At 37.2% G+C, this 72,089-nt stretch overlaps 1 long non-coding RNA gene across 2 annotated transcripts; it reads right to left on the bottom strand.

Annotated features, from left to right (window-relative positions):
• Nucleotides 1–39,897: 39,897 nt before the first annotated feature.
• On the bottom strand, nucleotides 39,898–58,500 carry LOC143662874 (uncharacterized). Of its 2 annotated transcripts, XR_013165645.1 has the most exons (4): nucleotides 58,395–58,500; nucleotides 55,265–55,434; nucleotides 50,492–50,673; nucleotides 39,898–40,125 (listed from the first exon to the last, which is right to left on the bottom strand). It is a non-coding gene; the product is annotated as an uncharacterized LOC143662874 (long non-coding RNA). The 2 variants fall into 2 exon arrangements; XR_013165651.1 differs by lacking the exon at nucleotides 50,492–50,673.
• Nucleotides 58,501–72,089: the final 13,589 nt, after the last annotated feature.

Below are 72,089 nucleotides of genomic sequence, written 5' to 3'. Positions count from 1 at the left end.
AGAGACATAAATGGTATATTACAAAAAGTCAAATGAATATGAAAAAAGGCATTAATAGAATAATTGAGGAAAATAAAATGTATGAGATTTACTAGACCAAATAGCAAAATGGCAGACAAGACAAATGTCCTCTATTATCCATAGATATTTTTAGTGTAAATTGATTAAATTCTTCAGTGAAAGTCATAGATTGGCAGAACGGATTTAAAAAAAAATATGGCCCAACTACAAACTGTTTACAACAGACTCACCTCAAATTGAAGGCCAAGTAGATTTAAAATGAAAGGATGTAAAAACTTAAACCATGCACGTAGTAACTAAAGAGAGCTAGGATAGCCATACTAATCTCAGACAAAATAGATTGTAAATCAACAACTATTATGAGAGAAAAGGATCACTATGTACTGATAAAAAATGTAAATTCAATAAGAAAACATATCCAATACAAATATATATGCACCTAAGTTAGGCTCCCCAAAATATATGAAGCAATACTGACAGATTTGAATGGAGAATAAACTGTTCTACATTAATAATAGGAGACTTCAACTCACAACTTTCAATAATGGATATAGCATCTAGACAGAAGATCAATAAGAAAATAGAAAACTTGAACAATACTATAAACCAACTAACTTATCAGACATATTTAGTACAATTCACCCAACAGCATCAGAATAAACATTCTTCTCTAGTACACATGTATCATTCTCCAGATTAGACCAAATGTTAGGTCACAGAACAAATTGCAATAAATTCAAAATATTGAAATCACACAATGTATCGTCTCTACCCCCATTGGACTGATGCTAGAAAGCAATAACAGAGGGAACTCTGGAAAATTCACAAATGTGAAAATTAAGCAGCACACACTCAAGCAAGAAGTCACAAGGGGAATCAGGAAATATATTGGGCAAACGAAAATGAAAGCACAACATACCAAAACTTTTGGGATGCATGAAAAGCAGTACTGAGAAGGAAATATTTATCTCTATGTGCTTACATTAAAAAAGGAATAAAGATATCAAATCAGAGACCTAACCCACAGCTGAAGGACATAGAAAAAGAAGTGTAAATTAAACATAAAGTGAGCACAAGAGCAGATATAACCAAGATTTGAGCAAAAATAATGAAATAGAGAATTTTTAAAAAGCAATCGAGAGAGTAAATGAAACCAAAAGTTGGCTTACGGAAAATAGATATCGAATTGATAAATCTTTAGCTAGGCTGACAAAGGAAAAAAAAATAGAGGAGGCAAATAATTAAATAAAATATGAAAGGTGGATTCCTAGATTGCTAGCTCTTACAACAGTCTCATTTATTTAGGAGTTGTAACTGATCGTTCTAAATTCTAAGATACTGAGCTATTTGTACATAACTTGGCCGTTCCCTGAAACTTCAGGTATTTGTGTGACACCTGAGATTCCCAATTAGAGCATGGAAGTTATGAAAGTCATCATTACTACATATAGCAACTATTTAAAAAGTTGAAAAAATGATCAGAGTTCATCTAGAGATATCAATGAAGCTGATCTGGATAGGATTAAGATAAATCAAAACACTGGGTAAAGGATGATATTGTCCATATTTTCAAACTTCAACCTGTGTGTGAGACCAAAAGGAGAGATATTTAGTTGGTGCAAAAATTTATATTTTGGGTAGCACATTATATAATTTAACTTGTGTGGTCAGTTTACTTGAACACCAGAATTATATGGAATCTTGAATAGGGTGTGATATCTTGGTAGTTTGTACAGGTTACTGTGTTGCCCTAATATATCCCAGAGTAACTTGGGCAGAAAATAAAAAAGTATTTGCAGAGCCCTCTTGGGGGGCTGGGGAGGAAGGAAGAAATATTCGACTTCCCCATCTGGGAGTTCCTGATATTGTCACAAGCAGGGGGGACAACCAATTCAATAGGCTGAGTCCTCAAACTTGGGGCTTACCCTTATGAAAATTATTCCTGTAAAGAGGGACTAAGTCTACTGATAATTATGCCTAAGGGTCACACCCGGAGAGCAGCATTACACACAATTGCTAAAAGATGGAAGCAACCTAAGTGCTGTGAAATAAGCCAGTTACAAAATGACAGAATTATATGATATCACTGACATGAAATATTTAGAATAAGCATATTCATAGAGTTAGAAGTTAGAATGCAGGTTAACAGGTGCTGGAGACCAGGTACAGAATGGAGAGTTCATGCTTAATTGGTGCAGAGTTTCTGTTTGGTGCTATGGAAGAGTTTTGGTAATGTATGAATGGTGGTGGTATCACAACATTGTGAATATAATTAACATTATTGAATTATAATTTGAATGTTATTCAAAGGGGCAATTTTAAGTTTTATATATATTACCAGAAAAAAAATTTTTGAAATATGTTGAACTGCACAGCACTAAGAATGAACCCCAATGTAAACTACAAACTATAGTTAATACAATTATAACAATATTTTTCATCAGTTTTAACAAAGGTACTACGCTAATGCAAAGTTTTAATAACAGGAAAAACTGTGTGTGAGCAAGGGTGTATGGGAATTCTATATAATCTATATGATTTATCTCAAACCTACAACTTCTGTAATAATAATTTTTAAAAGGAATTCTTGAATTCGCAGTGATACTAAGAAATATAAATAAAAATACAACACAAATATTTTTATTTGATTAAATGAAATAATACCTATAGTCATCTAATAGAGTTCTTGTTTACATTGTAACTGTATGGTACCTGTTAACAAAACCAGAAGAAAGAAATTCAGGATTTCATTAGCACTTTACTAAAAATAACATCGATCAGGTGGTGCAATGGTGGCTCAGTGGCAGAATTCTCGCCTGCTATGCCAGAGACCCAGGTTCGATTTCCAGAGCCTGCCCATGCCCAAAAAATAAATAAACAAAATAAAAATAAAAAACATCAATCTATCCCCCTTTCGCACCACCACCTCTACCATCATCTCTACAAAGCTTTAGTTCTCCTCTTTTGGATTGAGCTGGAACAGTGTATACTTCCCCTTTCTTCATCTTGTAGATGATGTGAGTTTTGGGAAGTAGAATCAACAGTTTCACCTATGGTGATAGTATCCAGAGTTTTTCTCCCAATTCTTATGGTTCTTCTTCCAAGCACGTGTAGGATTTCACTTCCAGCCCCTTGAATTTAGAAGTGGTTTCCTTTGACCAAGAAATAGGAGCAAAATTGATGCATGCCACCTGTAATCTGAGGCTTTGACAGCCAGTATTGTTGATGTACTACATCTCCTTTCCCTGATAACTTAGTGATTGTGGACACACATGTCAAGATGAAGCTTTCTTTAGCCTGGATCTCTGAGTGACTATGAAGAGCAAAGTTCTGCTGTCAATCTGTACTGAACATGTAGTTTCAGTGTGAAATAAACCTTTGGTTTAATCTACCAAGATTTGAAGATTGTTTGCTACTGAAACATAACCTAGCCTGGCCTAACTGATACACTTCCTTCCTTGCACAGGGCCCAACACAGAGGGTGGTCAATAGCTGATGAATAAAACTAATTTCCTTATAGATACCTAGTTCCACAAGGAAGATTTCAAGCAGAATTTGATTACCTTTGAGTTAAAAGTAAATGTGTCTCCTCTAATAGGTGATTTATTAGGCAACTGTTTCTAATATTTTTTATCTCCATTCTACTCTGCCTTCTTTGGGAAAAGAAAGGAAAATATTTTACTTCAAATTTTCTGTACCCTGTTGAAAATAGTAGTTTAATGACACACCAGTGCAGTAGAAACTACATAGAAAATACCTCCCGTTTAACAAGAACTTTGGCTTTCTCTTCCAAGTAAAGTCAGAGTTGAAAAGCGAAACCTAAAATGTGTTCTTAACAATGAAGAAAAGTGGTCAATTTACCACTATTAAAAGACAGAAACATATTCGTGCAAAAATAATTCCCCAACATTTTTCTACAAAATCTGTTAGATCAAACACAATGTCTAAATTGATTAGATATTGCCATCGCTTGCCACTCGGCATATGAAGGAATGAGTGGGAAATTGTAATAACCCCTGTCTTCACACCTCTCCCTGCCTGATTCTTGCATTAGTCCACCTCACGGATGCCCAAGCAGTGGAATTGGGAATTTCTGGGCTTGGCTTTCCCTTGGTTCCTTTCTCACAAACTGTCATGGTCAGCTTCATGTGTCAGCTTGGCCAAGTGATGGTACCTGTTTGGTTGGGCAAGTACTGGTCTGTCTGTTGCAATGAGGACATTTCATAGAATTAGATCATGATCACATCAGCTGCATCCACAGCTGATTCCACTTGTAGTCAGCCAAGGGGAGTGTCTTCTGCAATGAATGATGCTCAATCTAATCACTGGAAGCCTTTTAAGGAGGATTCAGAAGAGACAGGCCCTCTTCCTGCTTTGGTCTGCAAGCCTCTCCTGCAGAGTTCTTCCAGACCATCCATCAGAATTGTTGGCTTCACAGCCTGCCCTGCGGATTTTGGACTCTGCATTCCCGTGGTCACATGAGACACTTTTATAAATTTTATATTTTTCAGTGTTCCCTGTTGATTCTGTTTCTCTAGAGAGCCCTAACTAATATACCAACTTTCAGGTTTTCAGCAACAAAAGTTGCAGGCAGAGCCTTGGCCTCTACTGTCCTCCATCTTCTCTACTTGCCAATTATGAGTCCAAATAGAGAATGTTTTTTAAGGCTTGATGCTGCCAGAGACTGAGAACATTCTTGTCATTTGGACATGACCTAATTTTCTTCAGAATAAAAACAGCAACACAATAATTTATTCAGTTTTAGTAGTTTCTCTTTTCTTGATAGCTTACTCCTTTTTTCCCCACTTCCTCTCCAGAAGCAGCTCCAAAACATCCCAATTTCAAATATCCTATTCCATCACTCACACTCTGCATCAGGTGACATGTCCCAAACTTTGTTTCTGAAGATGAAGCCGACATAGCAGCGCAAAACCTGGTATGGGATGGACATTCAGTTAATATTTTCCAGTGAGTAAATGATATGATCAAAGCCTATGAGTTCAAAAGGTAAACTCCCTGAGAGCAGGCACAATGATTTACCTTTATTCTTCCAACGCTCAGAGCCCTGCTTGACCCATATTAGGCATTTAAGAAATAGCTGCTAATGAATATTGAGGCAGCATCCTGTATGGAGTCAATATATTCTTTTTTTTTTTTTTTTAATACATGGGCAAGCACCGGGAATCGAACCTGGGTCCTTGGGCATGGCAGGCGAGCATTCTTACCTGCTGAGCCACCGTGGCCCGCCCATGGAGTCAATATATTCTTGATTCAATGTTTACTTTCAGCACGTACTAGCTGCATGACTGAAACAAATTGTTTAATCATTTAGGCCTCAATTTTCTCATTAGCAAAATGGGCCCATTATGAGGATTAAATGAGAAAATGTCACCAAGTACTTAGCACAGAGTAAGCTCTTAACAAAGTCTATTGACTAGGTTTCACATCAATAGCTCAGTCTCCTTGTTAATATTGTCTAAGTTCCTAAGATTTCTGCATTTTCAGAGAAATGCATAAAGATATTAATGTGATCCAGGGTTTCCAAATCCTTAATTGTTAAGTGGCTTATGGATGTGTTCCCTCTCCCTTCATCTGGTGAATTTATTTTAAAAATTACGTCTACTTACAAAAGAAAGCCAAAGATCTGGAGGATTCTATATTAAAACAATAGTCTAGAGAATTCAGGGAAAAAGATGTGTGTCAGAAACACACCACACCTGATTGCCTCAAGCATGCAGGTGTGTAAGAAATGTCTACAAAAGTGGTTTTGGTTTTACAGCAAAGAAAAATAAGTCACAGTATTCCCCAAAAGAATTCAGCGTCATCATTAGTGGTATGAATAATTTATCAGCAGCGCCCTAAACCAGATAATGACACTTTTGTTGTCTGCTCAAAGAGCAGATTCCATTCAACCACAACAAAATTACTCCTCCCTCCAAACAAAACTGTCTTTTTTCACTCTTAACCTTGCCTGGTCTGAAAATTGCAGATATATCAAGGCATCAGTAGAGCTGAAGTACACAGGATAAATTTCTGTTTAAAAATAATAATAATGTAATAATAAAGGAAAAGAATAAAAACACAAATGATTCAATGAATTTTAAAGAACCATTTCCTTTTTCTTGTTCTCTTAAAATCAGCTGTCATCATTTCATGCTGGGCATATTTCTCAAGTCCAAAGTTGCATTTCTGAATATGATAGAAGATTAATTTCCATGTAGCTTAAGGATTCAAGTAAGAATGAATGTGTTTTCTATTCTTTGGAAGCACCAACTCCAGTTTTAGCTCTGTTATGGTCAAATACTGAAAAGCACTAGTGTTCAGGCACTGAGCCCGACTTCCTGGTAGGCCCGTTAAAATAGTGAGTGGCAGATGCCTGCCAACAGGAAGATCAAAGTCATACCTGGGAAGCAAAGCAGAATTGGGATTGTTCCTTGAGAGTTATTATTCATGTGTTTGAAACGGAAACTTTTCAGATGGCTGGAACGGTTCCTTTAAGTTACTTAACCTTTTAAACACAAAACACTTTTTTCCCCCTCAGAGAAAAAGGGCAGGTGGGAGTTCGAAAGCGATTTGAAAAGTCAGAGGAAGCATTACATGCAACTGTCCCAGAGAAATCCCTTAAGAGGAAAAGAACCTTAAAATTCAGGAAATCTGTCTAGTCCTCTAGCTCTCCCCACTCACGCTGCCCTTGTCACAGATGTTGCCGATTTTGTAAGATAGCAATTCCCAGCTCCCCAAACAGATTCCAAGTGAGAAAATAGGAAAAGTAATTGGTTGCTATTAGATACGCATTCTGAAGTAGAAAGACATGTGGGCAGCCAGGAATTTCTGGCCTGGATTAGAAGCTCCACGGTAATTAAATAATAACGACAAAGAGGGTTCCCAATAACTATTTGAAACACAAATTCTAGGTTAAAAACACAAATGGGTAATGTGTCTCTTTCAAACCATCTTGTGAAAACATGCCATTCTTTCTATAAAAGTGTTCTTCTTCCTAAAAATAGACCATCATTATTTCATTGGCACTTTGAATTCTACAAACATTTGTTGCATAGGCATTGTAAGTGAGGCCTAGGCTAGATGTGGGATGCACTGAATTAGAGCACTGTTCTCCTAGCCTTGTTGCACGCATAATCCAATTTTAAGTATATTTCTAGGAGGTGATAATACTTTTCCAAGAAAAGTAAATCACCTCACAGGATGTCATGTCTTTTTCTGTAGTTTATTGTCTTTGAGTATTTCCTGGGGTCTTCTGAAGAAAGCCTTTGGATTAAATTAGAATACAGATATTCTTTAGACACTGCTGAAATTATCCATCAAGCTTAAACAATAGAAAGCATATGTTGTTTTTCTTAAACAGATTTATTGAGACAGAATTCACATACTATAAAATTCACCCATTTACTATGTTCACATAATTGTGCAACCATTTGCATGATCAAATATTGGAACATTTTATCAACCCCAGAAGAAACCATATCTGTAACCACTAGCTGTTATCTTCATTCCTCTCCCACTCTAACTCCCTCCCTCTTCCCCAATCCCTACCCAGACATACACAGACCCAGGCACTCATGGAATTGCCTATTCTTGACATTTTATATAAATGGAATCATACAATATGTGGCCTTTTGTAATTGACATGAGCTGGAGTTTTGAACTTCCGTGTCACCAAACAAGAATCCAAGAGATTTGAACTGAACCTCCATTTCCTTATTTGTAAAATAAAGAAAATAATATCTTGTGGGACAGATATGAGAAATAAATACAATGATAACATATAAAACCCTGGCACATAGAAGTTGCTAAATAAAACTTGGCTTGATTTCTGAGATGAATTCTAAGGAAGTCACTGCTGCTATGATAGATGTCACACAATGGGTTAGCTTAAACAACAGGAATGCATTGTCTCGTGTATTTGAGGTTAGAAGTCTAGAATCAAGGTGTCAATAGGCCATGGTTTCTCCTAGGGTGTATACTGTTTTCGTTCTGGCTTGCCACAGTCTCTGGGGAGCCTTGGCTTGCACCTCTGCCTCCATCACATGGTTTCTCCTAAAGACTGCATCTTCTACTCAGTTGCCTACGTCTGTCCATATTTCCTCTCTTTAAAGGGTCTTCAGCCTTATAGAGGTGGACTAAGGCCCGGCCTGATTCAATTTGGCCTCATCTAAATAACATCTTCAGGGCCACGGTGGCTCAGCAGGTAAGAGTGCTTGCTGCCATGCCCGAGGACCCGGGTTTGATTCCTGGTGCCTGCCCATGTAAAAAAATAAATAAATAAATAAATAAATAAATAAATAAATAAATAACATCTTCAAAGAACCTGTTCAGAAATTAGCACACACCTTAACTAATAATAATGTCCTCTAAAGCCCTGTTTACAAATGGGGTCACAGCCGCAGGTATGCAGATTAAGATGAATGTGTCTTTTAAGGGACATGATTCAGTCCCCAACGTGCCAGAAGTGTTCCTATGTTTTTGTGTAAAAAGGATAACAGTATGGTTTATGTAAGTTAATAGTCAAACCATCTTAGAAACTGTATTTGAAAAATGCTAAGAACACACACAGATAAACAAAATAGATTCCAGTCGTAATCTGGCCACTTAAATATAAAATAATTCCCCTAGATGTAACCATTATTCATAACACAATGCATATGCATCTAATTGCTTCTATACTTCTTAGAATAAATTTATATGTGAAATATATGCACACATACAAAATCATAAGATATCATCCATGCCTTTAAGAGTAATAGTCTAGATAGTTTAGATAGTGATAGAAAATAGAAAAAGTAAAAAACAACAATAAATAATATTAAATTTAAAATTAAATGCTGAGTTGTGTGTTACAAGCAATAGGGCAAAAAATCTTACAGACCCCATTTCATTCTCAGAATGGGTAATAATAGTAGCTTTTCCTTTCAAAATAGCAGTAGTAAATATTCAAAGACCAGAATAAAATAGGACAAAAAGATACAAAGGAACTTGTGGCACAAACTTGTAATCCTGGAAGGACTTAATACAGTTTGGTAGAGAGTTTCCCAAAGGTTTTGCTTCTTGGGATCCTTTGTGTCTCAGTATATTTCTACAGACAAAAGAAATATCCAACAGTTCTGTTTACTAAGTAGTTAGGTCTTACTAACTATCTGGGAGTATAAACTGACCACCTACATAGGTTAGATTCAGAGTGCATTAGTAGTGATTCTCCAGAGAAACACAACCAACAGGATACATATGTGCAAATATTAAGACACATCTTATAGGAATTGGCTCACACAACCATGGTAATTGGCAAATCTGATTCCACAGGGCAGGCTGCAAATTGGGAACTTGATTTTGACATCAAATTCCCTAGAAGAAGTCACAAGGTAAGAACTTCAATGTCAGTGATGATGAGTTCTTCAGAAGAAGCTGGTTGGCTGAAGTATAGACAGCAATTCTTCTTTCTGACTTATTAAAATCATCAGTTCCTTTAAAGCCTTCAACTGATTGAATGACACAATTCTCATTGCTGAAGGCAATCTCCTTTGTTGATTGTAGATACAATCAGCTATAGATGTAATCAACTAAGTATTTAAATCCATGAAATATCCCCAAGGTACAATCAGTTCAGTGCTTGTTTAATCAAACAGTTGAACACCACAAAGTAGCCAAGAAGACACATGAAATAAGTGATTGCCTAAATAGTTAACCAGTTTGGGCTTAGTGTCATAAGTGTAGTCATCCTATGTCAAGTAATTTGAACAGTGACAGGCCACATTAAATGCTCATAAAATTTTAGCTGACAAGAGATTTCAAATAGAGTCAAGAGGTCATTCTGCAGGTTATTCTTATGCATTATATATTCCTTTTCAGTTTCTGGTGTATTAAAATAGCTGGAAGGAAATTCCTGAAATTGTTGAACTGCAATATCCACTAGCCTTGATTCTTTTTTTGTTTTTTATTGTTTTGCATGGGCAGGCACCAGGAATCAAACCCAGGTCTCTGGCATGGCAGGCGAGAATTCTGCCACTGAGCCATAGTCGCACCGCCCTGAAGCCTTGATTCTTGATGATGACTATGTAGCTTTTATGGTGTGACCTTGTGATTGTGAAAACTTGTGAATGACACTTTCTTTATCCAGTGTATGAGCAGATGAATAAAAAAGTAAAGACAAAGTAAATAAATAATAGGGTTTTTTAAGGGACATGGGATAGTTTGTGTGTTATTTTTTATTTTTTGAATTATGAAAATGGTCTAAAATTGATTGTGGTGATGAATGCACAACTATATGATGATACTGTAAGCCACTGATTGCATACTTTGGATGATTATATGGTATATGAATATATCTCAATAAAATTGCATTAAAAAACACCTCAGCTTGCTTAAAAAAATCTGTCATAGGATGCGCTCCATACCCACTTGGCCTTTACATACTCCCATTTTACCCTCACAACTACACTTTGTTATTTGTGCCATTGTGTTTACTTTAAAAGTGATGTTTATTCTTCCAAAACTACCAAGGAGTATAGTGATGGTTTGAGTCCCAAGCCCGAGAAATTTCCATCATATTCTTCTGAATAGAATCAGAGTCCTTGAATATTTTTCCCCAATTACTTCCCTCAAACATGCAGTTTTCCCTAATAGTAACACTTTGCATTAGTGTCAAAATTTGCAATTTTAGCCTTTATTAAATTGATGAAATATTGTTATCACTATACTATTAACAATAATCTATAGTTAATATAGTTTGTGATGTACAGTCCTGTTTTTAATACTTTTATTCAAGTAATTTACAGGTAAAAACTGAAATTCACCTTTCAACCACATTCAAATATATAATTCACTAGTGTTAATTACATTCACAATATTGTGCTATCATTACCATCATCCATTACCAAAACTTTTCCATCACCCCAAACAGAAACTCTGTACCAATTAAGGATTAATTCTCCATTACCTACATCAGTGCAGGCCCCTGGTAACCCATGTCTCTGAATTTGAAGTTAGTCTCTTGTAAACAGTTAGATCATGTTTTTTAATCCATTCTGCCAACCTCTGCTTTTTTGACTAGACAGTTTAATCCATTTATATTTAAGGTAATACTGATAATGTGAGTCTGTCTTCTGCCATTTTGCTATTGGTCTTTGTAAGTCTTATACCTCTTTTGTCCCTCAATTCTTCTATTAATATCTACTCTCCTATTTACTTCCCTTCTTATTTCTTTCCCTATATTTTTTCAGATATTTTCTTTATGGCAACTGTGGGACTTAAATTTAACATCTTAAATCTGTAACTGTTATATTTGAATTGATACCATCTTAACTTCAATAGCATATACAAACATCAATCCTATAACATTCTCTTCCCCTATATTTTTGTTGTCCTTGTTACAAGTTGTATCTTTATACTTTGGTGTGCAAAGCCACAGATTTATTATTACTTTTATGCAATTACATTTTAGAACCTGTAGGATTTAAAGTGTGAAGTTACATACCAAAAATTGCAATCCAATACTGTGCTGGTTTGAAAGCGTTTATCTACCTTAGAAAAGCCATGTTTTGATCCTGATCAACAGTTTCTTCTAATCCCTATTTAGTACTATAGGCTGGAAACTTGATTAGGTTATCTCCATGGGGATCTGACTCAATCAATTGTAGGTATTAAACTTGATTAGATGGAGATATGTCTCCATCCACTCTATGTGTCTTGATTAGTTTACTGGAATCCTACAAAAGAGGAGCCATCTTGGAGAGAGTGCCTTTTTGAGAATAAGGAGAAAGCCACAGAACCTCAACAGAGGGCGAGAGAATCAGAGTCCACCAGCCAGTGAACTTTGGAGATGAAGAAGGAAAATGCCACCTGGGGAGCCTCATGAAGCAAAAGGCCTGGAGAGAAAGCTAGCAGATGCTACCACGTTCACCATGTGCTTTTCCATCTGAGAGAGAGAAATGCTGAATGTCATCGGCCTTCTTGAACCAAGGTATCTATCCCTGGATGCCTTAGATTGGACATTTCTATAGACTTGTTTTAATTTGGACAATTTCACAGTCTTAGAACTGTAAACTAGCAACTTATTAAATTCCCCTTTTTAAAAGCTGTTCGATTTCTGGTATATTGCAATCTGGCAGCTAGCAAACTAGAACAAATACTTACATTTATAATTATATGGATGGTTACTTTTATGGAGGTCTTCATTACTTTATGCCAGTTTTATCCACTGTCTGGTATCCTTTCTTTTCAATTTGAGGGAGTCCCTTAGGAATTGCTTTTAGGGTTGGTCTAGTGGTGACATAGCCCCTCAGTTTTCATTTTTGGAGTATATCTTAAGCTCTTTTTCATTTTTGAAACACAGTATTGGTAGATATTTGCCAATTGTTTTCTTTCAGAACTTTAAATCCTTTTTTCCATTGCCTCTTGTCTCCATGATTTCTGCTGAAAAATCAAAACTTAATCTTATTGGGGCTCCCTTACACATAAAATGTTGCTTTCATCTTGCAGCTTTCAGAACAGTCTCGCTGATCTTGGCATTTGAAAATAGGATGAATATATGTCTAGGCATGAGTCCCTTCAATTTTCTTTTGTCTAGGGTCATCAGGCCTTTTAAATGTGCATATTCATATCTTTCATGAAATTTGGCAAGTTCTCCACTATTGTTTCTTTGAACATTCTCTCTACCCCTTTCTTTCCTTCTTCTCCTTAATACGTATGTACTTGATAGTGTTCCGCGGATGTCATAGTTTCAGTTCATTTATAAAATTTTCTTTTTTTTCTGCCCATCAGCCTGAATTATTTCAATATCTTGTTGTCAATTCACTGGCCTTTTTAAAGACATCTCCAATCTGCTGTTAAAATCCCCTAGGTAAAATTTCATTTCAGTTTTGTGGTATTCAAATCCAGTATCTCAATTTGGTTCCTTTTTAAAACTTATTGATAGTCTCATGCTTTTCATTCATTGTTTTCCTAATAGTTTTAGTTATTTCTCTGTTTTCCTTTATCTCCTTGAGCAAATTTAGGATCTTTTTTTTTAAGTCTTTGTTTAGTATGTCCAAAGCCATCTGGATTTATGTTGTTCTTTTGGATGGTCCATCACTTCTGGACTTAGTCTTTAAATTATCTTTTCTTTAAGTTTGTTTCCAGCTAGTGATAAATCAGGGATATCCTTGAGTAGCATGAGCTAACAAAAACAAAGATATCGATGCAAAAATCAAAAATGCCTTTTATACTCTTTGCAAATTGGTTCTGCTTTGACTAGTACTCTCCTTCAGAGTTTGTCTCGATGAGATGATCAGCCAGAAACACATGTGAAATGTGCGATCCTCTAGGTCTTTTTGGAGTCTGAGCCTTGTCCTGAGTTTATGCTCTCTCCTGGCCTTAGGGATTCCCCCATTTACAGGAATCTCAGTGGGGTTTTCTGTCTCTGAAATAGGCTTTTTTCCCCTCTTTGGTGCTCTGTTGTATGACTTTAAGCAGATAATCCTTTGCCCTAGGTTTTGATTTAGTTGTTGCCTATATTGTCTTTTTTTTTTATTTCCTATACTCCTTCCTGTCTTGGGCAGGCAAACCAAATGAGAGTTTCCTGGTATAGTCTTTCAAGCTGCCACCCAATAGGCTGGCACTGAGAGAAGGGCACCACAGTATAACATAAGGGTGCCTCTGTTCCCTTTAGAACATCCAGACACCTACAACGGGAGCACCAGCTGGCTCCACACCATGCCAGGAAGGGTGGACAAGAGGCTAGCAAGGGTACCACAAGGTTCTACCTTTTCTAAAGTTACAATTTCTTGATTCAACACTTGTCCAGCAACTCTTTAACTGTTTTCCAGAGTTCTGTGATAGGCAGTTCTTCCAGTTTTTGCTGGTTGTTCAAATATTGTGGGGAACAACACTGAGCAGCATCCTATATCCTGGTTATTTGAAAATGCCCTTGATTAACTTTTAATTTTTGTGTATCATGTAGTGTTTCTGAAATTAAGGACAGAGAGGAAGGCTGAAACAAGTATAAATTGAGTCACAAAAGACAATTTTGTTCATATTGCTGATTTAAGGTCCTATTTATTGAAACAATTCATTGAGTGTGGTGCACAAGGAGGAACATAGTGATACCCTTATCTTCCAAACCAACATATCTTGCTTTTCCAAGATATATTATTCAGACCGATGTTGCTGTTGGTGAATACAATGTTAAAGGCTGATCTAAGACCATAGTTTTAATCTTACTGTGTCCTCTTCTTCTGATACTTATTCAAGAGGGAATAGGCCAAGTAACCAAAATAAGCCTGAACACATCATGAGCCAGAATCAAAGTGGCTTCTTTGTAAATCCTTACTTTCTATTACTCTCCCAGAAATGCTTCATTGCTCTATGTTTGGTTTCCCATGCTATTGATTCTATGGTTTCTTGAGACTACTAAGTGGCATAATATATGCTTAATAGCTATCTTAGAGCATGGAACGTGGAAATCTTTCAATAAACTGATAGTTATTATTAACTCAATTTTATTCTACAAATTTATGATGTGGATACAATCAGTATTTCAACTTTATATGTGTGACAAATGAAGGTCAGATAAACAGAGCAACTTAGTTAAGGTTTGGTAAATGGAAGAAGCAGGATTGAAGACTAAGTTTGCTGATCCTAAAAACTTAGAATCAATAAACTTAACCAATAAACTTTGTAATGTCTCCTGTCATTTTTAAGCTTAAAAAAATACATTGTTTTACCTGAGACAGCTATGTGCTCATCAAAACATGTGTCTTGTCCTTATGAGCACACAGTATGACTACATCTCCCAACCTCCCATACAGTCTAACGTGACCATGTGGCTGAGTTCTGGCCAATGGAAAGAGGAATGAAGTGATGATAACCATAGAATTCTTCATACTCTCTACTTCCATGTTTGTGTCGCCCATATGCAAAGGATTCGTGAGAGAACTTCAATGCTTTAAGATAATCAGAGATGATAGAGCAGCAGGATTGGAGATTGAAAGCCTTTCTGTTACTGGATTATTGCATGAATGATCACCCATAGAATATCTATCTTAAACAATTACATTATGTAAAGGTAAACTTCTAATGGGTTAATCCATTGACATTATGGTATTGCCATTGCTAGTGGCTTCCTCTCACTAATTATCATATAAGACTCTCTATAAATGGCCTCTGTTTTCCTTTCTAGTATATTCTTTCACCATTACCCAAAATGTACTTTATACCTCAGCTAGATTAAATTATTTGATGTCCTCTAAGCACCTTACACTTTCTTTTAACAGAAAGGATCTGTCTTCTTCTCCTCATCCTCCTTATTCTCTGAAACTCAATACCTATGTCACCTGCTCTGGGAAGTTTTGCTTAAGAACTCTGGGATAGATGGCCTTTCTCTTACAGCATCTTCCTAACACTTATGTGCTCTTTTCTTCCAATTGGGCTCAATTTAAGCTCCCACCCTTTCTAGTCAGTACTCTGCTTGTCCTTCATTTGAACTATGCAACCAATATCATATTACATGGAGACAGAATTCATGCATAATAATTGTATACCTGAATCCCATTTCCAAAATATTCACTTCCCAACAAGGTTCTTTGTTGCATGAATAACAGCAATACCTTACATTTTTGAAAGCATGTTAAGTGCCGTTAACTGTTCTGAGCACATTATATATATAATATATTTAATATTCATTTAATATTCACAAGTCTGAGAGTTAGATGTGATTCTTTTCATCATTTTACACTTAAGACAAAATGAGTGATTGAGTGGTTGCCCAAGGTTAGACAGAAAGGAAGAACAATGTTCTTTCTTCCCCACCTGACTGGAAACCCTCATATTCTGCCTGAAACTCACTAGCAGTCATCAAACCCTTAAGAGTTTGCACACATGTTTAGGAGGATGAGCTTCCACAATGAGGTACCCAAGTTTCAGTGCTGGTCCCTCACTCCGCTTCTATCTTCTAGCTGGTGCTGTGATTAAACTGTATTCTTCTAAACCCAAAGTTAGGTATGTCTCTGTTTGTCATATGTTCCACAGGGACAAGGACCACTTTTTTTCTTCACTGCCATATTCTGTCTGGCAGAACATCCCATAAATACTTGATGAATAAACAAGTTAAGGATAATGAGAATTCCACTAGCAAAAGACAGCATCACAGACTTGGGATTACTCAGTAAAAGATGACAACTGAAATGGTCATTTTTTTTTTTTCAGTTTATGACTCAGAGGAGGAAAGGAAGCTGAGAAAAAATAGGTGAAAGAATTCAAGGTAAAAAGTAAATATATTTGCAAGCAATAATGAATGGTATGGACTTCAGGTAACTTTGGAGGAATAAATAATACTATTATCTCTACAATAACACAAGTGGATTGAATCATGTGCAAAGCAAGTTTGAATTTCTAGGTAAGAAAGCAATTTTAAGTTCCAATGATAAATAATTCAGCATGGTCAGGTCCCAGCAATAAGACATGCTTGCTGTTAAAGAAAATGTTATCAGATGAGAGACATCCCTATAAAGAAGGTGGTTTCCTTACATTCTCCTGACAAAGCCTTAAATGAATGAATGATGGAGAAGTAAAAGAATTGCGATTACCACTTTGTGCAGTAAAATGAGAAGGTGTGAGTTAATCATGCCTTTTAGTCTGTGAAATATAAGGCATGTGAGATGTAACTTGTAGCTGTACTCCAGGAATTATCTTAATACAGGACATTTTGGACATCTCTGGCAAGATGGGGGCTTGTGTTTCATATATTTAAAGGCAAGTAAGCATTGGTGAATAATGTCAAACTCCTGTGCAATAAAGTGAAAGCCAAAGAGCCTTCCTGCCCAGTATCTAAACTCCCCCCAGTTTAATTTTTCACCCATATCCATATCTCTGTTCCACCTTTAACTGTTCTGCATGATATAAACTTCTCTTTCCCAACTTTATGCCTATTTAACACACTTCATATACGTGACTTCAGTTTCAACCGAACTTAAGTCAATAATAGAGGGGTCTCAGGTTTGAAGCATGAAGGAATATTAGATTAGGAAGGGGTGGATATGAAAATGCTGGGGATCTCAGAAGCAGAATCCAGTCCAGAAGTAGAGCCAGGGACGATACGGAATATCTGGAAGTGTAGCAAGGCCTAAGCAACTGTGTTGCGCCTTCTGAGGGGTTTTGGTCTCCAGCGTTAATGCAGAGCCGGGAATGGAATGTACGATTCGAAAATTCAAAGTAGATGGCAGGTCAGGTTGCTGAGGCCTCCATGCTTGCAAAGGCTCCATGCTTTGTTTCCTCCAGGCATTGGACTTTGGGCATATGGCAACAGAGGGAACTCTTAATTTACTGTGTGTCCTGCTATTATTGTCTGTGAATTCAAGGTGCAACTCAGCCAAAAAGGACAAATTATTACTCTGGGTGTTAGGATTGAGCTTCACAAGTACATGGGTGAAGTAAACACCTGCCAGCTTCCTGGTGTTGGGGGGGCCCGTGAGGCAGAAAAACAAAGGTTCACATTGAGTCAGGTCAGACATTGTCAGTGCAAAGTTGAAGTACTCACAAAACGGATCCCCTCAGAAACAGATAGAATTACAGATATAGCAGAGGGGATGTGAAACAAGGGACCAAACACATTGGGTACAATCTTCTTTTCCATTAAAACGCAGTAATTTGAATCTGTAGTATCTGCCTTTGTTTGCCAGGTCTGCTATCACAAATACCACACGCTGGTCAGCTTAAACAATAGGAATGCACTATCTCGTGCTTTGGGGGCTAGAAGTTCAGCATCAAGGTATTCTGGAACTCTTCTGTCCCTTAGCCAAATTTCTCTCCTTGTGTCTATTCCTCTGCTTTCCACTGAACTCTGACTTCTACTTCCTTGTTCCATTTTCTTTGCTTATAAGGACTCCAGTCATATAGATAAAAGCCAACCCTGATTCAGTTTGGCCTCCTATACTTTGAAGATCCTATTCGCAAGTAAGTTCGCTCCTAAACTAGTAAAAATAACTTTAAAAGTCCTATTCACAAATGGGTTCACACCCCTGGACAAGAGATGAGGCCTTTCACATGTCTTTGGAGGGTCATTATTCAATCCCCGATTGCATGTACCCTAAGGATTTAAAGTGAAATTTGAATACAGATGAAAATGATGTTTATCAGAACATTATTTACAGTAGAAAACAATTGTAGCAGACTTAAAAGCTAAATAGGAGGATTAAGTACATTATGATGAATCTCTATAGTTGACGTTTATGAAATTAAAACTCATTTCAAAAGGCTTATAAGAATGCATAGGAAGATGTTTCTAGTAAAACATCTGAAGTTGGAAAAAAAGGATGCCAAAATTCTATGCGTAGAATGATCACAAACATACAAAAATAATCATGTATAGAAAACTATCTCTCATATATGAAAATAGAGAAGTAATTATGTTTCGATCTTACAACTGTAGGTAAAATGTTCTATTTCTCTATGGAAGCCAGCAGGAAGACCTCAAAATGGCTCCTTCAATTAAGTCATACATGGCTATTAATCCTCTCTTCTGGAGCTTGATTGCCATATATGATAAAATTCTGTGGTGCTTCCCACTTCATCCCATATCTCAAGTGACTATTCTCCCCTACAGTGATTGGAGCAGCTGCCTTTAATGGATTCTTAATTTTTGCCTTTTTCCTAAGCCCTTCTCCATATAAAATTGTTGCTTTCTTCTCTTTGGTTTTCTAGAAAACAATTCTATTAGCTTTCCTGGCTAACTCATATTTTATCCATCAAGTACTGTTTCCTAACCTTATACCCACTACCTCCTCTTCCTATTTGAGTTAGGTGCCTTTCCTGGCTAGTCCCATAAAACCCTTTCCTTGCTTTACTTGCCCCACTTAAGCACTTATGATGCTCTTTTGTTTTACTTATGTATTTATCATATACACCTCTCCTAACTATAGGCCCTATTACATATATTATCTCAATTCCTCTATTGAATAGATATTATCAGCATATCTACTTTGTGAAAGAGCAGTCAGAAGCTTGGAGAATTTTAACACCTCATGGAAAATCACATCAGAAAACAAGACAGTTTTGACATTAAATCCATTTTTTAACCATTGTCTCCCAAGAAGGAGATTAACCAAAACAACATAAAACAAAAGATTCTATTAATTGAGTGGCATTCTTTGTTACTTTTTGCTAACCCATTGAATATTCTATGACTTTTCAGAGACATAAACAAATCTGATCAAAACAATCATTTGGTCCTGTTTATAGCTCAAAATTAACAAAACCTCATTAATGGTTAAATATAAAATGTACATAACTGAATTATATACTTGAAGAATCCATAAGCAAAGATGTCTACAACATTTTAAAGATATGAGAAAATGATGATATGCTATGCGAAACAGCAGGCTATAAAAATGTGTATGTTGTATGCACACACACATATTTACAAAAATAGAAGTAAATACACCAAAATGCTAGCAAATTTATTTTATGGATGCTGGGATTATTGATTACTTTATTTTTATTTTTTCATACTTACCAAATGTTTTGCAATAAAAAATGTTTTGTTTTTAATTTATTATATATGTAATTTTATGTATGAAATTATGTGCATGATATTGTGGCTTTAGAAATAAGTTGAGTCAAGTTGAAACAGTGAGACAAAATGGTTATAAGCCATAAGTAGAAGTTTGATTTATTTTACCTGGAACAGAATTTGAATGAACTAATGATTCTGGGCAATGCCTAACCTAGTTTATGTATTAATGCAAGGAAAGCAAGAAAGTAAACTACTTTGATATCCCTTTTTCATTATATCCTTTCCAAAAGAGTTTGTTGTCAAGAGATACAAACTTCTCCAGTAGAAACAAAATGAAAGTCACAATTTCAGCTGCAACTGGGAACTTCAATGGAGAAATGGTGAGTCAGAACAGGAAAAGGGTTTGGAAGTTTTATGGTCTCATCAGTGGTTTTCAACAATTCTAATGAGTGATGATGAGTACCCTTGTGACATTTCAAGGAGGAAATAAGTAATTCACTTTTTTTTTAAATAAATACATGATATATTATATGGGAGGGTGGTTTCTCAACTTTCCACCATAAAATTCAGTTCTTGTGGAGTCATAACTCAGATACAAAAATGTAGACTTGACTGCAACTTGGAACAGGACAACCTGTCTTGGTTTGGAAGCATTTTTGCCATAGAAAAATAGATAAATTTTACTTATGGTTCAAAACCTATTTTTAGTTATGCATTAATTCCAAGAAAACAAGTGTTCAGCAAATAGACAATGACAAGAAAGGATGAAATGGCAAAAACAGGTCAACAAATATTAGAAGATTGAAGAAGCTATCAATTAAACTAGCAATTTAACAAATTACAGCTCATAAAGCAAAGTCATTTCGCTTCCCTTCCTACAGGCCACTAGTTGTTTTCTACCTGTTTTCAAGATTAGAAGTGTGAATTTGCATACAGTTTTGCATCAGAATTCACCAGTAAAAGCATTTCAGCAACTCACTTGCAGAAAATTCGGTGTCTGAGAAAGTAGATAACTCTTTTAAGAAAGCTGGAATACTATTCTGGTATAACATTGGTATGGGTCAAGGAAGCCAGAACTTCCTTGCCTGTGGTTACTAATCTGTTCAGGACCCATTATCCATTAATGTGTCACTTGAAATTTTGGTTATTTAACCATTAAACTCCTCAAGTCACAATATTTGTTGCTATGTTTCTTGTGCGGATACCTTGCCCCAGGGGACCTTTGTTCATATTCTAGCTTCGCTCTTTTATTATTTATTAAGTAGGTCTTTTATTAGAAATTAGGTAGGTCTTCTAACCTCTCTAGTTCTCACTTTAATCATCTATAATGTGAGAATCACTAACTCACAGGGTTGTTGTGAAAATAAAATGCAAATTATTAGTTATGTGTTTAAAATATTTGAAAAAATGTATATGAAAAAATGATTTAAAAAGATAACCAACATGTCTGAAGTACATTAGAAACAAAAATAAAATAACTGATTATGGATGATATTTTAGTTCTCTAAGCTGCTCAAGAAAACATCATTAAATGGATCAGGTTATGCAATGGGAATTTATTCACTTATAGTTTTGAGGCTATAAGAAAGTCCAAATCAGCATTGTCAAGGTAGTGCTTTCTTCCAGAAGACTGTATAGGTCTGGTGCTGGTTGCTGGTGATCCTCGGCTCCTCTGTCACGTGGCAAGTCACTTGGCAGCATCTACTGGTCTCTCCTTTCTTTTCCCTGTTCCATTGATGTCTAACCTCTTGCTTCTTGGGGCTTTCTCTCTGTCAATTTGATTTTTGCTCTGCCTATAAAGGATTCCAGTACTAAGATTCAGACCCATCCTGACTGAAATGAGTTACACTTTCTGAAGTGAAATAATCTCATCAAAATGCCCTACTTATAATGTTTCACCCCAATAGGAATGGATTAAATTTAAGAACATGCTTTTCTGGGGTTCATAGAGCTTCCAACCACTACAGGTAGGATTTGGGGTGCTACTTTATGAGTTTATATATTTCTCTGGAAAAAAAAGATATTCTACAACAACCAGATGAAATATTCTGGATAGGCAACACTTATGGAATTATATGTTTCCCCCTTTCCCTTCTGGTTGCAAAATACTGAGTGGCTCCATTTCAAAATTTCCCCAGTGGTCAATCATTGGCATTAGATTGAACACTGCAATCTTTTTTATAAGGGTGTAAAAAAAGGAAAGCAGACCATTAGAACTTAAGGGCTTTGGCAGTCTGAACTCTGAAGTGAGTTTAGAGCGGATGATTTAAAATAAATGAGAAAGAAAAGCCTGTGGCTTTTGGCAAGCAGCACATTAAATACCATTGCAAGTCTCTCCTGCTTCCGAGCCTCCATCCAGCGCCATTAGAAAGGAGTGGATGTTTGCTTGCTTTGGATTTGGTATTTGACTGGTCTTCAAAACATCCCATCCATTTGCAACAAGCACTGGTTTCTTTCTGATCCCCAAAATCATAAGACATTTTGGAGTGCAGGATTAAGGTCCAGTGCCACGGTGACATAGAATATTCTGATTTCTTTGAGAGGATGGTTATAATGAGATCTTGAATTATTAGGGGTATTACCTGTGCTTTCCCTTTATTGACTTGACATTCTTGGAAGACGTTTCCCTTCCTGAATATGAAGTCTCACTTGCATAGACTCCCTTCTCTTCACATTTCTTGCAGGTTGAGTGTGCTTTCTGAGAACCGGGTGAGGTGGTAGTTCAAGCCCCAGCCATTTGCTGGAGGGCAACCTCTTCCTTTGGCATCCCAAAGAATTAGCCTTTTGTCTAGGAAAAAAAAAAACAGCCCAGCAACTACCTCGATATCCATTGTTCTTTCATGTTTGGGCTGGTTTGCGAAAAGTTATCTCTGAGCAGATGGCAGTGCTGCCTGGTGACTGTATTTCATGTTCAGCAAACTAATGAATCGCCATTTATGTGTTCACACTATGCACTTCTTTGTACCTGGCTCCATTTGCATATTTTAAACTGTGATGCCTGTGAATACCATCCTTTTAAATTGTACCTCTGTGAGAATGTGGCTCAATTTATATCTTGTTCCAAACCCACCACATAAAGATTCACCAGCCTTTTCATAAGAAGGCAGGAGAATAGCCTCTTTACAGATTTAAAAAAAAAAGAGGCTATAGTCTTTCTTGAAATAGAATATTGCATGAAATGCAAGATGTGTGCCAAATCAAGGAAGAGATGCAAGAAGCCAGGGGCGTTATTCTAGGTAGATGGAAGAGATTTACAAAAGGTACAGAAATAGAATGCCCATCCTTGAAGGAATTTCTCAGGGCTATGCCCCAGGCTTGCTTCTGTTCTCTGTATCCTCTCAGCAATGAACTCAATCACTCCCATACTTCCAAAGGCCATTTCTCTCTCTTCTAGTCACTTTTAGCCTAAATCTACATCTCAGTCCTGACCTGTTTCCATATTTCCAGATTCCCATTTCCTGCCACCCATCCAATATTTCTGATAAGAAACTGACAAAACTTATCAAATTATATATATATTCTCAAGTTTTGGCAATGAAATTTGCCTCACACTGGTCCTCTTCTTGCTACCCATGATCACTGCCTTATCCAGGCCTTCATCTCATTACATTACGTAGCAAAAGAATCTTCTATGTGGTTTGCAAACTGCATGCCCAGTCTGAAACCAACATTGCTTTTCCTAAGATGCTTTCCCAAAAATTGTCCAAGGCTTCCATACTTAAAGGCAATAGTCTCAAGGACGGTTAGCCCAGACAATACTGCAAACTAAATTAAAACTAATACATTATGCATACCAATGTGGCTCAGTTAATTTATCATTTTTTTCTTTTCTTTGGAGAACCTACCTACCACCCTGCCTAACTTCAAGTATCTTTTACCTACATGTAGCCTCTTAGATGTCCCTAGACTCTCTGCCTTTTCCCTCCTCTGTGTTTTTATGCATTCTAATTTATTTTCCTGGATAATAACTTTCCTCCTAGGCAGAAATAATTGCTTTTTCATCTGCTCCATAGTAATTTATATTTGCCTCTCATATCACTTATCACATTGTATTTTTATCATTTGCATATCTATCTCTCCTATTAATTTTCATTCTACCAGGACATAGATTGGCTCTTACTTGTCTTTATAACCCAGGCCATGTGCTGTGCCTGCCAGAGAGGAAGGGCTAAAGAATATTTTCTGAGTTGAATTTAGAAAATGCCTATTTTCACTTGTAATAAGTCAGATAGCCAGTCTTGACTAGGATTCCAAAGCCATGAACACACAACTGGTTGCTAACAGCATAGCAGATAGTTGAAAGAGATGTAATAGTTTACTTATGGATACCCCAGCAAAATTCAAGCTGTTTATTACCAAAGGACTCTGGGGTGTAAAACTCGCTCTTATAATTTAGGAGGAATATGTATGAGGTTTGAGGACTTTTAATTCTGGTCTAAGACTTAACCCATATCTCCCGCCTCTATCCTTGGAATCTCCTGAGTGCAAAGGGTAGAAAATGCACCGAAAAGCAAGAGACTGTTCTATTAATGGGAAGTTTATTATTACCACACCACCCCCAGCACACATGTGCATGCACGTACACACACACACACACACACACACACACACAATTTCACCTCCCTACTAGAAAGGCTCAATTTGATTTCTGTACTTCAATTTTTTCCTTTTAAATAAGATGATACTTGACCTTGAATAAATACTATGATGATTTTTATTTCCCCAAATACTCCAGATCTCTCTTAGTGATAGTTGCTGAGGTAGTACCAAGTACACAGAAGTATAATTTTCTGCTTAATTTCCTTCTGTAGTTTCTGAGGGCTCCAATACACTGCAGAACACAGGACATGAAAATGAAGAGGCACAGAAGCTTTTTGAATGGCAGGTAATTCGGTCAGAGCTCAGTCCCAGAAAGATATTAAAAGTAATTTTGAAAATGGATAGAGCAATGTTCCACATCAATGCAAGGTGTTAATAATCCAGAGGTAGATGGGAATTCTATATTTTGTACATGATTGATCTGTAAATCCACAATTTCTCTAATGAAGGAAAAAAACTGGATAAGCAATAGCCTTGAGGGACACATTTAGTAAGTGATGGAACTGGGTCTCCACAGATCCTCCCCTCAGGTTCTGCAGATAGAATGAATAAGATTTACTGAGCATCCAAATGGGTGCTGTATAGGAGGGAGAAAGTAAAACCAAAGGTTACCCCAAGGTTTTGTGCCCAGATGACCGAGAGCTTGGGGATGCCATTAGTAGAAGTGGGGCCATGAATAGGAAGGAACAAATTTCCTGGTGGGGCTGAACTCAGTGCTGTTAGGGGTAAGTTTGAGATGCCCTTGGAATCTCAAGGTGTTCAATAGGTATTGCAAATGAAGGACCTAAACTCCAGTGTCATTTTCTCGAATGCCTTGAGGATCAAATTTGATTTACAAAAGTGGGCATATGGATTGATCTATCCTTCAAAGGCCAATATAAGAGTGAAATTTCATTGCTTAAGCACTGTTTAAAATTCCTGAAAACCCCGAGTAATACATTCCAGCTTCTTCTAGCCTTGCTTTTTAGTGAAGAGTCAGTATATACATTAAATCATTACAGTTTATTTCCCCACAGCCTGAACTTCCAAGTCAGTTCCTTTCTTTATAAAGCAATTATTAGAGAGAAAATCTTGACCAATGATTTGCATTTGTCCCAGGAAACCATGCAAATTGAACACTAGAGCAAAAGCCCATCTATCATGTTTTTTAAAATATATACCAGATAGTACATATGGCTGGTTTCCCAGCTTTGTTGTGTTTCTTTTGGGAAGGTTTTGCGTTGTTTGATTTTAAAGCAACATTAATTGGTATTTTCACCCTCTTTGTCTTATTTACACCACTTCCTTTCTTTTATTTAAAGGTATATCTTTAAATGGGCAAATTGGTCACTGGTTTGCTGTTATTTAGCAAGCAAAGTCCTTATTTGGCATACTGTCTAGTTTACTAGCTCAGAATACATTTATCTGATACTCACATAGCAGGAATATGCTAATTTGAATACATTTATCTGATGTAAAAACCAGAAAAGAGAGTTAATGAATATTTTAAAACAAATATTTCAAGAGATTCATTGTTAAATGAAAATGAGTCATAGAGATTTAGAGCACCTTTCAAAAATATTTTAATATATGGCAAAATGAAAAATAAGTAGGGGAAATGGAGATGGAAAGTCAAGGCTTGAAGAGACTTTTAGATTCAGTATCACATGAATTTAATTTCAGTTTAATTCAACAATTTTTTGAGCATCAATTTATTATATACAAGACACTCTTCTTAGTACCAAGCAGGATATGAGGAGAAACAACATTGCACCTCTGTCCTAAAGAAGTTCGTATTCTAATAGACAACAGACTAGGGTTGATAAATACATAGCACAGTTTCCATTATTTTCTAATCCTTTCCTATGGCAAATGTTACTATTCATTTTTGGTATCCTTTTCCACAGATCTGGATAAGGTCTCTTACTCCACTTGAATATTGTGATCCAGGCATCCATCTCCTATCAATCCAATTTGGCACATGAAGTGAACTCTATTTGTCTCTCCAGGGTTAGACAGATGTATGCAAACTAACACATCAAGAACATTTTATTAAATGCTATATTGAGATCAATACCAACTTTCAGGAGGAGAGAGATAGGAGGAGATTAATTGGAAATAGGGGATTTTCAGAAAAACTTCATAAAGAAAGTGACATTGAGCTTGACAGTAAAGGATGCATCATCATTCATCTATTTACTTACTTGATAACAAGTCACAGAAGCCCTTCTACACCAGGCACTATAATGAGTGCTGAGCTTAGTACTTCATTTAACTGTAGTCTCAGGTCCACTGCTGAGATTTACTAGAAAATTTTAGAAAAATCACTGAAACTCTATGGGACTAAGTTTCCTCATATTCAATTAGGCATCAAGATGAGATGATCATTAGCAGACCTTGTGGCTCTTTAAATTATGTGATTCCAAGATTATTCTAGCCATAAGCATAAGGTCAATAATCATCACCCTTTTTCAATATTCCCTAATCAAAATTATACCTTAGTCTAACAAAGTATCTAAAGCGTCTATTTGCAGTCTGGGAATGGAAAAGGAAATGAATGAAACCAAGATGAAACGCAAATCACATCCTTTTACTAAGGGTGCAAGAATGAGAAGGGAGTGAGTCTTTCTGATGGCCAGAGTTTGGAGACAGCTTGTACTAGCAGGACACTGTCTTCAACTACGGAAGCAAGCAGCTCAACTCTCACTGGTTTAACAAGAGAGGTGAAGGTGGGGAGGGGGGGGCGGTGTACTATACAATCACTGGAGAACTCAGTGTCCTTTCATCTTGTGTTTCAGTTGTCCCCTGGGGCCTCAGATGAAATCCTCTGTAGGTACCCACACTACAAAGGAAGTTACCATAGGGAAGGTACACCTGCATTTAACTGCCTCCTCCCAGAAGTGGCACGATCGTGGCCACCCTAGTTCCACTTGGTAAGAATTTGTCTATATATGATACAGCAGATCACCAGAGGAAACGTAGATAGGGTTTGGTAAATATATGACATTTTCTTTATCACAATGTTCTAACTATTGAGTGTTGATAATCACATCTGATTCACACCTTAAAATGACTATTGTCCCTCCTGACAATTTAGAGCCAAAATTATAGAAGACAGAATATTTTCATTGATATTAGAGCTTCTCCCTCCCAAGTTATGGTTAAGCAAAGCCTTCCCCCACATGTTCTTCTTCATTGAATAATTATCCAAGTCTTAGAATGGAGAATATTCTGGGTAGAAAGAACAATGGTCCTCCAGAGACTTCGTGTCCTAATTTTCAGAATCTGAGAATACGATACATTACATGGTGAAAGGGACTTTGCAGGTGTAATTAAGTTAAGGGTTTTCAGATCAGGAGATTTTCCTGGATTATCCAGATAGGCTCAATGTAATTACAAGGGTCTGTACAAGTGAAAGAGAGTTTGGAGTCAGAGAAAGTGATGTGATGACAGAAGCAGAAGCCAGAGTGATACAATCTGGATTTGAAGATGGAGAATGGGGACCATGAGCCAAAGAATGTGGGAAGCCACTAGAAGTTGGAAAAGGCAAGGAAAAGGATCCTCCCCTAGAGCTTCCAAAAGAAACACAATCCCACCAAGACCTCAATTTTAATCTAGAAAAACCCATTTCAGATTTCAGAACTGCAAGATAATACATTTCCATTGTTTTAAGCCACTCTATTTGTGATAATTTGTTACAGCAGCAATAGTTAAACTACTACAGAGTTACAGGTCCAAAAATAATAATAACTAATATTTATAAGATTGTACTGCATTCCAGGCATTTTTCCAAGCCTTGCATTTGTTAACCCAATTCTTAAAATAAACATATAAGGTACATACTATTCTTAGACTAGGATACTGAGGGGTAAGCAACTTGTTCAAAACCAAACAACTAGCCAATAGTGGGGCTGCAATATGTAATCACTACTGGGATCATATCATTAAGTTGGATAGGATAGATTAATCAGGAAACAAATACACACATATATACACAAGCATACACACCAAATGTTTTTCAGCTCCTTCCTTTAAGAGCCTGAGTGATGAGATTGCTAATAATTATTTTCAGCCAAACTGTAAAGAGGAAAAGCCAACTCACATGATTTGGAGTCTATTTTTCCACCCCTTGAATCTGGACTTAGATATGTGGCTTGCTTTGGCCAATGGGACATTAGCAAACAAGATGAAACAGAAGCTTGAAAAGTGCTTCCACATTGGAGTTCTTCCACTCTTAATGCTTTTGGAAACTCGCCACCATGGGAAGATGCCAGGGCTAATCTACCAGATCCTAGAAACATGTGGTCTAGCTGCCTTTGATGCTTCAGCCAAATTCCAGACATGTGAGTGGGGCCATCTGGACCCAACATCGCCCCCTCAACTCCCCTGCCATCTAACTGACTACAGCCACGTGGGTGAGCTTAGATGAGACCTGCAGAAGAACCACCCAGCTGAGTCCAGAAAAAATTACCAGCCACACAGAATCACGAACTAACAAATGGTTATTGTTGTAAGCCGCTATGTTTCAGGATAGCTTTTGAACATAGCAAAAATTAACTTAAACCAAAAAAAAGGCCATCAAGGAGATAAAGCATTTGGCAAATCATATTCAGTGGCTCAAGTCTCCTTACCGAAGTCCTGCCTAGCTGCTAAAGAATTACTTTTGAGAGTTGTTAATTGAACTAATTCACTCAGCTCCAAACATTCTCAATGATGAGGCTCTTAAGCAAAAGGAAATGTATTACTTTAAACCAAAATGATAACTGGCATAATAGGAATACTATATGCAAGATAGGTTTTAAATGTCTATTTAATAATTTAAATATCTATTTAATATTAACAAGATAACATTAATAAAATGCTTAGAATTTCTATCAGTGAAAGAGGTCATAGTGCCAGTTTGCCTTAACTTCCTGGTTTTCTCTTTAAAATCAGCAGAAACTCAGTATCTTTTTTTTCCTAAGGAAAAGTAATTGTGCCCACTATAACTCATGACTTCAGAAAGCAGTTCCTTTTAAAATATGGAGAAAGGTTTTCTAGGAGTAAAGTACTGTAGAGGAATTACAGGACTGCAGCAGAAAAGACCCATAATTGTTGCTGGTGCCTCAATCCAATTTATTATAGTGTATTTTTGACCCAAAGCCAACCCATCACCATATCCAAGATTTCTAAATGCTCAAGATGAAAATTCACCATTCCAGAAGCCACCACCATTTCTGTTCTTTAGCAAATCCCATTCCATTTTTCAATGCAGTTTATATGATCCTAGAATCATCAGAAAATTTTATATCTTGCCTTGAGAGTCACCTAGGGAAATATATGTCCCTATTTCTCACAATCTGCTAATGTGGCTGTACAAAAAATCAAATTGTTTTTCTAGAAGTTACCAATGATATTTCACATTTTAAGCAACACAATAAAAGTATCCTGGGTTCCGGTTCATTCAGTGATTTATGACTAACCCCTTCTGAGCAGTTCCTATTTATGCATTCATTTGTCGTGTCTCTGGATGACATATTTTTGGCATAGTCACAGGACACAATATAGAGTGTCCCAATTTAAGAAAGAAAACATTTAGCAGAAGTGAAATGATATTGCCTTTTAATTTTCTTGTAGAAATCTGTGGTTTCTGTAACATGACTCAGTCCAGTTCTGATTAATGGGGATGCATTTACTCTCTGCAACAGCCAAGTCCATAGGTATTAAAAGCTCTCACAGTCCAAATACTGGAATTAAATGCAAATCTCTGTGAGCTCAGAATATACTGCTCTAAGGAAGAGATTACAAAGGAATTGGAAATAAATCCAGTGTAAATTTAAGGAGGTTCCTGAGCTACTGTTTCCTCCTGCAACGGATTCCTTGTGACCCTGGTTGATAAATTGCTTGGATAAGAGCTGACCCCAAAGTAACCTTTGTATTAACAGTGATGTAAGGAAAGACTCCCAAGTAATAGGTATCATATATGAATTTGGGGGTTGATGTGTTATCTATGTTATAAGTTTACCCTGTGGGGACTGTCAGTAGTGAGCTGGTTCCTGATGTCAGTTACCCCCGATCAGGAAACTTGAACATGGAAACCGCTTTTCTAAAAGCATCATTCTGGTCACATTCATATCCCCAATCAAAGCTTTAATAACTCTCTGATGCCTACAAAAAAAAATTCAAAGATCTTATCTGGACAGTAAATTATCCTCCCATATTTATATTTCCAAACCCCAATTTCAGATGTCACCCCACTTTTGTCATCAGACTTTCCCATGCTTTCCCTTCTCCCAGCCTTTGCTCATCATGTTCCCTTTTATCACAAATTACATATTTTATATCTCAAGATTCTCCACCCTCTCATTGATGTGACCCTCATTCCTTCAGCTGGAAAATGTTATTATCCTTTTAAAACTATTTCTTAAACACCAATGTGCCATTGTATTAGATACTATGAATAGAAAGACAGGTAGAGAATAGTTCCTGATTGTAATGGCTCAAAATCTGTTGGAGGAGACAAGAATGTAAAATATCTATTAGTATAGCAAAGGGGTAGTTGACATGATCAGTCACTGTGAGAGTGCATATCTTATCTCACTTTCTAAAATGTAATTCCCTTGAGATAAATGTTAAGATATGTCTTCTATAAAAACAAAGATTGTTAGAAATTTGAGTCCCTGACTCTTGATGAAAGGTTTGCCTCTACAGAGACTCCAACTCAGTCCCTCTGAGGAATGTATCATTATTTAACAGACCAAGAAAAAAATTCCCTTTTTAATCCTAGCTCAATCCTTAGCCTGGATGCCTATGTGGTCTCTCTCCTGTAATGCTGGGTTAAATGACTGAAGCTCTTTATTCTTTTTTTATATAACTTTTTATATTTCTCCCCTATTATCTAGAACATAACTGGTCTAAACCATGCACTCCAGGTAATCGTCTGGCTGGGCAACAGCCCCACCGCCACCCTCATTGTCACATTTGGCCTTCCAAAGTCAAAGGCAGTTTCCAAGATGCTATCTCCAGACTTCATCTTACCATACTACAGCTTTATTCTGAAATATTAGAGGATGAGTCACCAGCTGGATCCAGTTTTAACTGTGCCTGTCTGAAAGTGAAAAACTTTCTATGTTGGCTCCCTTGGGCATCCTTTAAAAATCTATTTGTCCTTCACCCAGATTAGAGTCTGAATCTTAGGTGGAAGATAATTGTAGGACTTGATATCTCGCTAGAGATTGGAGTGGGTGACCCACACCAAGACCTGTCACAGATTATCTCTACACACATCACAAAACCTAGTCCATAGCCTGTTCCATAGTAGGTGCTCAAACAATGCTCATTAAATGACTAAATGCAGTAATTACTGGCTTAATCCCTGCCAAAGAGTTTATTTACTTTTGCTTAGACATAGTCATAAACAAACCATAGAATTTAATGTCTATAATTGGACTTTAAAATCACTAAACTCACCTCCCACTCATTATTTTTCCATCTGAGTATCACATACATAGCTGGATAAAATCCATTCTCTGTAATGCACAGTAACTATGGGGCTCCCAGAAGACTTCCAGACAACAAGACACCTGCTGCTTTACAGCCTACGTTCAACAATAACCCAGAATGCTGGGACTAGCTGTGCAGCTACTAATCAACAAGCTTGTTGCAGCAACTGTTCCTTCAGCACATAAGCACCTCCAAATGGAGTGTTGATCATATTGCCTAGTGCTTTCCAGAAAAGGATCAGTGCATCAGAAATGTGAAAAAGACAGATTGTCCTGATCTCCATCTTAATTTCCGAGCTAATTGGCAAGCAGATTTCCACTAAATTTATCCATCCTTCAGCAAACATTTATGGAGAAATCTGAGGCCTGGATTAACCTTTTCCCAACATTTTATTATTGAAATTTAAAACACACCAAAAAATGTTGAAAAAATTTACTGTAAGCACCCATAAACCCTCCACTTACATTCTACAATTAAAATTTGGCATACTTGCTTTTTCACTTGCCTATTCATCTCTCAAAACCACTATCCATATATGAACCTATCTTAATCTCCATTTGAACTATATTAATATTAATTTGTGAACATTCTGCTTTTATACCATGACATTTCTTTTAATTTGTGTGCATTCATTTGGTAAGTTATCTGCTCAGATACATTATTAGGGGTCTTCCACTATGTACCAACAACTGTGTTAGTTGCTGAAAATGCAGAGATTAGTTAAAAGTGTATCTCTCTCATGAAAGAGTTCCCAGTTGAGTGGAAGAGATTGTGGTAGCAAAATAATGACCCCCAACCAAAGATATGCATGTCCTAGTCCCCATTATGTGAATATGCTAGACTGTGTGGCAAAGAAAAATGAAGGCTGCAGATGGAATTAAAGTTCCTAAATAACTGAACTTAAAATAGGAAGATTATTTTGGATTATCCAATTAGGCCCCATGCCATCACAAGAGTCCTTAATTGAAAGAGGGAGGCAGAAAAGTAAAGTCAGAGAGGAAGATTTGACCACAGAAGAAAGGCTCAGAGAGATGCAAGGTTGCTTACATTGAAAAATGAGGAAGGGAGTCAAAAGTCGAGGAATATGGGCAGCCCTTAGAAGCTGGAAGGGCAAGGAAATTGATTTTCCACTTGGGCCTCCAGAAAGGAATGCAGCCCTGTAGACACCTTGATTTTTAGCCCAGTGAAACCCATTTCAGACTTCTGAATTACAGCACATGAGATAATAAGAGTGTATGGTTTTAAACCACTAAATTTGTGGCAATTTATTGCAGCAGCTCTAGGAAACTCATACGTAGATTATAATCCTAATGTGTATGTTCTAGTTTGCTAGCTGCTGGAATGCAAAACACCAGAGATGGATTGGCTTTTAATAAAAGGGGATTTATTTCATTAGTTCTTCAGAGGAAAGGCAGCCAACTTTCAACTTAGTTTCTTTCTTACTTGGGAAGGCACAAGGTGATCTCTGCTGGCCTTCTCTCCAGGCCTCTGGGTTCCAACAACTTTCCCCGCGGTGATTTTTCTGCATCTCCAAAGGCTTGGGCTGAGCTGCGAGTGCTGAGATGAGGTATGCTGAGCTGCTTGGGCTGTGCTACATTGAACTCCATTACTTAAGCACCAGCCAATTAAGTCAAACATTATTCGTTGCAACAGGCATACCTCCTAGCCCACTGCAGATATAATCAGCAGCAGATGAGGTTCACACACCATTGGCTCATGTCCAGAGCAACAGAACTAGATGCTTTCACCTGGCCAAGTTGACAACTGAATATAACTACCATAGTGTATCTTTTGAATAATATGTGTGATATCCATCAATTATGGAGAACTGAACATGTGCCCAGCAATGCATAGGGGCTATTTTGCATATTTTAACTTGTATCCTTATAACAACTCTGAAAGAAATGAGAAAAGGTTACCACAGCCTTTGCTACAAACTGCCTATAACCCACCTGTTGACTAAGCTACATCACTCATTGTATACATTGCAATATTATGGCTACAAGTAATAGGAAACACAATTGGCTTAAACAATAAGAAAATTTATTACAAGTAATAACACTTTTAGGCATAGGAGTGTTTTGATTTGCTAGATCTGCTAGAATGCAATATGCCAGGAACAGGTTGACTTTTTCAAAGGGGATTTATTAGATTTCAAATTTACAGTTCTAACCATGAAAACATCCAAGTTAAGGCATTGAAAGGAAGATACCCTCTGTGAGGAAAGTCTGCTAACATTTGGGGTTCCTCTGTCACATGGGAAGGCACATGATACCGTCTCCTTGTTCTAGGTTCAAAATGGCTCTCTCAGCTCTTGTGGGTCCTTGCTTCTCCCAGAGCAATTTCTCTTTAAGTTCTCTGGGGTGTTACTGTCCTTTATCCTCTTCACAAAGGACTCCAGTGAATGATTAAGATCCGCCTTGAATGGACTGGGCCACACCTCAACTGAAATAGCCTATCCGAAAGATCCTGCCCACAGTAGGTCTGCCCCCACTAGAATGGATTAAAAGAACATAGTCTTTTCTGGGGCACACATAACAGATTCAAACCAGCACACTCTACCCTCTGGACCCTCAAAATATAAGCTCTTTCCATATTCAAAGTACATTCATTACATCACAACATCACAGAAGCCTTATATAATTTCAGTAACAATATTAATTACAAAGTTTTATCAAAATCAGTTACAAGCATGGTTTGTCCTAAGGCAAAATTCTTCTCCAGCTGTGAACCTGTGAAACTTAGAACTAAGTTATCTACTTCCAATATACAAAGGAGGGACAATCATAAGATAAATGTTTCCATTTCTTTTTTTTTCTTTTTTTTTATTAATTAAAAAAAATTAACTAACACAACATTTAGAAATCATTCCATTCTACATATACAATCAGTAATTCTTAATATCATCACATAGATGTATGATCATCATTTCTTAGTACATTTGTTTCCATTTCCATAAGGAAAAATTAGAAGGACAACAAAGGTCAAAGATCCCAAATGGGTCTAAAACCTGAAGGGAAAACGTCATTAGATTTTAAGCTCTGGGAGTCAGCTATAGCATGACTTTTTGCCCTCAGGGCTTGAGAGAGCAGCAGTCCCATCTTCTTCAAAGGTTTACACAGCAGTTCTGCTCTCTTCAAACACTGAAGTCAGGGGTTCAATTTTCCAAGCATTGGAGAGATCACCTTGTTCTCAGTTCCACCCTACTCAAGCATGTGGGCATAACCAGACTCACTGGCATCTTCAAGACACATGTTCAGTCCTTTCAGAACAGTGAGGTGGTAGCCAGGCTCTCCCCAGTCCCTGGAGAATGTGTTCCACCCTCTCTGAGGCCTGAAACAGGAGCATTTTTCATGGACAATGGAGTTGCCAACCTCTCCTCAATTCCCCAGGCATCTGAGAGCCCAGAAGTGTTAACAATATTCCTGAACAATGTGGTGGAAGACCCACCCTATGCAGACCCCAGGGAAAATTCATCCTTTCCAAATTTTGAGGTGGGTCTGCTCTCCTGGCCTGAGGTTTCTTGGTTCCAGACCTTAACTTCCATGGTTCTGCCTTTGCTTTTGTTTTCCCTTCCTTCAAGCTGTCTCTTTTCTGTCCTTTTTAGTCAGACTGGCAGTGGCTGCATCTATTCAGACCTCACAACAACTTGCAAACACACAGTGATCACAACCATCAAACAATAGGACTTTCCACAAATCATTGCTGAAAACTCCATCTCTAAGCCTGGCTTGCACTGAAATGGCTGACTGGATCCGTGTGGTTAAACTTTCACATGGGCCACTATTCACTGAGAACTCATTTTCCAAAAGTTCAGAATTTTCCAACTTTATCAATTTCTGGTGACTTTATACCCAAGAGTTCAGTTCTCAGCTTTCCCTTTCCTCTCACATTTTACTATAAGCCGCAAGGAGAAACCAGGATGCATTTTCCATATTTATTTGGAAATCTCTTCAGCTGAAAATTCTAGCTCATCTATTTCAAATTCTCTCTTCCACCCAACATCAGGACTCACTTTTGCCAAATTCTCAGCCACTTTAAAACAAGAATTGCTTTGCTTCCAACGACGTATTCATCGCTTCTATCTAAGGCCTCATTGGAAGTACATATTTCTACCAACAGTTTCTACCAGAGCAATCTAGGCCTTTCCTAGCAAGCATCTCACAATTCTTCCAGAATCTTCCCTGCATCCATTTATAAAGCTGTTCCAGTATTTTTGGTATTTGCAAATCACAGCACCCCACTTCTCTGGTACCAAATCTGTTTTGGTTTACTAAACCTGCCAGAATGCAATATAACAGAATGGCCTCTTCAATAGGGATTTATTAGGTTACTAATTTACAGTTCTAAATCCATGAAAATATCCAAATTAAGGCATCAAGAGGAAAATAAACCTTCTCTGAGGAAAGGCTGCTAGCATTCAGGGCTCCTGGGAAGGTACATGGTGGCATCTGCTGGTCCTTCTCTCCTGGTTCTAGTTTTAAAATGACTCTCTCAGCTCTGTGGATCCTTCTTGCTTCTCCCAGATCATTTCCTGTCTAAGTTCTCTGGGCTTTTACTGTCCTTTGTCCTCTTCACAAAGGACTCCAGTGAATGATTGAAACTAACCTTGAATAGGCTGGGTCATGTCTCAACTGAAATAACGTAACCAAAAGGTCCCACCCACAAGAATGGATTAAAACACCATAGTCTTTTCTGAGGCACATAACAGATTCAAATCAGCACAGAGAGTTTCCAGGGTTCATTAAATCAAGAGCTCAATAGCATCATTAATGACTCATGCCAGCTTTTTCTCTCTTCTCTGTCTCCTCATGATTTCAAGAGTCCAAAGCAGCTCCAATCATTACCTCTTCCATCAGCCATAATCCACAGCCAGAAATAGGAAGCTTCTCCCTATCCATGTTCTTTTCTTTTTAGTTTTAGAAGCAAATAATCTTTCCCACAAGTTTTTCCACCTCAGCTTCCTTTTTTTGGTATTTTTTGATATGGGTTTTACTATACAGTGATTTGTCCAGGAAATGAACTACCTCTTACATTGAACTAACAGTATACTTTGGTTTTCCAGATCTTTATCAAGATTTTCTCACCAATTTCTTAAAGAAACATTGTTCTCGATGGCAGCAGTGCTTAAGGAATTTGAATTGCCAATATAATACACCGTATCAATTTCTACTTTTTAGTAGAATTGATAAAAGTATTGATTTCTACTTTCATCTATTGCATCTACAAAAAAATTGTGCATGGATGTAAGTAAACGGCTACTTCATTACTGTAGTCATATCTAAACAAGACTGACTACCATAACTCCTCATGCAGTTTACCAATTTTGAATAGGTTGTACTTCTTTAAGTTCAAGTCTCTAGGACTTACAGAAATGTTCCTTCTATCAGGAAAGCTTTTTCCTGCTTCTCTGCATGATGAATTCCTTCTTATCCATCTGTAAGAAGGATGTGAATACTTCCATGACTGAACTCTGTGCTATAATATAATTGTGTGCTTACTTCTATTCTAGAATTTCTCACATGGCATCATAACAATGTGTGTATGTGTGTGTCTGTATAAGTTTTGCCTTGTAAAGTAACATATACACAGGTTCCAGGGATTAGGATGTGGATACCTTTAGGCTACCATTATTCTGCCTACCCCAAATTGGGAGAAATTAAAAGTTAGAGTCAATGGTACCATATACTTAGGAGAGAATTTTGAGAAAAAAAAAAAGATTCAGGTATCCTTCCTTACCAGAACAAGCTTTGTACCCATTCCTTTCTTAATGCATTAGTTAAGGATATCTGAATTGTAAATGACAAAAGCCCAATACAAAGTGGGTTAAACAAAAATATATACGTAAAAAGAGAGTAGATGGGTTGGCTGGATTGGCTCATATAAATGCTGACATCAAGCAGATTTGGGTCCATGGGTTCAAACATCATCAGGAATGTGTCCTTTTCATGCCTTGGATTTGCTTTCCTCTGTGTTTGTTACATTTTGGGGCAGATGGGTAGACAAGACAGCCAATAGCAGTCCAAGGCACATATTCTTATAGTTAAGAACCTTATAAAATGAGAGATCTTCTTTCCCAACAGATTCAGCAAAAATACCAGAACTGACTCTGATTGGCCTGCTCTGGGTCATACACCCATCCTCAGAGCCAGGATGTGGGGTCAGCTATGATCAAATAACACAGACTGAGAGTGGAAATGATTGTTTCTCCAGAGGTTTTCAATGACCAAAAAACGGGAATAGATTCTGGGCAAGCAAAAACCAGAGAGCTCTTCCTACTTCCCTTTGCAATGACTGGTAAGTAGCCATCTGGAGCCTCACTTGGGTGAGAACAACTGACTGCTTGTCCTTCAGATTCAATGTCATGGTAGCAAGGGCTCCTGGCAGTGACAAAGTATTACACAGCCAAACTGCAGTTGGCTTGAGAGAGAGAGAGCAGAGGTATATTTCGGGAAGCCAGAAGTCAGTAAGTGAGAAGAGACAGAGACAAGAGAAAAAGAGAGAGATGATAGAGATAGAGATAGATAGATAGAGATAGAGTTAGATAGATAGATACACAGAGATAGAGATAGGTAGATACAGAGAGAGAGAGTGAGAGAGATATTTATTTTAAGGATTTATTAGTAAGGTAAAGTTGAAATCCTGAGTCTGAATTCCCGAGGCAAAGGTGGCAGGTTGGAATTTCCAGCAAGCATTGATATTGAAGTCTTGAGGGTAGAAATTCTTCTGACCCTCCGTTCTTGCTGTTAAGTCCTCCGACTGATAGGATGAGCCCACCCACATTATGGAGGGCAATCTCCTTTACTTAAGGTCAACTGATGGCAGACGCTAATCCGACCTACGAAATATCACTGTAATGATTAGACCAAACAATCTGACACTATGACATAGGCAAGTTGACACATTAACCAACACACTAGTATTTCCAATGCTCAATATGTACTTGGCAAGCATAATGTAGTTAACCAATAAATGCTTATTAACCAGAACAATGACCCAGGCATATAGGAAACAGATTTTAGTGTTAGTTTTATATCCAGCTTATCAAATAAGCAATAGAACATTTGTAAACAACTGGTCCAGAGCTTACTTCTCACAGCTCCCTTGAGGTGACTATGGTGTTTGCTGATTAAAGGTCAACAACGTGAAGCAGCTTCTTGAATGGAGACGCCTACCTGTGGGAGTTGTTCAAGTAGTTTTGCACTGGTTGGGCCCACTAAATTCAAGTTTGGCAGCATGTGGGGGAGCTTATCCACATTCTTTAGCCTGGTTTTGAGGCAAATAGGGTAGATATTGAAGAAACACTTCTAAGAAATGAAAACAATAGAAATTGCAGGAATTAAATATGCTGGTAACAGCAGGACTGTAACAGGCGAGAAGGAGGAAAATTGCAGGAATGTGAATCCTGCAGAGATGTGTACTCTGGCTCCATGCAGCTGTAGACTGAACACTTGTTTGAATTTCTGTTTGTGTGGCATTGTGGAAAGAGCAATTGACTCGACATGTAGAGGCCTACAATTGTGCCCTGTTTCTATTCCTCACAAGTAGATCTTGAGCAAATTGCTAAATTTTCTGTTTCTTAGATTCCTTTTCCATAAAATAAGGATAATAATACTATAAGTGAAATGAATACATTAATGAAACAGGTCAAACCACATAACATTATCCAGAACATAGAAAGTGCATGCATGATAATATACTCCTTTCCACACTCCAACTATAAGTTTTCTGAAGGCAAACAACAGTCTTCTATTTATTTTCCAGCCCCTATCTCCTGGAAATTCTAATAATAGATCTCATACAGCATGGTTTGTGACTGTGTGTTTGTCTCTGTTATGATCTGCATCCCAGATGATCACCTGTGAGGGTAGATCACTAAGTGTGTACAGAGGTTTAAAGACAGTCAGACCAGGGGGGTGCAATGGTGGTATAGTGGCAGAATTCTTGCCTGCCATACCAGAGATGCAGGTTCAATTTACGGCGCCTGCCCATGCCAAAAAAAAAAAAAAAAAAAAAGACAGTCAGACTTTGTTCTGCCCCATAAAAGCTGTATGATTTGGCACCAGTGGTTAAGTCTCACTGAGTCTCAGATTTTTCCGCATGTTTTAATGGGGATTGTTTTGAGAGTTGTTGTGAAGGCCCTATAGTAAAATAGAACAGAGTGAGATAAGAGCCAAATCCTCCGATGTCACAAAAAGGTGGGAGAAGTTGGGAAGCAGGTGGACCTAAGTGAGAGTCAAGGTCAGAGCAAGTGGACTTGGGATGGAATGAGGCCATAGACTTCTCTCCAGAAGCTAGGTGGCAATGCAGACCCTCATTTAGGGTGACTGAATAAGTTATTTTCCAAACTAAGGCAACTTTGAGAGTGAAAAGGGATGGTAACTGGGGAAGGTGCCCAAAACAATAAATAATGTGTAACTAGAACTGTAGGGGACAAACAAGTATAGACTTGCCACTCCAGCAGATGTCAGTATAGAGGGATGCGATGCGCAAGAACCAGGCACTTGACAGCAACAAAGGGTCCCATGTTCCTCCAATGCCAGGAAGCTCTGTAAGCAATAGCCGAAGTTAGATACCACCCTGGGGCAGATGGAGAGGGAAGAAAATCCTAAAGAGATTGCATTTAATCTTAACATGGCTGAATTGACAGAACTAAGATTGCATTTTCTAGCAAAAGGTAAAATGGGTTTTTGAAATGATGATTGACTAGAATTATAGAAAACTGAAACATATTATAACTTTTGCATGTATAAGACTGCAGTTTGAAAATATTGTACCTGTTACACAAATATTACAGATTGGATCTCAACATAAGTAAATTCAATATATCCATAATCAGATAATCCACAACGATTAAAATTTGTTTCTTATCTGAAAATGTCTTCTCAGCATAAGAATTTTTTTTGGCCTTCACCTTGTGGTGAAAATGGAGCCAGGATCCAGGAGGGAGACTCCACAGCTGGTTCATGGGAAGCAACTGACCCTGAAGATGCATGGTTGGGTCATAAAGTTTGGCATATCCTATTTTGTGATTTGAGGAAGACATCACAATAGTCAGCCACAGTCCAAACTCCTGTTTAGTCCTCCCTGACATCTCCACTTGAGTTGATTACACCTTCCATTGTATGTTGAATGTGCTATTTACCTTTGTCAAAGCATTTAAAATAGGAACAGTTAATATTTTAAGAAGCACTTACTATCAGGCACTGGGCTAATAAGCACTTTATGTGTATTCTTTCACTGACCTACAAAAACTTTGAGATGTGTACTATTGTCTTGATTTTACAAACAGGAAAACTGAGACACAGAGCAGAGACTGGTGAGCTGTTCACTGAACTTATTTTCCTTTCTGCCTAGGCACACATCTGAACTACCCTTGCCTTTGTAATTCTTGCCAACACATTTGGGTAAGTGTGATGTTCTCCACTCCCAGACTTGACACAGAAACCTCTGGCATGATCCTCTCCCTTCTATCAATTGGGTGTCCATACCCTGGACAGTCAGTGTTCAGTCTGGGCCCCTAAGTGATAGATGTGGACCAAAGCTTTTCCACCTCACACCACCCATAACACCATCATTTGAATTTTACCTGAGCAAGAAATAAATTTCTATTATGTTATATTACTGAAATTTTCTCTTTAACAGTATCTGGAATTATCTCAGCAAATAATCATAGTGAAGTAGTTTGTAAAGTGTCATAAAACAAATAATTGGCAGAGTAAGGATTCAAAATTATTATCTAATGTCACCACATTATCTAATGTTACCTAACCGAAATGCTATACAACCACCCCTTGTCACTTTGCTTGTTAGACATCAAACTAAGTTCCTTGAAGAAAGGGATTTTGTTTTCATTTCTGAATTATTAGAAGAAATTCAAATAAAATGTAATTGAATGAAACTGCTGAACTGGATGAGATGTTACTCAAATTTTTCCCAGCATCATCCCTTCATATCACCATCCTACCATGAGTTTTGCTTAAAACTAGCATCTTCAGATTATTTAGCTGCCCTTAAATCCATTGCAAATTACCTGGAGTTATTGGCGTCTGAGTAGAAGTTTGGTAAATAAGTTATAATTCATCTTGACAGTTTTTATGTAAATAACTCTTTTGGTATGATCACATCTTTTTGTGCGAGTTATTCAGATTCAGCAATGACTGATTGAGTTCTCCTAGTACATTTGGCACTTTCCTATATCATTAGGTAGTTCTAAAACAAGTTTGGAAATGGGTATTATCTCCATTTTTCAGATTAGCAAACAATGAGCAAACCAAGGTCGAAGAAGATCAGGGACTAACCCAGAGATTATTGTAAACTGGTGACTAGCAGGCAGATCTACCTTCCAATCCAATGGTATTTATTTGTTTTTACTTTATTGACTATTTCTACCTTAATGCTTTAGTGTCTGCCCCATACTTAGAAATCAAAAGCTCTTATTGATCAAGGCATGAATATATGCTGAACAATGAGATAGAGTAGAAACAGCTAGCTCATAGCATTCCACACCTTGAGTGGAACTACAAAGACTAAATCAAGTAATAGGTGTGATATAGGCAAGCTTGGGACTTAATCTGTTGAAGAGAATGTGAGCTTCTCTTACATTTGTCATGGTGTGGCTATATTGAGTCGGGAGGATGTTCTTAAAACAGTTGGACTGAGGATGAACAGCAAAAGGCTCACCTCAGGGTACCAGACCTATAATTACAGTTATATCCTTCAAAAATGGAGGTAAAAATTAAAACTTTTTCAGACCAACAAAAACAGAGATTCTATCACCAGAAGACCAGCACAACCAGAATCATTAAAGGATTTCTTCAGTCTGAGAGAAAATAACAGTTGGAAACTCAGATCCGTATGAAGGAACACAGGTAGAAATAAATATGTGGGTAGACAGAAGGAATATTATCTCATTTTTAATTTTTAAAAAATTAGTGACTATCTAAAGCAAAATTTATAGCAATGTACGATGGAATTTATAGTAATTATGGAAGTAATGCGATGTCAAGACTAGTGCAAATGATAGGAAAGGATCCAAGTATAAGATTCTTATATTACATGTAATGTGAAATATTGTAAATCCTAGCAAAACAATTAAACATAAAGTGTAGCTAAAAAAACATTAGTGGAGTTAAAACGGAATACTACAACATTTTAATTACTCCAAAAGAAGGCAAGAAAAGCAGAAAACAGAGGACAAAAGGAGACTAACAGAAAACATTTCGTGAGGTAGTGTATTTAAATCCAATCATATCATAACCACATTATGTATAAATGAACCAAACACTCCAATTATAAGGATGCTATTATCAGATTAGACGAATACCAGGTTTCAGTAAATACTGTTTTCAACAAATGCACTTTAAATATAAAACCACAAGTAAGTTAAAGGTATGGAAAAAAGATATAGCATTGCAATGCAATTCTGACCCTAACTACCTGGAGTTAGTGCAGACATGACTGCCTGCAGTTCAGACACCAGCCACAAGTTTTGGGCTTCCCAGAGCCACTCCACTTCTGACCAAATGTCTTCAAATTTGGGTGTTCCCACTCAGGTTTGAAAATTTTCTATGATGACTCGGAACTTAGGAAAGCACTAAACTTATTATTACAGTTTATCACTGCAAATGAATACAAATAAGAAGGACCAAAAGAATAGTTGCATAAGCCAGGGTCTGGGAGGATTTCAAACACAAGGTTCTAGTATGCTATTTCTGTGGTGTCAAGACATGTCACCCCCGGCACGTCAATATATATTGCCAGCTAGGGAATTTCACCTGAACTTCAGTGTGCAAAGTTTTGATTGGGATTTCATTACTGCAACATGATTGAGTGCATCAATGTCCTTGTGTTTGAACTTAATTTCCAACCCACCTCTCCTCCCCAGAGGTCAGACTCAAAGTCTCCACCCTCTAACCACATGAGAGGTCTGTCAAGTAAGACCAGCCCCCACCTTAAGACTTCCAATGTGACCAGCTCTACCCTGACCCTAATGTTAGCATAAACTATGATGTGGTGGGAGAAGAGTCCCACTATGAATAAGAAAGATGCTCTGATCATTGATAAATCCCAAATGTTCAGAGTTTAACCTCCACAAAAAAATAGGACAAAGAGTCTTTTGGGAGGTCAAAGTCCTTAATACATAACCACAAACACACTAATTTAAAAAGCTGGATTGGCTACATTAATAACTGACAAAGGAGACTTCAGGACAAAGAGTAGTACCAGGGATAAAGTGAAATATTTTATTATGATAAAAGTGTCAATTCATGGAAAGGACATAATCTTAAATGTGCATGCACCTAACAACATGGATGAATTCCAAAAATAATATAAGCCAGATAGAAGTATTCCATCACCTAAATTTCTAGTACAGGGAAAGATAACCTAAGGTGAAAGAAATAAGAGCAGTGCCTATTCGGTGGTAACTGGGATAGAACTGGAGTGGGCATAAGAGAGCAATCTTGGTGATGGAAGTGTTCTATATATCGATAGGGGTGCTGCTTACACAGGTGGTTCCAGTTATCAATCTGATTGAATTATACAATTTAGATTTCAGCATTTCACGGTATGAAAATAAAATCTAAAAAAAACAAAAGGAGAAAAGTAGGGGAAAGAAGGGAAGAATGGAGGGAAGAGGGGAGAAGGAAGGAAGAGAAAGCAATGGTCACAGGAACCAAGGAGCATCTGAACCACCAGCTTGGAGTTTATGTTGCCAATAGTTGTGAGAAGCAGAGAGCGCTGCAGTTTCAGGGTCCCAGCCAAGGTTTTCAATTCTTGAAGTGGCCAAACTAAACCTTGATGCACAAGGAAAGCAAATTTTGGAGATGAAAGATGGAAAAGATGAGCTCTGACCTCTGACTTCTGCTCTATTGGTTTTAAATAGCAGCCAGAGTTATAAAAGTCCATTCTCAGGGATGTTTTTCTATAGTTCTCTTGTTCAGTTCCCTTAACTTGGAATATAAAAGTTGTTCCAAATTGCCCACTGTTTTTCAGCCAAACTTTTATGTGAAGAATTGGGTAGCAGGTGTTTCATTCTGTACTCATTCTTAGAAGGGTTTGTTCCCATATTTGAATGGAGTCAGTTGTATATTCACCCTTCCCCCGCAACTCTCTTCTTGCAGTCTTGCCTGAAATCTATTCTTCTCAAGTACAGTGGAATGTTAACCCATTTATAATTGCAGCAACCATTCATTTCTCTCTCTCTGTTGCTTTTCTGTGCCAAGCACATCAGAGCTAAATTCTTGGCAAAAGATTTTTTTCTTGTAATAGTAGGAAATAGCTGTTACTCTGCCCTGAAATATGTGTACTAGAGAGAAATGAAAGGGAAAAATAACTGAGGGGGGGATTTCTCAACAATGACAATTGATATATAAAAGTAAACTCTCACTGCAGCTACATTGAAGTACTTCCAGACTCTGGAACAAAATCAGAAAAAAAATGATTTACCTTTAGAGCAGAAAATGATTCACCTTTAGAGTAGAAAACTCCCAAAATCAAATACATATCTATGCATTTCCAAGAACCAGTACTCAAAGAAATGCTTACACTAATAACTCACTTAAAAAGCTTATGATGTGGCTAGGGATTTCAATGACTAGATCCTAACCCATATGAAAATGGAGATTTGAAGTTGACTACTTCAGTAATTCCAGGGAAAATGTTTTAAACCTCTCATGAAATTGTTTTACCCTCAGATTACACCAAAACAGCCAGTCGTCATCTATTGTGATGGATTGTGGTAGCCAAATGATTTGAGCCAATTACATTCCGGTTGAGTTTGACAAGATCATCTGCAAAGAGACAGTTGTTGATCTTTTGAGGATTTCTTTTTACTTTATTCATTTTGTTTTACATTGTTTTTACATTGGACCAGTAGTCTTTCAGATATCAGTTCAGTATCTGATATTTTATGCTTTGTAGATATGCATCTTTTGGGGGAGGAGGTTTTATAATTTTATAACATTATTAATGGGCTCACGATAACAAATTTGCTGAACACTATTTTAGTCCTTAGTGTCTAAAAGTTGTCCTTGGAGGCTACATTTATCAGGTTGCAACCTGATAAAAAGAGTGTCTTTTGTATCAGAAGCTCCAGAATTCTGTGGAAAGGTGCAAGTTAGGTGTTCTTTCTTAAATTGTTCTCTTTGAGATCTTTATTCATTGTTGTAGCATTCACTATCATTTTTATGTCCCTTCTGTGATCACATGAAGAAAGGATGGGCTAAAAAGGAAGACTGGAAGTTTGCAGAGTCCAGAGATATTTTCTCCAGAGTGCAAGAAAGTTGACTTTGTTTTTGTCAGCAAAGCCTTGTGATATGATCGAGTGCACCACCCACCTTTCCTTTTTGTGGAGGTTTTTTCTGGGAGATATAATTTGTGCAGAGCACACAAAAATGTATTCAATGTTCACTGACAATCATCCACAAGATTCTTGAGACAGCTGAACATATAAAAATTAATGGGGTAATGGCAAATAAGGTACTATATTATGGTGAACTGGGCTGTGTTTTAATAGCATATAATGTAAAGTTCTGTTGATTCTGGGTTGGAGCACTTACTATAACCTCAAAGGCAGTGAAGTGTTTTCCATCCTCTTAGCCAAAAATCAAGATGCCAGAATGTGTTTTAAGGAGAAAGGTCTTGCTTTACCTTATTCATCCAAATCCAAGGAAGGAAAAGATAGAAACAGGGAACAAAGCCACACATATGGAACTCTTTCTCAAACAGTATCCTCAAAAGAGACTAAGTCTTTCAATGAGATTGAAAACTCCTTTTGGGGGGAATGAAGGAGACAGATTGAAGGCCAGAGAGTTAGATAGAGAGATATGAATATTCCCTCACTACTAAAAACCTGCTCATTAATATTACTCAACATCCTTGTTCCTAACACTAAACTTTTCAGCTAGTCTACTCAGAGTGATTGAATTCTCAAGTAGATTTTCCTTCATAAGAAAGAGCTACCAAATGAAGTAGTTTAATTGGCTTGCCAATTTAATTTTTCCAGTTTTGGAATCCTGGTGTATTTATCTGTCTCCTGATAGGTGCTTATCTGTGTTTATCCAGGACCCAGTATGGTGTCTGATCATGGTAGACATTCAATGAATATTTTTGCATTTTTAAAAAAGTATAAAAAAGCTATCCTGAAATGTGGATAGTTTGAAGCACTTTAGGGCAATGGTTGTTAATATGTGGTCTCCAGACTAGCAACATCATAATCACCTGAAAATTTGTTAGAAATACAAATTTGGGGTGAAACCCCAGACCAACTGAACCAGAAATTCTGGTGGTGAGGCCCAAGCTTAAACAAGCCATTTGGGTCATTTTGATGCATACTAAAGTTTGAGAAACCCTTTGTCATAACATATTCTAATGAACTGATGTAATAAAGTCCTTAAACTTGCCAGATGGGACCACGATGGCTCCACCAAGTTTCCCTCTTCTGAAGTCTCCATTGACATGGACTTGTTGAGTGCACTGTACAGCCAAGGGTTGCCAGTTTGTTGACTTCCAAAAGGCCTGAAAAGTATTTCCCATGGCAAATTCAACATAGGAACTGACTCATACAAACTCAGAAATCTGACTTTTGCCAACCCTCAGGTATTACCTCAGGAATGGATTTAAATTATCCAGGATCAGAAAGAATGATGTGTATACTAGAATGGCAACTTCTACGTTTACAATGAAAAGAAAACTATCATATAGAGCATAATGGTAATATTTATATTTTTTCCCTATACACAGGCCAATGTGGGAAAGTCAAGAAGCCTCTTGAAAAGTAGGCAGTCAAACCCAGGAAAGTTAACTGAATGTCTTAGTGCTTAATGAAAACAAGCTCTAATAACAATAACAAAATTAACATTTATTGAGTACATTTTAGGTATTAAGCACTGTGTTAATTTACTTACACATATAACATTTCATTCTCTATGAGCTGGACATAATATCAATCCCATTTTGCAGATTAGATACCTGAGGTTTGAAGAAGTTAAATAGCCCATCCACGGTTACACTGCTATTAAGTGCCAGGGCCAAGATTTAAACTTCAATCATATAATAGCAGAGCAATGCTTTTAGTTGCTGCACTATGCTGCCTCCTACAAGACCAACACAGCCCTCCCCACTCAGGAGTGCCTTTACAAATGGCACTATAATAATTGCAGACCCATTGCCAAGACTTTTTCATTAGAGGACAAATATTAAATGGACTCTATCATTAGCCAGCTACATAACTCTTTTTTATTTCTCTTTGTTCTTGTTGCCTAACCAACATCCCTTAAAGTTCAGGGGCAATTTCTATAAGTATATGAATACGTTTAATCAGGTCAGAGTCAGCGCCTTCAACTGGAGAATTGCTGCATTACTTTAAGGTGAATACATGGATCTCTGGTCTAATCCATTGTTGATCTCACTATTTTTCTCTCAGAGGATAATCATTTGGCCACATTTCTCATATCTTAGAGAAGCTCCTCTCAATATTCCCAAATTGCCCTGAACAGTTAAAATCACTTGGGAGCATTTCTGGAAAAGAGATCATTAGTGACACATAGAAGAGTTTCCTCCATTTTTATCAATTCCCCTTGTCCCACCCATCTTAAAATCATAAAAGCTTTTTTAAAAAGGAGAAATTAAAACAAATGCCTCCATTGCACCAGGCACAGTTTCATTCTATTTCACCTAAATCCCACAAGAACCCTATTTATGTAGGTATTATAATCTCCATTTCAAGCATGGGGAAACCGAGGTCCAGGGAAGAGAGATTACTTGAATGGTTTGAACTGAGGCCTGCCTATTAGCACAGCTAGGCTATTTCCCTGCACCATACTTTCTGTAGCCTCACTGTGGAGTCCTCTCCAGGCTCATAGAAGCTCAATTAGGGGAGCAAAGAGAAAAATAGCCTTTCCTGTTCCTCATTATATTTTTACCATAGCTTACATTTTAATAATGTTTTTCTGCCTAGCAAGCCATTTGACAAGCTTCACATCTTTATGTTTCAGTAGCACGGCTAGGTAGATAGTAAGACAACTATCAATATTCTTGATTTGCAGTTCAAAAAACAGAAGCCCAAAGGGGTTGTCTTATTCAGGGCACTTAGTTATGAAAGAAATAGGAGCTGTACTCAAAGCTTCTAACTCCTAAGCTAACGCTCCAACTACTCCCCTGTGTTCCAGGACACAGACTTTCCCTGGTTTCCAATGTAATAAGGCATTTCATAGAGGAGCTCAGTGTGGATTTTAAGAAGTAAAAAGACCATGAATGTACCTTCAAATAACTCCACAAAGGCTCTAAAAATTTAGTACTACTTTTCTGGGTCTCACACTATTCCTGAAAAGAAAATCTGCTTTCAAATTGGCCTCTTTGAAATGCATGTTTTAAGGCAAGAGTATTCATGAGAAACACATCCTGCCATTTCCCACATTTCAAGGATTTTCCCACAAGCAGGGCCAGGAGAACAGGAATCTCTTCTAGCCAAGCCATGCACACTGACCAGTTCTGAGAGGCTTTGTCCTTTAAGAGGTCCACACTCAGAAACCCAATAGCAATATGCCTCTCATTTCAATAGTAGATGTCTCCTGGTTAGGACTTTACTTGGTCTCTAGATAGCAGGAGCATGCTCTTTTCTTTTATTATTTCTTGGCATTCGTACAAGCTCCCAGGGTGAGCTAGTGACCAGCAGATCCAGTAAAAACAGAAACTGTTACCTAATAAAACACCAAGAGACTTTCCAGGCCTCAGGGAGAGCAACACTCCTGCCCTCTCTAATAACCAGACCACATTCCAAGTGCAAAAGGAATCATTTTTGTTTTCAAAGTGATGCTAATTTATTAGCCATGGTGCAAAAGTTGACTCTGGTAATGGGACTTCAAAAAGAATGTCTGCAGTCCAGAAAGCTTGAGGGCGAAAGGGAAATCAGAAGGTGAACAGAATTCAGTAGGGTTCTCCAGACACAACTGATACATTTGGCAATTCTTCCGCTCATTTCCTTCTCATTCATTAATGTTTTTATTACTGACCTACCGGATTCCAGCAACTTCCTAGGTTCTAAAGGCATACAAATGATCAATATGTGATTTGTTTTTTCATGGAAATCACAGTCAAATCAGGGATAGAGACGTATAAACAGAGCATTGCAGGACAGTTTGTTACTTTCAAACTAAAAGCATGTACTTGGTACTGGAAGATAAACAGAAGTTGTCAAAAAAAAATCACAGCGTTGGAGGATGTCAGGGAAGGCATAAGAAAATGTGAAAGTTTGGAACTTGAAAGATGATGGAACTTGAAAGATGATTTACACACATTCATTTAAATAAAGCCCACATCTTCCAAGGAATAACTAGAGGTGTGTGTGTTAGAGAAAATCTCTACGTGGGATGAGCCATCTTCACAAGGGTCCCAAATCATATTTTGAATGTTTTTCCTCTCCCAGGACCTCTCCCATGCTTTCTCCTTGGAGGCTAATTTAAGTAAAAGACTTTGTTGCTCAGGATTCTTGGTTTTATACAAAAGAAACAGATGCTGGCTCTCTTAAGCAGAAGAGGAATTTATTGGAACGTTATTAGGGAACCACCTCACTGATAGAAGCTTGGAAGAGCACACTTGTAAATGATGAGAAAACAGAAAAATTGCATCAGATCAGGCAGCAGGAAGAGAACAGGCCAGGGAGAACCTGGTTTCACTCTGTGTCTCAGATGTAAAGTGACCTATCTCAAGACCACCCAACATCAAGGTATACCTAAATCTCCAGGTGATTTTTGAGCAGCTCTTCATTACGACTGTGTTATGAACCCTTACCATTTTTTTTACTGTTAATATCCTCTTTTCTTATTTGCATTCTTAACTACTATTTGGGACTCCCCCAATTTTGTGGTCCTGGAGGAAATGGCTGCTTCCCACTATAGTTCTTTATTTTCTTACCCAGAGTAGCCAGAAGGTGACAGGTGAATTAAATTCAGATGATTCAATGCTCTCTTCTTCAGTAACAGATGCAAAGAGTGGGGGTCATTGGAGATATAATCATTGAAGCTGTAGGGACATGTGGTCTGTCTAATATCATACAGCTTCTCAAATGGCAGAGCTGGGGTAGGTTCTCAGGCAATCTGAAATCCAAACCAACAAAGCTATGTTTTAAATAAAGAGATATTTTCAGCCATTAATTGAATAGAAAACTTGGTGAGTTCCTTTATATGCTAGGTCACAGGAGTAAAAAAACACGTAATCATGTCCCTGCCCTCAAGGAATACTCTTAAGTGTGATATACACTATCAATTACAGAACAATTTGTCCTATCTGTAAGAAAAAACAACTTGTTAGCATGAAATGTGAGAAAGTATTCTCGAGTGATTTAGTGCTTGAGTCTGGACTTGAAGGTTGGTGATTAAAATATGCTTTACAGACAAACTTTAGAGAGTCCCAAATGTGCAAAGGCACTGTGGCATGAGAGGGCACAAAATTCCATGAACTTCCACAAAGGTTGGAAATAACAAGATCAAGAAGGGCGTGATGAAACACAACTGGAAAGAACTCAGAAGCAATGATCAGGGCATGGACTAGGAAGGAGGTTGCAGGGAGGGAGGGGTGGTCTCATGTCATGCAAAGATATATTGTTTTAATCTTCCAAAATTAGGATTTTGAATATGGAAGGCTTTGGCCCTCTGTAGTTTAATGAGACATCCCATTGGAATTGTACCAAAATATTATTGGTGGATATTTTTCTTAAGATGAAGGCCTGTAAATTACATCATCTTTTCATTATAGAAGGCAGACTCTGGGGAATGGGGTAAAGATAACAGAGAATCTTTGAGGCTTTTCTTCTTTCAATGTCTCTGTATCCTAATCCAAGTGTGCTCTTTCCATTGGTAATTCATAATGCAATCACCGCATTAGCAAAACTATCAATGCTAGTACTTAGATTTGTGAGAAGGGACATGAGAATGTGTGGCAATGGAGGATGGGAGGTAAAGTGTGGAAAGAACAGGATTGTTGTTTCTTTTTTCCCTGGGAGTAGCAGCATGCTCATTGCCAAAAACAAGGAGCTCATCCCGAATGTTAATGCACTGAGTGCCAGGTGAACAAATTTTCCATTAGACTTTTCCATGCAGTAGTAAGTGCTTTTGTCTCCTCCTTTCTTGGGTAACACCTGCTGTTGAAATGCATATCAACTTTGGGAACATTGATCTCCATTTGCATGGAAGAAATAGAAAATGTGCTTAAGGGAAATGCTTGCACAGAAAGTGATTAACTGGAAAAAGGAGCTTTTCAGAGCACATTTTTTTTTTAACTCTATCCATGCTGGTGGAGTGGTAGTAACATCTGTCTTCTATTTCTAGTTTTATTAGAATCTTTAAAGCAGGGAATACTGGGGCACGATTTTTCTTTTCTTTCCATCTTAGTACCTCTAATGATGCAGGGCATATAGAAAATTATTGAAAATTGTATATTTCACTAACCTGAATTGAACTATACCAGTTTAGAAAATTTCTTAGCAAAGAAGTAGTGAGTACCCTTTTCTCTCCCTCTTTCCCTCTCTCTCTTTCTCCTTCCCTCCCTACCTTCCTCCCTCTGTCTCCCTCTCTCTCTCTTTCTCTCACTCTCTTTCTGTCTCTCCTTTCTCCTCCCTCAGCTTAAAGTTTAATGGGAGACCCAAATCTGTAATAACCAATAAGGGTACAAATGAGACTAAAATATGCTCCGTAGAAAAAGGCAGTATAATTTGTTGCTCACGATTTCAGACATTTGTGTCAGATAAGCCTGGAGTGAAATTCTGACTCTGTAATGTGATAAGTTCATAGACTTGGGCAAGTTACACAATTCTCTTAAGTCTCAGTTTTCTTCTCTATAGAAATAATAGCAACTAACTATACGTTTTGTAGGTTCTTTTTTGTAGTGTGCTTTTTTGCGTGTGTTGTAGAGTAAAAAGCACAGTGTATGTGAAACACTTGACAAAGAGCGTGCATGCATAGTAAGTTTTTTTCAATTGGTTAAAAGACTAAAAAAGACACTGGAATCAAGAGTGGGCCATTAGTTCTGAGTAGCATTACTAAAAAATCTTAACCATGGTGACAATGACCTGAGCCTTGAAGGATAGTACAATTACTACAGAAGACTAGGGTGAGATGGGAAAAGAGCAATAAAGCTGAGGAAAGATGTACAGCAAGTTGGAAGTACTTTCCAAGCATGTGGGAACATTGTGAAGAGTCAAAATATCACCATGAAATAGGGAGTTGTTGGAGGGAGACGGAACTTGGAAGTTATGTTCAACTAAGATCAGCAACAACCTTCATGCCTTGATAAAGAGCATAACTGAATGAATGAATCAATTAATTTAATCTATAGTTAATGCAACATTGAAATTCTCATTCAAAGAAATTTTTAGGAAGATCATTCTGGTGGCAGTCAGGGCGTATGACTAAATTGGCAATGTTTAGGTATAAAGATCCTTATAGTGTTCCAAGTACCAGATAATGAGGGACTGAACTAAAGCAATGGCAAAGGAATGGTGAGGCGAGGCTAGAAGAAGAGACAATTAGGGGTGGTGGGTAAAATTGATTGAGCAATCTCCTCTCATTTCCAATACTTCCTATGCTCTGAGGGTTACTGAAAAAGGTCCCTCTCACGAGCTTTAAAACAATATATATAAAATCGCTTTTTCAATTGGATCTTCCATAGACAGATCAAACTCTTCAAATTGTCGAAACTAAACTTCTCCTTTCACTCTCCCACTCCGAACAACCCACCCATTGAGAGAACAGCTTATATTTTCTCCCTGGGTTTTGTGCCTCAATGGATAGCACCACTCTCCACTCTTTTGTCTCAGTCAGTGCTCCTCATACTTTAATGTACAAAGGAATCGCTTGGGGATTCAGTGAAAATGCAGCCTCTGATTCATAGGTCTAGAGTAAGTCCTGAGATTATGCATTTCTAAAGAGTTCTAAGTGATACCAATATTTCTGTTCTCTGCATAGTAAAGATCTAAGTCCCCAAACCTTTCTTTGAGTTTTTTTAATCTCCCTTTCCCTTCAAAAAAACTATCAGTCACCAAATTTTTGTCACTTATTCCTCCTAAATACCTTAAATCTATTTCTGCTTCTCCTTCTCTATTCTCATTCCTATAGTCTGCTTGAAATAACTGCAATGAGTTTTTTACTTAGCTCTCTGGTCTCATCTCACAGTGATTTATCATATACAGTGTTGTCAAAATTTTCTTTCTCACATGAAAATCTGATCATGTTACTTCTTGCTTATCGTCTTTCAGGGTAAAAGATAAACTCGTCTGGATACTGTGTCCACAACTTCTGGGTCCAGCCTCCTGCAATGCCATTGCTTTAACTCTCCATGTTTAACTTCCTTTCCCCCTGCCCCCTGCCTGCCACACAAGAACTAACGATGGATGCTTTAGGACACAGGGTGATATTCCCTATCTTGTCCTTCTGTTTCAGTTTGCTAAAGCTACCAAAATGCAACATGCCAGAAATGCGTTGGCTTTTATCAATGGGGATTTATTAAGTTACAGTTAGGTCCACGGAACTATCCAAATTAAGGCATCAACAAGAGGATACCTTCACTGAAGAAAAGCTGATGGCATCCGAGGTTCCTCTTTCACATGGGAAGGCGTCTGTTGGCCCTTCACTCCCAGGTTCTGTTGCTTTACAGTTCCGTGTATCCTTACTTGCTTCTGCTGAGACACCACTCTCAGCTCTCTGCATCTTGCAGGTCTTCTTTTAGTCTCTACAAGGCATTTCTCTCTCTCTGTATGTGTCCTTCACTTGGTTTCATCTCTCTCCTCTCTGTGTCTCTCTGCATTTTCTGCCTTTATTCTCTTCATAGAGGACTCCAATAAAAGGATTAAGAACCTCCTTGAGGGGGGGGGGGTGTCACATCTCCATGGAATCAATCTAATCAAAAGGTCCCATCCAACAATAGGTTTACAGTGACAGGGGAGGATTAAGAGAACATGGCCTCTTATGGGGTACATAACAGCTGCAAACAAGCACACCTTCTTAAATGCTATATCCCTGTCTACAGCAAGACTTATTATTTAAATATCAATTAAAGTATGACCTACTTCATGATGCTTTCTCTGACTTCCCAGGCTGAATTAAGAACTCCTTTTCCTAAGTACTCACTGCACATTGTATGTATCTCCATTGAAGCATTTTTTTGGTAATGTAATTGTTTCTGTTTCTTTTTCCACTAAAGTATAAGAGCTTTGAGAGCAAAAACCCTAATTTTCCATCTTTGTATCCTTATGCCTAATCCAAGTTCAGAAAATATTTGACTGTGCGTATTAATAGATCAATAAATAAGTGAATGAATGAACCCATCTGATAGCACTAGCAAAGTTGCATTTTAACTTAATGCAAGAAATAATTTTATTGCAACTAAACCTATTGTGCAGGTCCCTTGTTCAGTGGTGAGTTCTTTGCCACCAGAGAGAAAAACAGGCAATGATAATATAAAAAGAAGCTTTATTTGAATGTGTATTTAATAACATAATTTCTCAAGTCCTTTTCAATTATGAGATTATATGATAACTTTGGGAAGGATGCTCACTTTTGAAAGATTTCCAGATCATATAATAAATGCTTTCCTCCATAACTATACAGATAAGACAAAAGAAAATTTCTGATTTATGGCACACAGAGAGGTAGCAGTTAGATATTCAACATTTTCAAATATGTGTTAAGCTACCTGAAATAAATTGCAATCATCAGCATCTCATTGTCACATCTTCCATTACAAACAAAAGGTTTCTTGTTCAGTAGAAAGTCAAGTTGGCTTTTCTTCTCTATGCTGTTCTGTAACTTCTCTAAAATCTTTGCACTCCAAATCAGTAAAGAATTGTTGCCAGAAGAAAATTACTGTCAGAAAAAAAAAATCTATGGAACCATATTCTCAAAGAACAGAAGCTACTTCTAAGACATATATTTTTCACTTGGGGATATTGCATTAAATCCGTAAGAATCACCTTTTGGTCAATCTGACAAGAAATACTGGAAATTTCCTTCCAATTTTGACATTAGAATAATTCTTCTTATTGATCATCAAGTTCAGGAATATCATGCCTGATTGAGCTCTATAAATTCATTTATTCAATAATTACACAAAAAATCATTAGGTATTTACAGTGCTACATGTTGTTTGATGTTATGTGGATTTATAGACAAGACACAATTCCTTCTCAAGAAGTTACCAAAGTCAATTTGTTAAATGGAAATTTGGGCACAACAACAAAACATTCTCCTTGTATTAACTCACTAAGAGACTAAATAAATTAAAGCCTATTTCATCAAATTAAAAAATATATTTTGCATTTTAGTTTTGCCTTTTTCTCTGTTTCTGCCATAGGTAATTAGACGTGCTTTCTTTTTAATATGTGTGTGTATATGTTACTTTAGTCTCTTTCTAGTGATGAGTAGATGTCCTATCCCCTTTTTTTGTCTTTGTACCACCCTCTCCCCCACCTCTGGCTCTACCAGTGACTATCGACTGTCTGAAAAATACTTTAGACACGGTCTAGGAACACTCACCATTAGGCCTCCAGGACAAAGGCTAGGGCCAGAGATAGGCATGACAGAGATAGGGTAGAGTCAAGCCAAACATAATGAGAACAAAAGTGCAACAGTTTTGTAATTTTGGAAAACTGAGTTTTCCAAACTTCAATTTTAGGAAGTCAACATTATAGTCATCACCAAGTGTCTCATCACCTGGTCAAAGGAAACAAGGGAGTATTAACAAATGCTGGAAGCTGCCTCTCAAAGTGTGTCCTCTGGACCAGAGTAGTGGTATCACTTGGGGACTTGTAAGAGTACAAATACCCAAGGCTCACCTCAGATCTACGGAATCAGAAACTCTGGGAGGAGACCTGGAAATCTGTGTTTTAATGAGCCCTCCAGGTGATTCTGATGCTTGCCAATGTCTGAGAGCCCCGTGATAAAGTGTGAGATGTGTTCTGGTAAAGGAACATTTCAGAGCACAGAAGGGGCTAATTAATCTGTGAGGTCTCAAGGCAGGTTTTCCAGGGAATGTTAGCACCTGACAATTTTAATCATTTAATTCAGCTGCTTCTATTCCCTTACACTCTCTTAAGGCTGCTAACAATAATATTGTCTGATTTTAATTTCTTCATGTCTTCTTTCTTATGGCCCTTTGATGACTATTAAGAATAATTATAAGCATAGGAAATAAGGATTTGGGAAAGGAAAATGGTGATGATGTAGACAGCATGGAAATAACCTATTGTCCTTTTGTACTGCATAATAGATGGAACATGGGTTTGGGGCCAATTAACCCTGAATTAGATTGCCAGATTTAAGGAATAAAAATACAAGGTCTCCAGTTAAATTTAATGTCATATTAATGAATAATTTTTAGTATAAATATATTTCAGGCAATATTTGGAACATTCATATACTAAAATATTACTTCTTTTCTATCTGGCATTCAGATTCAACTCAATGCCCTATATTTTATTTGGAAACTATACCCTGGGTTCAAGGCCTAGACTATCATTCACACACTTTTTATCTTAAATAGGGATTAAGAACAATAAGAACTGATCGTTATTGGACACTTACTATTCACCAGATATTATTCAAAGCATGGGAGCATTGTCTTGCTAAATCTTCACAATATCCTCATAAAGTGGATACTATTATTATTATTTTCCTTATACACATAAGAAAACTGAGGCTTAGCAATTGGCTCATCAAAGCTATAGAAGGCAGAGCCAGAACTTGAATTTGCATCTAGACTGATTCTAGAAGCAAAGTTTTTAACCACTACATTCTATCACCTCTTCAGTATTGTAATTTGCTTAATCCTTTTGAATCTTAGTTTCATTTCTTTCAGGTTATTGTGAAGATTAACTAAGATTTTCTATAATACCTAACGTAAATTGTGGGAATTGGTAGAAATATAAATATACTTATATCATTAATATTCATACACAAAATCAAGAACATTGATCCCAAAATATACTTGGCCTCAGAACAATACTTTTCTTTAACTTCAACCACAAGTAATGAGTCCTGAGAAAGTGGGACCTGTTTTTCTGGGATGGTATGTACTTAGGTTTTAGCCTTAGATCATGTAGGACAGAATCAAAGTTAAATAATGTTGTATATCATGGTATGGAGATGACTTTCTAGTTTTTGTGCATGAAGGAAGGAGAGCACATACCTCCACAGAATGCCAGTCCATGGAGGAAAAAAAATGGCACTAAAGAATTTCAACTTGAATCCTAAGGAATTCTGAGACATCCACGGGCCACAGCTACTTTGCCTGCAGAAAGTGAAATCTGCCAGTGATCACGTGGGCAGGGGTGAAATGGCCAACCAGCACTTGGCAAAAGTGAGAAGAGACAGGAGGTATAGTTGTTAAAAGCATGAGCCGTGGCATGTCCTGCTTGATATGTTGTTCTGAGGATTAAAAGAAATGATGTATATAAAACACTTATCATGATGCTGGGATATAATGTGTTCTCAAAAGATGAGATGTATTTTAATTATTATTGATTTTACTACTGATTAAATAAGCAGTGTATTCTGTACATGGAACTCTGTTTCTAAACAGGAATTTAAAACTCATCCAAATCACAATTTTTTCTCTCAAGGCAGACTCAGAAATAGATGTATGTGCTTTATAAATACCTAACCATCCTGAAACAAAAAGAATAAAAAATTTTGCTCCCACTTTCCATTAGCTACTTAAGAACCTTAAAGGGTCTCAGACTTTTCCCTACTTTCAAGCTACCAAATTAGCCTGCACAATTTCATGGATGATAATAGTAGACATAAGACACAGGGCAGTTTTTACTTACAGCAATGACAGTAGCCAGTTTCGGCATTTTTTGCATTGTTTCCCCAAGCTCTGATTCACACTGTGTGACATGAAGAGGGCCAACCACCTGCACATGTGTTGTATCATGTCACAATGGAGGAACTCTGACCTTAGAGTATTTCAAAATGGGCCATAAATGTGCCTGCCTTTCCTCGGCGAGGAGACATGACCTCTATTATATTGGAGATTAAGCATGCGTACCCTTTACACCAAAGGGAGAATCATCTCAATCTTCCAAGTCTATAAACAAACTTACCCTTTCCTCTGGAAGGAAGCACCATCTTTATCTTCTAAGACTTTTCACCATGCAGAAATCCTTGAAAAGATAGTCCAAAATAAAGCACACTGAAAATAAACCTGGAAACCATATATATGCTCCATGCTTTGTCGTTTAGAAACCGATTATGATTTCAAAGGGCTATTACTATAAGTTGATTTTCTCCTTGAATGTATATAGCATATAAGATGCTTTATAAATTGTAGATTCAGGTTCTCTCACAGACTTCCTAAAACAAATCTGAGTGAGAGAAATAGGCTTCTTGGAAATATCTAAGAGCATTTTTAACAAAAGCCAATAAAACATGGATTTGGGCTAGACGTTCAAATTCTTCTATTCTTCTATTATAAGATCTCAGTAACATCCTGTATTTTTCTTTCTTAACTCCTATCATAATTGTGGTTAATTAAGCATTTTGTTTACTTTCTTCGTTTAATTTATGTTTGTTACTCTGGACTATAGCTCTCTGTCACTGAGAGAACTTGTATCTGTCTTTTATCATATTATGATCAGAACACCTAGTCTGACACCGCATATAGTTGGTATGCCATAAGTATATGCAATAGATATTTGTTGAATGTTGACTGAATGAATTGCTGTTTAATTACAAATGAAATATGAAAATTGATCACAAGATTTGATTCCCTTCCACACCTTATCTTCCCCAAGGCTTCCAAGAATCTGATTTGAATTTCATAGAAGGCACATGGGAAAATGACCTAACAGATCATCTAGTAGTTTGTTTTATGTTATAGGTAAGAAACCTACAGGCCAGAGAAAGCAAGTGAGTTGTCTAAAGTCATACAGCATGTACCAGCAGACCTTAGCTAGAATTCAAGTTTCCTGACCCTTGGCTTAATGTCATTTCCTCATCTGTCTTTTCAACCTCTTGTGGTAATATTTTTAAGCACTTCTATGTTCATCCACCGTGAAGGAATGTGGTAAGGGTTTGTTAAGGCAATAATGGGGATCTGAGAATGTGTGCATCTCTATGTTAATACCACCCAACTGTCATCATATTGGTTATGGAATCTGAGCTTGCAAACACACATACAAAAAATTTGGAATGCATTTTCAAAGTTTTGAACTTTGTCTGGGAAAGAACAATACTTTTCTTTAACTACAGATATTCTAAGTAATCGATTAAGTTGAATTATTGATAGATGTTACCCATTTTATAATTTTTATCATAATTTTTCCTCAAAAACACTGACTTCTGTTAAGGGAATTCAGAAGCAAGCAAAATAAATTAATATCAGATGAAAGATCAATGAGAGCTCAAAACAGCCAATCATGATTCATTTGACAATGGAAAGTTGTCCTTCTTCATTGCTATGATTTTCATATTATATACATGTAATACAGTCAGATTTCCTAGGGGGCCACGAAGCCCTTGATAGAGCACCATGATGCTAATATATTTCATTTCATCTCATAAACTAGGCACAATATCCCTAGTACATAAGGAGGTTGAAATGGCTGTCTCCTTTATCTCTAATGTTCTGTGTACCAAAGAAAGCAATGTTTGGAAAGCAGCAGACAGATCTTCATGCTCCACATTCAAGTGGCTCATGTCCAGCCTCTGAGTGAGAAGCCACCAAGGCAAAAGGTGTATGTGTGTGTGTGTGTGTGTGTGTGTGTCTCAGTGGGCTTCACCTGCCCATAACTGAGGGGCAGGTTACCTTGTTGGTACATCTTCATGGTTCATCTCCTTATTGCCTCTCCTCGAACTCACCCTTCATAGACATAAGCACCATTGGTTTTACTAGCCTTTTCCATCTTCCAAACAACCTTTGTAGCCCACTCTCTGGTCACATCTTAAGTAACTTCCAGTGGATCCTGGTGTTGGTTCAGTAAGTCTTCAAAGTTCCTTCTTATGGTGATGGGTTCATTGGGATGCCACACTGAGGCAATGCAGGTGAAGGATGTTCAGCACCAGACACAAGAGGTAGGGAATTGATCATGATCAGGTCCATAGCACCTTCCACTGTTCAGTTCTGAGGCCATGAAAATGTCCAAATTACGGCATAAACAAGTGATGCTTTCTCCCTGAAGATCAGCTACCAGTCATCTTGGACTTCTCTGTCACATGGCAAGGTACATCGCGGCATCTGGCGGTCTCTCACTTCTCTCCTAGGTATCTTTGTTTTCAGTTTCTGGCTGCTCTGTCTGTGGCTTTTTCTCTCAGCTCCCATTAATTAGGATTTTAATATGTAATAGAGTTACACTGTATTAGAACATTTTTTGCTGACAGATTCCACCAGCAAAATGCATACTTTAGCCCTGCCTAGCCATTTTTAACTGTAAGAGTTTGATTCCTAGATTTATAGTATTTTGGGGGGGTTTCTTTTCACTAATTTCACCTTTTCCAATAGGAAAGAGAACTAATTGTCTCACTTTCATATGTCATAACTTTCAGAGTATTTTAAAGCCATTATAAAAACAGGTTCAGCTTGTGGACTGCATCAATGTCAGTTTTCTGGTTTTGAGGGTGTACTATAATTATGCCACATATTGCAAGTGGGGAGACTAGGTGAAGGGTACACAGAACCTCACTGTTCTATCTTTGCAACTTCCTGTGAATCTAGAATGTTTCAAAATAAAAAGCCAAAAAAAACCAAAACCAGTCTTGGAAGTAGAGGATAGAAGCTTAGGAAATCAGGTATTAGACTGACAGATTTGACTCTTGTCCACTGGACGAACTAACTCTCTTTATGTATATTTGTCACACTATTAAATGAAGATAATATTGCAGCAGTAACAAGCAAATGAGAATAAATATGATGGTTCCTTCATAGAGTGGTAATATAGCAAAATTAAGACCTCTAAAGCCAAACTGCTTGCATTCAAATTTCATTTCATGCACTTTATAGGTATGCACTTTGTTATGAAATTTAATATTGCCTCAATATCTCCATCTGGAAATTTAGTACATAATAATAAGAGTATCCACTTAAATAAGGTAGTTGTAATGATTAAATGAGTAAATATATGCAAGACTCTTAGAAGATTGCATGAATGTTGGCTATATTTTGCAGAAACCACTTGGCATATGTTCAGTAAATATTAGTTTTCTTTCTTTTCCTCATCCTGAGTTGAAGCCTATAGGCAGTCCATCAACAGTAGCATGGATAAATGATTTATGGTATATTTGTACAATTAACACTATAAAGCAAAGAGTGAAAAATCTTCCACTACATGAAAAATGCATGAACTTTGAAAACAATACTAAGAGAAAGAAGCCATCCACCAAAGAAGCTGCACTGAGAAAAATCTTTAGAAATTAGTGCAAAATCCTCCTTGAGTCACTGACAGAATACTTTTTGTGTGCAGGGGTGAGCACCCATGAGCCTGGACAAACAACTATGAGGGAGGAAATAGTTATCATAGCTCACACAGAGTTGGAAGATGTTCCAATTCTGACCAGACTGTTTGGGGAGAACTTGTAGACCATCTAGAGACTCAGCAAAGTTTACATTTTAGGAATATGGTTGAGCTATCCCTAGAATAAAGGTATTTTTAAAGATCTGCATTTAAAAAATGTTTAAAAACAAAATGCAAAAAGATTAAGATGATCTGTAAGTGAATGGCTTGTCTTTTTTAATAAATTGGGACACTTTATAAAAGACAGCAACAAAATCCAGATGTTCAACCACATAAAAATTACGATGTCAAGTGTTATAATAAAAAACTGCAAAATATGCCACAAAGAGAAAAAATGGAACTCCTAACCAGAAGAAACATCGGTCTAGGAAAGCAGACACAGAAATGACAGTATAATAACTTTAGCAGATAAGATTTTAAAACAGCTTTCATAAACATGTTCAAGGAATTAAAAGAAAACATTAATATAATGAGGAAAAATAGAAACTGTGAAAAAGGACCATGTGGAAATTCTAGAGGTGAAAATTGCAATATCTAAATCACTGGCTAGATTAACAGCAAATCATACATTGTAGAAGGAAAGACCAGTAAATTTTTAGTTAGAGCAATAGAAACTATCCAAAATAAAGCAAGTATGAATGTGTTCACACACACACACACACACACACACACACACAGCTGAAATAAATGAACAAAGCCACTGTGACCTGTGGGACACTATCAAGTGATCTAACATACATGTAATTGTTGTCTAGATAGGGGAGCCCAAAAAAAATGTTTAAAAAGATGATGGCCAAAAGAGTTCCAAATTTAATGATAAATAAACTCACAGATTCAAGAAGCTTAAGAAACCTCAAGAAGGAAAACTATAGCAAGGCACATTGTAATCAAATTGCTCAGTGACAATAATGAGAAGAAAATCTTAAAATCAGCTTGAGGACAAAACACAGTACAAACAGAGGAACAAAGATTAGAATCAATATTGACTTTGCGTCAGAAACAACAGAAGCCAATGGAACAACATTTTCATGTGCTGAAAGAAAAAAATCAAGCAAGCAAATGAAAGAAACAAAACACCAGAAACAAAATTTTGTACCTTGCAAAAATTATCCTCCAAAAATTAAGGCAAAATAAATTTCATACAAAGAAAAGCTGGAAGGATTCATCACCAGCATACTTAACAGTTCAAAAAAATCTTTAAAGCAAGTTCTTTGAGTTGAAGGAAAATGATAATAAGTTGGGAATTCAAATCTGCACAGAGAAATGAAGATTGCTAAAATGGTATATACAGGATAAATTTCAAACACATTTGACTTTTCATTTTTAGAATTTCTTTAAAAGATAATTATTTAAAGCAAAAACAACATTAATGTATTTGGGAGGTAAAATACCTTAAAAACTATAAAAATAAAAGTACAAAAGACAGAAGAAAAAAATGGAAGTACACTGTTGTAAAGTTTTAATATTACAGCGGAGTGGTATAATAGTATGTGAAGGCAGACTGACAAAGTTAAAAATGCGTTAAGTTGAACCTTTGAACAATCATTGAAAGTGCACCAAAGATACAAAGATATTTAAAACATACAGCACACACACACAAACAAGAGAAATGGATTAATACTCATCAAAATCAGAATAGTTGCTAACTTTTTGGGAGTAGTTATTGGAAGTAAGGACTGGGGAGATTTATGGTAACTTTCTGGTAATGGTCAGTTTCTTAGATACATGCTTATTACATGGATATATTCATTTTGTGATAACTGTACAAATTGTACACTTCAGATATGTGCACTTTTCCAAATTTACTATATTTACACATGCATATGTGTGCGTGCATCTTTGGGCCCAAATGAAACTGTATTCTTTATTTTCAATGTGGTATTTAGTGAAAGATAAAAAATAGCCCTGTAATAAAAGGCAAAAAATATGAAACTAAGTAGATAAAGAATACAATCCAGGGAATGTTTTAAGAAATACATTTTGCCTGGATGTTCTATTTCAGGATACTATTATGGGAAAAGCCTCACCCACAATTACTCAATTTGTGCTTTGTTGCCATTATGACGTTTCTTATCGTCAATACAATCCTCCTAGCAATGATCAAAATTTGTCTTTTTGGACAAGTAATGAATAGTATAAATATCTGTTTGAATTGACTCCACACACGGACAACTTCATTGATTTGTTGACAACTCAGCTGATGTAAGCTGCAGATACACTTAGAATAAGACATTAATGCAAATGGAAGAAATGGAAACAAGCAAAAATCATCCTAGAAAATATCATGGCTCTCACACTGCCCAGCTCCAAGGAGCACAATTCATATTACAGCCTTTCTGAGTATATTTCTTATAGCTTGACCTAAAGAGATTGTATGGTCTTATGTCACTGCTGTGGAAAATATCCTTCTATTATAATTGCACTTCAAGCATTTCAAAAACTTTTCATGGCATTCAAGCTCATTGAATTGTCAATGAAGATAGTCTACATTAATGATCCTTAATACTTCAAAGGACATTAAGCACAAAGAATGGCCCTCAAACTTCATCAAACTTGTTTTTACAGAGTCTCAGACAATTCAGCTTTTATAGAAAAATGCAAGGAAGAAACATTCATGATATGATTTTTCTATTAAACCTATGATATTACTACATAATATTTTGTAAGTTTGCTTTCTTTTCACTTATCAGTGAAAATATTCATGACCAATTTCATATCTTATGGTATGGGATTTCAGGAATATAATTTTAATTTATAATTCATAACATAATGCCTGTAAAGATTTAATCCATAAATGGTAGCACAGATTGCTACTGTCACCCAGCAACTAAATGGGTCAAAAGCAAGACTTTACATACGAAACAGAGAATGTGTCCTTGTCAAGACCCTGTTCAAATATCACCTCCTCTCTGAAGCCTTGCTGGATTCCCCTAAGGCAGATTTAATTACTGTTTCTCAGGGCATATTATCTCAAGGCATAATATCTCTAGCATATTGTGCACATTGTGTCAGAGCATGTGTTATAGTGAAATTGAATTGATTTGTTTATTTCTTTGTCTCCCCTGCTAGACAGTGTTAGTCATCTTTGCATGTTCTGTACCTAGCACAGTATCTAACACATGTCAAGTGCTCAAAAATGTTTGAAGTGAGACGGACAGGAGGAAGAGGCGGGGGGTGGGGGTGGAAATAGTAGGAACAGAGTAAGGAAGGATTTTCTTAACATTGGCAAATTAAGGAGTGATATTCTTGGTTGCATAAAATGGTTGTTTGTCCAGCAAACTTCAGTTTTCATCCGTTGTCACATAGTAATTAGAATATTTCTAAGTCGTTTCAAAGTGATGTCTATAAATAGTTTGAAAGTATTAATCCAGTGTTAGACTGGTACTTCATGTCCTGCTATGCCATATGAATCCCTTCCCTTATAATCTGAGGACAGTAAAATATTTTACAAATATTATCTTGCCAAGTGAGTACGTGTAAAAATTGTCCTCGGGGCTTCCAGTGACAAAAGAGTATGCACACCAACAAAATAAACATACTTCCCCAACCCCCAGGCAACATTATTGCCTCCCTTTCTTTGCTTCCCAGAGCACATTATTCATTCCTCCAGTAAAGCATTCATATGGGAGCTCTTAGGTTTCCTTTACCATTTGTATTGTAAGTTTCTTGAGGACAGAGTCTGTGTCTTCTTCATCTTTTTATCCCCAGTTGCCAATAAAGGGATTGCCACATGATATGTGTCCCATATTTATTTCTTGAAAGGTTAAATGAATAAAGGAATATACTGTATGTAGTACTTGTATTGGAATATATTTTAAATATACTTTAAATATATATAAGTCAAATTAGCTGTCTGAGATCCAACTTTAGAGGCACTTCTGAAGTAAGAAGTCAACAGCCTTTTTAAGAGTTAATTTCTGACTATGTAGTGGCAACATCACAACCTGAAAGAGGCCCTACAGTTTGCTCTGTGTCCATGGAACAATCAGATACCCTGTGTGGAGAAAAAGATAACCTCTTTTATCGAGGAATAGTTATGTTTCTCACATGAAACCTGAGAAGCTCAGAAATATTTGGAGACCTTTGAACAAAGAGAACTAACAAAAGGATAGGTGTGGAAAAAAACTATCTTCTAAAAAGGCACAAACATGAGCCAGGCACCATGCTAGGTGCTCGGGATTCAATGTTGAAATAAGATATACTTCACAGCCTGACTCACATATATTTTGGGTTTCTGGACTTCTAAAGTGCCCCGTGCTACAATCTCAAAATGTTTTCAGGGCAGAAAAAATAAAACAACACATTAAAACTGATCATTAGGACTCCTGCAACTTGGTATTTGATTTTGGTATTCATTTAGCTTTAAAGTGCCATAAAATATACTCTTGATTTACCAGTAGAACAAATAAGTCTATAAAACAAAATGCCACAGTCACTGTTTCACTTCCAAACTCCAAAACTGCTCTAAGGAAGAAAATAAGAACTTAGTAGCATCAGAGATGAAACAGTTCCACCCTACTCATTCAATCGCAAAGCACAAAATAAAGAGCTTTGGCAGCCAGCATAATATGTCTGAAATGGGGTTTTGACAGTAAGATCCAAGTGTGATCAAAGCAGGGCTGTATATATACAATTGCAGAGCAATTGACAAGGAGACATAGGGAATATCTGCATGAATCCATAATGAGATAAGATCACCAAGAAAAGGAGGGTCACACACAGGGCCATATGCATGGAGAGTTTAAATAACTCTAAAACAATTCTGGAAAAAAATGACTTTTAAAATATTCCAATGAAGGAAGACCCTTACAGAACATAAATAGTCTCTAGTTGATTTTTGTATATATCATTGTATACATGCAATTATTATTTATTTATATTATTTTATTATTGTATATATATTATTGTGAATTTTAGAATTTATTTGAACGCGGCATTTGTCAGGGTACCAAAGGAAATTTTCTAGAAGCCCTAGAAAATTTGCCAAAGTCTTTTAGCAAAATTTTCCAAAATTTTTATTGGAAATAAATTTAAAATGTAAGCCATAGTACTCTCCTCAGGAAAAAATATTAAAACTTCATTAATTAGTATTTTTTTCTTTCTTTTTTTAACTTTTTTTATTTTATAGCATAACATATATACAAAGTGGAGAGATAAAAAAGCAATAGCTTTCAAAGCACTCTTCAGCAAGTAGTTACAGAACAGATTCCAGAGTTTAAAGACCCTCTCAGATTTTTCCTTCTAGCTGCCCCAGAATATAGGAGGCTAGAAAGCTTAAAGATTTTTTTTTAGCATCACAATTTACTTTCTTTCCAAATATTTTCTCTCATTGAGTTGGGTTTTTTGAGGTGCAGAAGCATTTGATTTTGAGGAGTTACCATTTATCTATTTTTTTTCTTCTGCTGCTTGTGCTTTGGGTGTAAAGTTTAGGAAGCTACCTCCTATTACTAGGTCTTGAAGACATTTCCCTACATTTTCTGCTAGAACATTTGTGGTGCTAGTTCTTATATTTAGATGTTTGATCCACTTTGAGTTAATTTTTGTGCAGGGTGTAAGATAGGGGTCCTCTTTCATTCTTTTGGCTATTGATATCCAGTTCTTCCATGCCCAATTATTGAAAAGACTATTTTGTCCCAGTTCAGAAGATGTGGGGGCCTTGTCAAAAATCAGTTGACCATAGATTTGGTTTTATTGATTCTTTCTATTGTTCTTTTGTTCTCTTATTCATTTACCTCTGCTTTCATCCTTGTTATTTCTCTTCTTCTATTTGCTTTGGGGTTAGTTTGCTGTACTTTCTCAAGTTTCTCCAGGTGTGCTGTTCAGTCCTCAATTTTTGCTCTTTCTTGTTTTTTAATTTAGGCATTTAGGGCAATAAATTTCCTCCACAGCCCAGCCTTGCTGCATCCCATAAGTTCTGATAAGTTGTATTTTTATTTGCATTCATCTCCAGATAGCTACTGATTTCTCTAGCAATTTCTTCTTTGATCCACTTTTGTTTAAGAGTGTGTTATTTAACTGCCATATATTTATGAATGTTCTTATTCTTTGGTGGTTATTGAAATCCAGCTTCATCCTATTGTGATCAGAGAAAGTGCTTCAAATAATCTCAATCTTTTCATAAGTTTTTAAATTTATAAAGACATGTTTTGTGCCCCATCATATGACCTATCCTGGAGAATGTTTCATGAGCATTAGAGAAGAATGTATATCCTTGTGTTTTGGGGTGCAATGAACTATATATGTCTGTTAGCTCTAATTCATTTATCAAGTTATTTAATTTCTCTCTTTCCTTGTTGATCTTCTGTCTGGTTGCTCTATCTATATAAGGGAGTGGTGTATTAAGTCTCCTACTATTATTGTTGAAACATCTATCACTCCTTTCAGCTTTGCCAATGTCTGCTTCATGTGCTTTGGAGCTCCTTGATTGGGAACATAAACATTTATGATTGTTAGATCTTCATGGTGCATTGACCCTTTAATTAACATATAGTGTCATTCTTTGTCTCTTATGTCTTTACTTTTAAAGTCAACTTTGTCTGATATTAGTCTAGCTAATATCCTGCTTTCTTTTGGTTACCACTCACATGGAAAACCTTCTTCTATCCTTTCACTTTCAATCTATTTGTGTCATTGTGTCTATGATGAGTCTCTTATAAGCAGCATGTAGCTGGATTATGTTTCTTAATCCATTCCGCTAACCTGTATCTTTTAATTGGTAAGTTTAGTCCATTATCATTCAAAGTTATTACTGAAAAAAATGTTTCTTGAATCTACCATCTTTTCCTTTTTACTTTGTCAAATCTATGTATTCTTTTCCCTCTTTCTCTTTGTATTCTTTAAATTACTCTTAGTGCTTCTCTTCAACTCTGTGCCCTCCTCCAGACCTCCCTCTCCTGTCTTTCTTTTTCAGCCAGCACAGCTCCTTTTAGTATTTCTTGTAGAGCCAGTCTCTTGTTGACAAATTCTTTCAGGATTTCTTTGTCTGTGAAAACTTTAATCTGCCCCCTCAGTTTTGAAGGCCAATTTGGCTGGGTACAGAATTCTTGGCTGGAAGTCTTTCTCTTTCAGGATCTTGAATATATCATACCAGCGCCTTCTCTCCTCCAGAGTCCTAGTTGAGTAGTCTGAACTCAGTCTTATTTGGCTTCCCTCATATGTAGTAGATTGTTTTCCTCTTGCCACTTTCAGGATTTTCTGCTTCTCTTCAACATTTGACAGTCTTGATTAATATGCGTTTTTGTGAAGGCCTATTTGGATTTATTCTCTTTGAAGTTCGTTTAGCTTCTTTGACTTATATATTTATGTACTTTATAAGGGTTTGGAAGTTTCCCTCATTATATCCTCAACTACTCTTCCTAGTTCTTACTCCTCTCTTCTCCTTCTGGGACACCAGTGATTCTTATATTTGCACACTTTGTTTTGTCTATCATTTCTCTGAGATCCAATTCAAATTTTTCCATCTTTTTAACCATTTACTGTTTTGAGTCTTTGAAGTCAATTATCCTGTCCTCTATATCACTTATTCTTTCTTCCGTCTCTTCAAATCTTGTGTTGTGTGCCTCTAGTATGTTTGTCATTTGGTCAACAGAGTTTTTAAATCTCTGTGATATCTGCTATTTTTCTATTTATTCTTTTGAATTCCTCTTTATGCTCTTCTACTGCCTTCTTGATCTCCTTTATGTCATTTACTATCCCACTTATTTTACTAAGCAGAGTTGCATGAACATCTTTGATCAGTTGTTCCAATGTCTGTGTCTCCTCTGGTGTTTTAATTTGATCATTAAACAGGGTTATATCTGTCTGCATTGTGATATACTTAGTGATGTCTTCGTGGCATGTAAATATCTTGATTGATTTACTTTGGGCGTTAATTCCTTTCAATAGTCTGAGACCTTGTGTTTGCAGTATGGATACACAGCAGGAAGCAGGGTACAGGTTGGAGAATTCAGGGCAGTGATTTGTTTCAGGGCAGGTATACGCACAGGTTGAGGATTTTAAGTGGATGCTTGTGAACGTGGGCACCCAGTGGCCAGGAAGTACATAGCTGTGCAAATGCACTGGTCTGGGGGGTGTAACCCTGGTATGTGTTGGTCTCAGGTATGGGGCCCTTTGTGCACATGCATAGAACTGTGGCAGCAGGTTGCTGTTATGCCTTCATGGATTAAGGCATGGATCACATTAAGATGTGATCCAACTGTGCAGATCAGCACTTTCTCAGAGCTGGGAAGTGTTCCTGAGGACCGTGTGCGTGGGTGGAATACGACTGCTGTAAAGTGCGGTTTCCAGAGCTGAATGATGTGATTGAGGGCCTGTTTGCAGACATGGATCTAGGAGTCCCATAAACTGATGCCCTGAGCTCAGGGGAAGCAGGGTGAGGCTGTGCGACGTATGGGCAAAGGGGGCAGGGGTAGCCTGGGTAAGGAGGTTAATGCCCGCAGCCTTTATGCACTGGTGACTGCTTGCAGGGAACAGGGAGGAGAAAGTAATGCTTGGAAGGGGTGCAGGAGAGGTGGGTGACCTGTGCTTGGGCTGGGGGTGTAGGCAGGTACATGCTCTGGGGGCTGGTGGGATGGGGGCACCTGGAGCACAGAGGATGGGAGCAGGTGACGGGGTTCAGGTGCATGGAGTTTGGGGTGAGCTGTTGGTCACGGGTATGTACTGGTGAGAGTAGTGCACTCAAGGAACATGGCCTGGCTTACTTCTTAGGCCCCGGCTCCTGTCCATGCACTCTCGTGGTCTGTGCACCTCCACACCAGGCTCCAGCTTTCTGCCTCTCAGTTTCTTGGCCTGTGCAACCAGGGCTGCCCTACATGGTGCAGAAGGCGCTCCCAGGTCAGTCACACTCTTAAATTGCCACTACAGTCACCCTCCTGTCCCTTCTCTAACTTTTCCATGGAGCAGGGATAATCTTGAGCTACTCTATTTGGCCACCTTCCCAGAAGCTCTCCCATTTATTAGCATTTTGTATGGTTACTCATGTAGCAAATATTTATATACTGCAATGTTCACTGGTTCAATAAAAGACAGTCTGAGACCCTGATGACCAACAGTCTGTGTCCTTTCAGAAGTCTCCCGGTTTAGTACAAGGATACGATATATAATATAAACGAGTAAAATAAAGGGATGAAATGTTTCTATATGTCCTAAGAGAGCTGCAGAAAGAAGTTCATGAGATTTCATGGGGTAGAAACATTGTATTTTGGTCCAAATAAAACTGCATCAGAACTACTGAACAAAAACAAATGTTCTGGTTAATGATTATTTGTAAACAAGAATCATATGCCTACTTTCCAGATGTGTTGTATAGATAAGAATGCATAGGTGAAAAGGTCTCATGTAGCACTGAGCATATAATTGATGCCCAGGTGTGTTAGCTTGGAAGTTGCCAGAATGTGATATAGCAGAAACGGAATGGTCTTTATAAAGGAAATTTAATAAGTAACAAGTTTACAGTTCTAAGCTTAAAGAAATATCCACACTAAGGCATCCAGGGAAAGATACCTTATTTCAAGAACGGCCAATGCATCTGGAACACCTCTTTCCGCTGAGAAGGCATGCTGGTCCCTTGTTTGTCCCTTGATCCTGGGCTCCATTGTTTTCAGTCTCTGTTCCTGTGGTGGTACCTAACTTTGTTTCTCTGAGATTGGCTTTCATCTCTTTACTTCCCTTAGCTCTCTCCAGGTTCAGCCTTGCTTAACATCTCATGGTGATGTCTGCCAGGCTACAATCATCTCCAAATATCTATGTCTATGTTCTCGAAATGTTGGCATTGTGTCACCTCTGCTCTGAAGTTTCTATTGGCTCAGGTCTCTTTCTGTCAGCTCTGAGGCTTCTATTGTTTCTGAACTCTATCCAAACTGTTTAAATTTTAAAGACTCTAGTAATCAAATCAAGACCCACCTGGATGGGTGGAGTCACATCTCCATCTAATCAAAAGATCACACCCACAGTTGGGTGTGCCACATCTCCATGGTGATAATCTAATCAGAAGTTTCCTAGCAATGATATTGAATC

The sequence above is a fragment of the Tamandua tetradactyla genome, chromosome 2, assembly GCF_023851605.1.
Source record: "Tamandua tetradactyla isolate mTamTet1 chromosome 2, mTamTet1.pri, whole genome shotgun sequence".
NCBI lineage: Eukaryota > Metazoa > Chordata > Mammalia > Pilosa > Myrmecophagidae > Tamandua > Tamandua tetradactyla.
Note: the sequence above shows the minus strand (reverse complement) of the source record. Positions and strands in the feature narration are given on the sequence as shown.